We start from the raw sequence: 62,635 nt of genomic DNA on the forward strand, positions 1-62,635 counted from the left end.
AGAGTATCAGCATCATCACTTTGTCATAAATGAGCTGGTCTAATTGGCACTTTATATGCACTTTTACATACTCGGTACTAAAGAAACTGTCACGCTTCCCATCAACATGTCCTGTAGTAGTCTGCAGTCCATCTCACTGGCCCGTTCTGTTGAGTCAATGAACTACCATGATCCCACAGGAGATCAAATGATGCCCACATCTACTACTTCCACCAATCACAATCTGCTCTGCATCACCCGAGAACTAACTGTTCACACCTCTTCCTCATTTCATGTCTTTCTACAAATGCCTGTCACACTTTGTCTTTGCAAAGTATTGTCTCTGTTTACAGAGCATACCAACGTTACCTGTCTGTTTTGTCGGTGTATCTACCTGCCTTGCTTTTTCGATCTTGTCTTTGGATTTCCCTTTGGGGTACTGTTTGCTGTTTTTGAACTCTGTTTTGGCTTTTGACCCTGACTTGTTTTTTACTACTCTTTTTCCATGCCCCTTTGTAAATGGTATATCTCAGTTTTGACCTTGGCCTGTTTCTGGATTATATCTTTGGCTTACCCTACTGTTATTAAAGCTTGCACTTTCACTTTGATCCACAAGCATCTGACTAGTTCCCGGACTGTTATAGAAACGGTGCAAAAACATTTCAAGGATATGTTTCCACACTGTATATGAAGATGCCCAGAAAACTAGCATACAACTAATAGATGTATATAAAGAAAAACATAAATATCATAAATGTGTTTTACTTTTTAACAGTGTTATGTGACGTGTACAGAAATCAGATATAGCACAACCGTCCTTTAACTGAACATGACACTATTTAATTACCCTGTGGCATTTCAGTTCAAAACACTTTAGTCACATGACTGCTTTTAATGCAGTACTGCCAAAGCTATTACAAGATAACAGTACCTATAAAAACAATGGGCCTCATTCACCAATAGCTTCCTAATTTTTTTTTCCTAAACTTGTTCTTGAGAAAGGTCCTAAGACGAAGTCTATGACAGATTCATGACGTTCCTAAACATCAGAATTTTTCGTACCGTTGTGCTGTTGTTTTCTGCACTGTTGTCCTGTTGAGTGTGTGTAGATTCTCATCAAAAAACAAATCCTAAATGAGAAAACACTGGTGAATGTCAGAACCTTCATGAAAACCGTATAAGTAGAGTTTAAGAAGAATTTTTTTCTTAAGAACGGTTGATCAATGAGGCCCAATGTTATTAATTGCAATAATACTAATAAAACGTCATAGCAATAACTTTGCATTTAAAACAACAGAGTAACATATAAGCAACAAAAAGCAAAAAGAGTAACAAAAAGGAGTAACAAAGCAACAAAAAATACATGTAATAAATAAATAAATAAATAAATAAACAGAAAAATAAATAAATCCATCAAATGTACAAGCAGTTACGTGCAAGTTCTGGCCTTCCAGCTGATTAAAAAAATATTCATGGCACTTCTTCAACTATTATCAGCAAGTTTTACAAACATTACTGTACAATGAAGGGGGCTCAATCATTGGCTATGCCTCAGGCATCTTTGTCCAGGACAGCATAACTGTCCCCTCTCTCTGGGTGGGTAGGATAGTCCACCCTTAACCCCATCACACAGCTTGATGCTAGGCAACAGAATTAGCAGTTACAGAACTAACAGAATTGGGAGTTATTCAATAAGGGTCCATAAGTAGCAGTTTGTAAAGATGTGATGGTGCTTCATATGTTGTGGAGAAAGCACTTGCTAGCCAGTTTGCACCGGTTTGGTGACACTGTGGGCAAAAATAACAACAAAAAGGAGTATTGCCAGAAACTAATATAAAGGGGTTGCAGAGGGGAGAAAGGCTACATTCACACAGCAGCTAAAAGTGGCCCAAATCAGATTTTTTCACCAAATCAGATTTTTTTTTGTTTGGCTGTTCACATTACCTTTTCTATGCTACATTAGTCTGCACAGATCACGCTCCCAAACTGACGTGCATGCACAAAAAAACAGTGCTTCATGTTGCTTCATGTGGCTCATCCAGAGGTAAACAATCATGACTATGAACGAACACCAGTTGCTTCCGGAGCTTTCAGTTTCATCTTTGCCAACATCACAGATGCGATCACAAAGTTTCGATGGCTGACAGCTGGGCTCATCACACAGAATGTGTTCAAGCTCGCTGCAAATTGCCATGTTATTCAGCCACAGTCACCTCTTTGGTTCGCGTCCTCAGATTCTTTACATTTTGCTTTCAGAGTTTTCCTTGACTCAGCAGTGTTGTGTGAACATAGCCAAAATGTCTCTGTGTAATCTGTAGTCCCAAACTGATAAAAAGACATAATCATGCATTTTGGTTGGATGCCCAACAGTGAGTGATCTAAGTAGCAGAGGACAAACACTTGCAGTGGTGGTTTTTTTTGCCAAGAACTGTATTGGTATGAGTAGAGCAGTGTTGGTTTACCTACAGACTCAGCAAGCTATTTGATCTAAAACACATACTGAAGAGTCAAAACCAATCCAAAATCCAGCATAGAGGGGCTCAGTGAATTTAGAGTGATATGTGTGAAGGTGGGTCAGTGTGTCTGTGTCTGAGGAGACATTGTAGAAAGACAGAATGCCGGCTGCCCAGTCCAAATATACTCCTACTTTGTTGGAGCTAGGAGTGGGGGCAGGTATGTCAGTGATTTTCTTATTGTGCCACACAGAGTAACTGTTTGTCCCAGCTGAATTGGTGCAGTACAGCCTCCAGGATTTATCATTATATCCAAACCGACAGTCATCACCGCCTCCTTTCCTGCTGATTCCTTTATAAGTCACTGCTATAGCAGCCCCCCTCCCACCCCACTCAGCCTCCCAGTAAGAGCGTCCTGACACACTCTCTCTACACAGCACCTGCAACCAGATATCAAATCTTTCTGGATGATCAGGATACACCAGCGGCTCTCTCACAGACTTCACTTTTTTGTTCCCCTCGGACAGAGCAAGATCTGTGTGTACCGTGTTTGGGTCCAGTGTAAGTTCACAGGCATCTGCACGCAAAGAAGAAAGATTAGAGGAAAGGATATCTGCAGCATTATTAGATGGAGTTGTAAAAAATCATTGACATAAACCTCATTGCTTATGGAATGTTACAATTATAATAGTATTCAGTAAATGTTGTGCTAAAGCTGCACATTAATCTATATTACAATGCAGTAATGCTAATTTCTGCTAGCACTCTAATGGGACTTGAATAGTATGTTAGCGTTAACAGCGATTCACAATATTATTTTTTACTTTTTTTGATTACCCACAGATATCTAAAGCTCATAAAATATCTATGTTTTATTGGAAGCTTCTTATAAACATTAATATATATTTTACCTAACCAATAGCAGAGCTAGCTTGGTTGTATCTACCTAGATACCATGGAGAAAAATAAATTCTGAATTTTGGGCGTTTTAAGAATTTAATCCTTTTCTCTCCAAGCAAAACTTGCTTGCAATGTTTGAATACAAGAAGCACGATGATCATATTAAATAAAAAAAACTAATAATAAAAGACATGCGTTTTTTAGTTCACAGAAATCATTAATCATTAAGGTTAAAAGTCTAATATCACAGAAGGCAGCAATATGTAAACCTGGGTTGTGTAACCATTGTCACATAGCTTCAGAAGAATAACCAGTGATTTTCTCAGCACTGTTTTATAGTGTTTTTTTACTGTACACTGAGAGCATCATGATTACAGTATAGGTGATTTCTGTGAGTATTTGGATGAATTGAGGTGTTCATGTAATCTGAAAAAGTAGATTATTTTGGTCAAAACAATGGAAGCCAGATGCCACATTAGTGATTCAACACATTTTAACATACTTATTGCTGATTGCAATCACTCTATGTACCACTATAATCACAATAATAGTGTTTTGTCCATGCGGTACAGCTCTAGTGTTCACTTTTGTTCAAAAGAAGGCTATTGGGCTGTTTTCACACCTAAAACTTTAAAAAGCTGTATTATTTGTTATTGCCTATATTATTCCAATTCTCTGTAAATAGATGATACACTAAGCATATTCAGTATATTCAAGTAGAATTGAATCATGATGAAATTTAAGATGTTATGATGCATTGAATATTTTCCTCCATAATCTTAATAAAATGTATTCATTCTGAGGTTTACACCCATATTAAGAGTATGTGTGTGTTAACATTAAAGAAGGTGATCTTACATTTTCTTAGGCCTGGTTTGATCCTGATCTTCCCTCCGTGCTCCACCCTAAACAAAAAGGTACAAATTTTAACATGGCTCTCCAAGTCTCTCCAAGTTTTTTTTTTTTGCATTTTAATGTAAGTTTTTAATGTTTAGCATTATATTTTAGTAACATGTTTTGGTATCATAGCAGTATCCAAACTAGCACATACCATTTACAGTGAACCTAAAAACAAAACACCAAATATACTACAATCTTGTTATCATTGTTACTAGTAGTAGGTTTACTCCTGTTATTGTTTTAGTGGAGCTCTTGTGTTTTAGGTCATACATGCTTTAAAATTTTCTGGGTACTTTGGCCTCCACATTATGTAGTTATTTTTTTGGACATTTTGTAATTCATTTCAAGTGCTTTTCATTATACTGTAGGCCCTGCATAGAGTCAGTGTGTCACAGAACAGTTAAGGCAGCAGAAACACTGTTTCTTCTTCAGTAACTGTTGCTTACATATATGTGTACACATGGACTCACATACCTCAGTGTTTCCAGTCTGCAGTGTGAATCCTCCAATCTAGCAGAGAGTAGCTTCACTCCTGACTCCCCTGGGTTATTGTAGGACAGGTCCAGTTCTTTCAGGTGTGAGGGGTTTGATTTTAGAGCTGAAGCCAAAAAAGAGCAGCCTTCCTCCGTCACCAAGGAGCCTGATAATCTGCAGAAAAGATTGAAACAAATTTGAGAGAGGCAAACATGCGTTAAAGAAAAACAGGGCCACACTTCTGCAAAACGTAACTTGACCATTCACAGCATTCAGTAATGTTTTTAATTCAGTAATCAATTCATATAAAGCTCACCTAAGTATCTCCAGTTTACAGTGTGAACTCCTCAGCCCAGCAGAAAGCAGCTCCACTCCTGCATCTTGCAGGTCATTGGTACTGATATCCAATTCTTTCAGAGTAGAGTTTTTGGATTGTAGAGTTGATGCAAGTGTCATACAAGAATCCGTAGTGAGATTACAGCCAGCTAGTCTGCAAAAACGTCAGACAAGACAATTCAAAGTACTGCAGTCAGAGGGCATGGAATCAAAACAAATCACACACACACACCCCTAAGCTGTAGGGGTAGAGGGGCAAGATGACACACAAACAACAAAAAATCATGCTTGATTAGAATTTGCAGGAAGACACATTCATGCATCAAGTATGGTGGTGGCAGCATCTTTTTATGGTTCTGCTTTTTTTGACATGTTCAATTCAAAATCTGAATGAATGAACAATTCACGCTTTAATCGAAAATATAAAGGGGCCAAACTAGACGTGTAGACACAAGTGAAAACGCTTCTATTTTGCATTCTTTTCTAATTTAATAAGAAGTTTTTCATTACAAATTAGATTATCAGCAAATCAATTTGAGGGAAAAGTGAAATCTTTGAAATTTTAATGAGTTTGAACTCCACCAGTCTGTATGCAAAAGCTTATGATAAGTCGATCAAATCCACCTGAGAGTCATCTGATCACGAGCTACAATGGAAGGACAAAAAATTTGATCTTTTTGAACAAAGGCTTAACATAAACACAAACTTGTCTAAATTTGAAGAGTAAACTAGAAATAGTGCAGAATCTTGAATATTTCTTCTTCATTTCATGTAACATAACTTCTTTGTTTTTAATATTCTAACATTTCTGTTGTTTACTTCCAGGTTAAACAAAAAAAATCACAAATTTTCAACATGGTCTCTAACTTTTGGACCCCACTGTAGATACCTAAAAGTCTCTAGTTTGCAGTGTGGATCCTCCAGTCTAGCAGAGAGTAGCTTCACTCCTGAGTCTCCTGGTTGGTTGTAGGTCAGATCCAGTTCTTTCAGATGTGAGGGGTTTGATTTTAGAGCTGAATCCAAAAAAGAACAGCCCTTCTCTGTCACCAAACAACCAGACAATCTACAGATAATAAGGAAAAAACAGCACTGTAAGAGAGATTGTTTGAGATAAACTTTAATGAGCACCTTAAACACATGCACCAAAATCTAATAGATACACACATACACATACTTTCTCTTACCCCAGCACATGTTTGGTGCCTGAAATTTACAAGGTTACAAGAGTAATACAATAGAAGTCTATGCTGCCCAAAAGCTTACCTGAGTATCTCCAGTTTACAGTGTAAACTCTTCAGTCCAGCAGAGAGCAGGTCCACTCCTGAATCCTGTAGGTCATTGTTACTAAGATCTAATTCTTTCAGCAGGGAGTTTGCCGATTTTAGAGAAGAACAAAGTATTTCACAGGAGCTAATGGACAGTTTACAACCAGCTAGTCTGCAAAGAGTAAATATGGTACAAGAAACAAAACGTTAGTGATGTTGCCCTTCATACTAAAGGTGCAGAACATGTTAAAAACCTTGTAGGACAGCAGATTTATAGCTGATGTTCATCCTTTTGAGCACACAATAGCCGTTTACTTGCAGCATGACAATTCATTAATAATCCAACTAATAACTCGATCGGAATAGAATACGTCCATGTAAACACTAGTCTAGTCCAATTGAGGCCATTCAGAATAATAATGTGGGTAATCTTGTAAATAATCAGTTAAATAAAAGAATAATAACCACCTAAATGCCTGTATCTGATTACATTCCCAATCTGCAAGTTTATGTATGTTCTGCGCATGTGTGTTCAACATGGCGGGAGCAGAAACTGGTCAGCAGAGGAGACGAATTTTATTCTCTGTTGTTTAAAAGACGGCAGTGGGACGGACGTCCAGCTCATGTGTCTCAGAACACGACGTCTTCCTCTCACCCTTCTTTAATAAGTACATGTGAAGTACGTTTTCCTGAGTTCGACATCATTTTAAAGTAATTAAAAACACAAGCACTGCTAACTGCTGCTCATCTCACTCTGACTGGACTCACGTGATGCTCGTTGTCATGGTAACATCTACACTAAGTGGTTCTCTATGCATGCATGTTATTTTGTATCGAATTATTAGTGTGCATGTAAACAGAGTTTTTCCATCAGATTGTTGAACAGAGTGCATTTAAACACCTCGTCTTAATCTATAATCAGAATATATTCAATTGGATTGGCAAAAATCTTTGCATGTAAACATGTAAAAAAGCCAGTGTCACTAATGTGCAGAAGCTTTGAGTGACTACCCCATTACTGCTTTGAAAAGGTTTGCTTTGCCGTAAGTAGCATTCATGATGAGAAACAAAAATAAACACTATAAAATAAAATAAACACAATAAAAAGATGCAACTTTCAAACCAAAAAAGTCCAATTTTGAGTTAATTGAAATTCATAAAATTAAGTCAACAGAACAATAATTTGGATTTTTCATTTGTTTACTTATTTTAACTTAACCAGGTTTACTTTTTTGGTAAAAAAAAGTATATCATTTGTTTACAGTGCAAACTAAAAAACAGAACTAAACATAATAAAAAAGAAAAATAAGCTACATAAACAGGCTGTGTTCCACAAATTTTATTGCATAATTTAGTGCACATAGACCACTTTAATTAAGCTAATGTAAAAAATATATTGTATGTATCTTTTGACACCCTAGGTAACATTACATAATCTGTTGATTTTTTAAGTAAAAAAGTTAGCAACACCTCTGCATGGAACAAACTTAAATATTACATATTTCTGCCAATTTTAACAGACAATTATTATTTCCTGAATTTAACAAAGAAAAAGACAAAGACAGTAAGTAAAACCGTGGCATGTGTAAAACCGTGTGTAAGTCAATCAGTACTTAGTAAAACCCCTTTGGCTGAAATCACAGCCTCTAAAAGTTTCTTGTAGCAACTAACAGCTACAACTAACAGCTTTTCTATTCCTTTTTTCACGTTTTGTTGAAAAATCCTTTTAGTTTAAAAATATTCATAGGTTGTCTTGCATGCAGTGCATGTTTGAGATCTAACCACAGATTCAATAATATTCAAGTCTGGGGCCATGAAGGCCATTTCAAAATTTTATCTTTTGTTTCTTGAAGTAGCTCAGTGTTGACGTTCATGTGAGCTTTGGATTCATATCATTCTGTAATATTCTGTACATAATTAGTTTACATAGGGTTTTAGTACATGTCTACTCAGACCTGCATATGTATAGATATTCACACATCTCTTCAGCTTCTCTTCGTGGCTCTTTATTATTTTTTATTTTTCTTTATTCTCTATTTATTCTGTTTTTATTTTATTTTACCCTTAGTTAAATACTTGTTAACATTCTGTTTGCTTGTCTGATTTCACAAACCTTTTCTTACAACTGTATACATGGTGTATATAGAACCTTATACTGAGTAAAAAAGGGTAAAACATCAATAACATTAGCAACATGGTAAAGTAGTCAGTTTACTACTATTACTACTACTATTACTTTTCAACTTTAACCTATGTTTTGACATATATCTTTTCCTTTAAATATCACTTAAATATCACATCACATTTATCTAATTTCTGGCAAATTATTGGCATTACAAACATAATCTATGTTAAATCAGCATTCAGGTCTCAGGAAGAAATATTTTATTCATTATCATTTAGGATTCACAGAAAACTCACCTGAGTATCTCCACTTTACAGTATGAACTCTTCAGTCCAGCAGACAGCTGCTCCACTCCTGCATCCTGCAGAAAGTTGTTACTGAGGTCCAGTTCTTTCAGGCTGGAGTTTGCTGATTGCAGAGTTGATGTTAGTATTTCACAAGACTTTGTGGTGATATTGCAGCCAGGCAGCCTACAATGGCAAAGTAAACACAGTTTGATTAAAGACACTAGGGTAATGGCATCTTAACAAAATTACAAAATTCTAGAGACTTTGCAAAAATGTGCAATGTTGTGGTTCTTCAGAACTGCACTAGAAAATCCATAAGCAATACAGCTTACTGGAGTGACAGCAAAAACATATGATGAGATTTATAAAGACCTGAATTAAGATACTGTATGTTAAACAAAACAGCAAGGATCAGGCTCAGTGCTGTCCAGGAGGTCTCACTTGACTCCATTTGGTTGGATAACAACTTAATTGCTGTCTTTTCAATTTAACTTTGAATTAACAGTTTCTCATGATCATCAAATGATCACACCACCAGCTGCCTCTTTTTTATTATGCCATTTTGCAATTGGTAATCTGATCATGCAGAATAATGTCTGTGTCACCAGTCACTTTCATTAGAACATACAATGGCTTGCAATTAACTGGAAGAAATATAAAGTTGACTTTATAATGTTTGTTAAAATAATTGAGAGCTCACCTCAGGATCTTCAGTTTACAAGTTGAACTCTTCAGTCCATCAGAGAGCAACTCCACTCCTGAATCCTGTAGGATGTTATAACCAATGTCCAGTTCTTTTAGGGTGGAATTTGCTGATTTCAGAATGGAGCTGAGAATTTCACTGGAGTTTTGGGTGAGATTACACCCAGCGAGTCTGCAAATGCAAAGCAAAAAGAAACAATTCATCAGAAAACAGCAACCCCAATGAAAAAAAACTAGTTAGACCTGTGAAAACCTTAAATTAATTGTCAAATTAATTGCCAAATTAATTGTTAAATTAGTTGCCACCAGTAGCAACAGTGCAGGTGTTATGTTATGCTATGTAGGGCAAACATACAGAGAAAGAAAGTTCACCTTAGAATCTCCAGGTTACAGTTGGAACTTTTCAGTCCCCCAGCGAGAAGCTCCACTCCTGCATCCTGCAGGATGTTGTTACTGACATCCAGTTCTTTCATGGGACAATTTGCTGATTGTAGAGCTGATGTTAGTACTTCACAGAAGCTTGTGGACAGATTACAACCAGCTAGTCTGCAGAAGAAGACAACATAGTGTCACTATCAACCAAATTAATGTAAACATCATATACATAAACATATATTAATACTACTCTAAAATCATATAGTTCCTGTATTCTAGAAGCACATATAGAATATACTCTGACTGGCCACTTCAGTCAAAACCACCAAAAAAAACACCTTCATCAAAACCACCTCCTTGCAGTGACCTGACATGGTAGTGGTGTGTTAGTGTTATGCTAATACGAGTGGATTAGACATTGCAGTGGTGCTAGAGTTTTAAAAACTTCAGTGTCACAGCTGGACTGAGTATAGCTCACCAACCAAAAATATCCAGCCAACAATGTCTTGTGAGCATCGGCATGTGAGCTATCATCTCTGACGTTACATCTACAAGATGGACCAACAAGGAGAGTCTAATACAGTGGACAGTGAGTGCTTAAAAACCCCAGCAGCACTGCTGTGTCTGATCCACTCATACCTGTTCAACACACAAACACACTAACACCATGTCAGTGTCACTGCAGTGCTGAGAATGATCCACCCCCCAAGTAATACCTGCTCTGTGGTGGTCCTGTGAGGGTCCTATATATTGAAGAATAGGCTGAAAGGGGGCTTACAAATTATGCAGAGAAACAGATGGAGAATTAATAAGTAAATGCAGAACTACAAAGTGTACCTCTATGGTAAGTAGAGCTGATAAAATGGAAAATAAGCGTAGAAACAAGGAGGTGTTTTTAATGAAGTGGCCAGTCAGTGTGTATCACACTATATAATAATGTCAATAATAAGCAAGTGATATAATAGCATACTTCAAAAATTAGTAATGCACAAATTCTTGTAAATACTACTTGTTTACTTTTTCCTGGCAACTGATTTACAAAGCTGTCAGTGACCACAGAGATAATGCCATATGCATATATAGTGCTACTCATGACGATATATGATGCTACAAATTCATATATTTTTATTATATAGCGTGCAGTACAAAACTTGATTCCATATACCAGAGGTATTTAACTCTGGAGTTTGAATACATCTTAATGGATTTTGAAGTCATTGCAATTTAAAGTATGTTCACTACTGTAGTTCAAAAATGTCCAGCAGTATGTCCAACAATGTGTTAACAGTGAGGCTAAACCCCAGCTGCTCACATCTAAGGGTGTCACCATTTCAAATTGGGATTTTATCATCACGATAATTTATTTATTTTAACATTTTCCATCTATGGAGAATTACTTGTTCTGTTTAAAGGCCTTTGCTAATGCAGTGTGTTGTTTAGGATACCATTTTTGTAGCATGAAACAACAACTACAACTATATGTTAAGGGAATGGTATGAAATAGCAAATGTGCTTAGAGATCAAATACTTGTTTGTAGCCAATATTTAATGTTTTTAAAGAATTCAGCCATCACTATTGCTAACATAAATTAATTTTAATACTGAGAATTTTTAAGTAGATGAAACACTTACAGAGCTCTTCTGCAGTTGCTTACAGCTGGGATCAGTCTTCTATAACCTTCCTCTGTTGTGTTATATTTCTTCAGCTCAAATTCTTCCAGCACTTCCTCCGAGATCAGAAGCATGCAGGCTAGAGCTGAGCACTGTCCAGGAGACAGGATTTTTGAGTGTTTCTCTGATTTGAGATACGTCTGGATCTCTCTAGATAAAGACTGGTCATTCATTTCAGTCAGGCAAAGGAACAGGTTGATGGATCTGTCAGCAGGAAGACACTGTCTTTCTTCCAGTTTTTTCATCATCATCTTCAAGATGTTCATCATCACTGATATCCGCTCCAATTCCATCTCATCCTCTCCTTTGATTTGTTTCTGAATGTAGGTTATGATTTTGTTGATGCTGTCTGAGCTGCTTTGTGTGTGCATTAGTAGGCCTTGTAGAAGTCTTTGATTGGACTCCAGTGAGATGCCCAGCAGGAAACGGAGGAAAAGATCTAGGCTTCCATTCTGACTCTTTAAGGCTTTACGCACTGCTCCCTCAAGCAGATCTTCAAGCGTTACATTCTCAGACCACTCTTTGTATGGTGGTTTAAAATACTGAAGTGTTTCCATGTTCTTGTTCATATAGCAATAAAACACATAGAAAGCAGCCAGGAACTCCTGAAAGCTCAGATGCACAAAGCAGTAAACTTTCCTCTGGTAAAGCACAGATTCCTCCTTAAAGATCTCAGTGCAAATTCCAGAGTACAGCGAGGCCTCTTTGACATCAATGCCACACTCTCTCAGGTCTTCTTCATAGAACATCACATTGCCCTTCACCAGCTGTCTGAACGCTAGTTTGGACAGTTTTAAAATCATGGTTCTGTTGGGTCCCAGCTGTTCTGTTAGGTCTCTATCTTTGGCCTTTCCATACTTCTGGTTTTTCACATGTGTCTGAATGAGCAAGAAATGTATGTACATCTCTGTCAACGTTTTAGGGATCTCTGCATTGATACGGCATTCTAAGATTTCCTGAAGAACAGTGGCTGAGATCCAACAGAAGACTGGTATGTGGCACATGATGTGGAGGCTCTTAGCTGTTTTAATGTGTGAGATGATTCTGTCAGCCTGATCCTGATCACTTATTCTCTTCCTAAAGTATTCCTCCTTTTGTGGATCATTGAATCCTTGAATTTCTGTCAAACGGTTGATGTACTCAGGGGGAATTTGATTGGCTGCTGCCGGCCGAGATGTTATCCAGATGAGAGCAGAGGGAAGCAGGTCTCCCCTGATGAGGTTTGTCATCAGCACACCCACTGATGATGTCAAGGTGATGTCAGATACTTTCTCACACTGTGAAAAATTCAGTGGGATTCTACTTTCATCTAGACCATCGAAGATGAACACAACTTTGCACATATCATACATCTTTATATCCAGATCTTTGAGCTCAGGATGGAAGTTACACAGAAGCGTATGAAGATTATACTGGTCATCTTTAATCAAGTTCAGCTCCCGAAATGGAAGCACAAACATGGTATCAATATGAGGATTGGCTTTTCCTTCAGCCCAGTCCAGAATGAACTTTTGCACAGAGACGGTTTTTCCGATGCCTGCGATGCCCTTAGTCATCACTGTTCTAAGGTTCTTCCTGTGTTTTATATCTTCCTCGAGTACTGGTTCGACCGAGGATTCAAAAATGTCATTGCAGTTAATGGCGGTGTCTTGTAAGTGCTGCTTCCTGGGTTGTTTCTCCATCTGTAAAACCTCATGTTCTTTATTCACGCCTTCACTCTCTCCCTCTATGATGTAGAGCTGTGTGTAAATTCTGTTCAGGAGCGTTTTATTCTTTTGTATTTGGACTACCTCAAATAAGCTCTCACACTTGTTCTTCATGTGTATTTTGTGTCTCTCTAAGACTCTGTGCAAGACATCATCTATTGGTTGGCTGGATTCCTGTTGCTCTGCTGCCTCTGTGGAGTGCTGCCTGATAGGGAACAAATATCAGCAAAATGATTAGAAATGGTACAGGGATCATACCATACAGGGGCCAAACAAAACCACAAAACGTTGGACACAATTCGAACTCTAGTGTATAGGTCTGCATTCCCATGGGACTCCTGTAGGCCTACAATATCTTGCAGTTCAGGGGCTAATTTTCTCTGTCATGTGTGGGAGTGGGCAATTAACCAGCCCAGTGAGGGTGTGAGCAGGACAATAGAAACATGTAGAGAAATCCTGTAAATGAATGACTGAATAGCCTAAATAAAATGATAACATTTACTTAATAACTGGCATATTTTTTATGTTTAGTTTTAATATATACTGTTTATTTAGTAACAAGTAACAAACTGTAAAAAAACTTGTTAAGTACTTAACAAAGTTAATTACTTGCTTGTTAATTCTCTTCTTGTTACTTCTTCTCTTTTTCTTGAGTGGCTTGCTATCCCTTTGCTGCTGTAACACTGAGAATTTCCCCATTGTGGGACTAATAAAGGATTATCATATCTTATATATTATTAAGTCACTTTTGTAGCTTCAAAAGCTCACCCTGAATAGGTGTGAAGGAACTGCATTCTTGTAGGCTACAGAGATGGCGGTGCACAGACAGCCACAGCTGTGAAAAATGTGCTTAAGAAAGGCAAATACACTATAATAAATCAGACTAAAGGCAAGTTTGACAGTTATTTTCAGTCATTTTCAATCATGACTAACACTGATAGAATTCAGCTATGTGTTGAACTGCGAATGGGAGCAGGAAACAATGTTTAGGTTGCAGGCAGGAGCAGGACAAGTGGTGCTACTCACATAAATGTCTACATGTCTACATCAGTTACACAGAATTTTGTGCTGAATCAAAAAAGCTTATACTTTCTTTGTCAGGTGTGAACATATGAGCAAAAACATTTGTTCACTGAAGGCTTGCATAAATGCTAACAGTGTTAGCATTAGCTCCCAAACTAGCTTATGCCAACTAACTAAACGCTGTTAACTGTTTAATAAAACCACAAATAATTTAGTTTAAATTCATTTTCAAAGGCTTGCTCTTCAAAGTGAGATCCATGCTGCATTAATTTTAAGTACGCGATCTGGTGATGTGTTATATATAAACTATAAATTATGAATGAGCTATAATCATTTTTCATTTTGCCTAATTACTTTCTATTTGAGGTAGTTTGGACTCATGTTAAGCAGGTTAGACTATATCGCTCAGTAAAACATACTGCATAGCAATAGCCAAATAATCCACAGTAGTTACTGAGTTATAAGTCTTGGGATTGATAACTGAATAATAAGATTGCAGTACAAGACGATAACTTACTTTGGGTCAGTGGTCACAGTTTCCATATTGAGTTGTGGAGGACGCTCCATGGACTTGTCACTCTTCATGGACACACAGCTGGGTGCTGAAGATGCAGCTCTCTGGGTCTGCAGACTAGACATGAAACAAAATCTGTACTAAAGACCATTTTGAAGTCATTAAATACTGAAATGCTATTTACTATATATATATATATATATATATATATATATATATATATATATATATATATATAAAATGCTGTAAATTTGTGGTAGTTACTCAAAAGCATGTTATTGGGAAACCTTAGCTATGGTATTGGTCATTGCAGTGAAACAAAGGCACAGCAGTAGTAAATTCAACATTAATTTCAGGCACATTATGACCACATACACCAACCACATCAGCGCACATTTGGTGCTATATCTCCTCAAGAAACTATCACAACTACTAAAAGACATAAAATATGTCTTGATACAGAACAACACTGGAAAACAGTATTCCTTTATTACATAATCAATCTAGTTGGTCAGACAGGGACCAACAGAAACAAATAATTATTTTTCACAGAATCTAGGTGTGACTTTTCCCCTGCACATTCAAAAACAGCAACTGTAGTTCAATGGCAGATGGAATAACATCATTCGTCCAAAACGTATTGCATAACAATCACCAAATAATCCATAATACTCACTGAATGTTACATTTTAAGACTAATAACTTGCACTAGACTAATAAGATAGCAGTATAAGGTCTTCAACTTACTTTGGGTCAGTGGTCACAGTTTCCATACTGAGTTGTGGAGGACGCTCCATTGACTTGTCACTCTTCATAGACACACAGCTGGGAGCTGAAGATGCAGCTTTCTGGGTCTGTAAACTAGACATGAAAACAAAATCTGTACTGAAGACCATTTTGAAGTCATTCAATACTGAAATGTGTTTTACTCTCTCATGCATATGCAGTTGAGGGAGGATTGCGCAAAACATAGGAGGAGACATTGGAAATGCTGTAAATTTGCAGTCCTGTCTCAAAAGCATGTTGTTGGGAGACTTTAACAATGATAGTGAGATCCATGCTACATTAACCCCTTGAAATCTCAGGCTAATTACATACTAAGGCTTATTATTCAGTACCTACAGGGACTTCAGTGCAAACTGGTCAAGTTATTCTTAGCTTATAGAAGTGTGTAATAAAACTTTGGGCCCACCAGCAGCTCTGGCCTGTTAAGGGGTTAAAATAAAGCATGCAATCTGGTGATGTGTTAACTATAAAATATGACTGAGCTATAATCATTTTTCATTTTGCCTAATTACTTTCTACAGCTGAGTGCATGTGTGTTTAATGTATGCTAGATTCTATTTGAGGTAGTTTGGACTCATGTTAAGCAGGTTAGACTACATCGCTCAGTAAAACATACTGCATAGCAATAGCCAAATAATCCACAGTAGTTACTGAGTTATAAGTTTTGGGATTGATAACTGAATAATAAGACTGCAGTATAAGAGGATAACTTACTTTGGGTCAAAGGTCACAGTTTCCATATTGAGTTGTGGAGGACGCTCCATGGACTTGTCACTCTTCACAGACACACAGCTGGGAGCTGAAGATGCAGCTCTCTGGGTCTGCAGACTAGACATCAAACAAAATCTGTACTAAAGACCATTTTGAAGTCATTGAATACTGAGATGCATTTTACTCTTTTATATATATATATATGTGTATATACACCGATCAGGCATAATGTTATCGCCACCTCCTTGTTTCTATGCTCATTGTCCATTTTATCAGCTCCACTTACTATATAGGTGCACTTTGTAGTTCTACAGTTACAGACTGTAGTCCATCTGTTTCTCTGCATGGGTGGTGGATCATTCTCAGCACTGCAGTAACACTGACGTGGTGGTGTGTTAGTGTGTGTTGCACTGGTCTGAGTGAAACAGACACAGCAGTGCTGCTGGAGTTTTTAAACACTGTGTCCACTCACTGTCCACTCTATTAGACACTCCTACCTTGTCAGTCCGCCTTGTAGATGTAAAGTCAGAGACGATAGCTCATCTGCTGCTGCACAGTTTGTGTTAGTCATCCTCTAGTCCTTCATCAGTGGTCACAGGACGCTGTTGGCTGGATATTTTTGGTTGGTGGACTACTCAGTGTCACTGAGGTGTTTAAAAACTCCAGCAGCACTGCTGTGTCTGATCCACTCGTACCAGCACAACATGCACTAACACACCACCACCACGTCAGTGTTACTGCAGTGCTGAGAATGATCCACCACCCATGCAGAGAAACAGATGGACTACAGTCTGTAACTGTAGAACTACAAAGTGCACCTATATAGTAAGTGGCACTGATAAAATGGACAATGAGCATAGAAACAAGGAGGTGGTCATAATGTTATGCCTGATCGGTGTATGTATATTTATGTTATTGGGAAACCTTAGCTATGGTATTGGTCATCGCAGTGAAACAAAGGCACAGCAGTAGTAAATTCAACATTAATTTCAGGCACATTATGATTATGAAAGGTATGACTTTTCCCCTGCACATTCAAAAACAGCAGCTGTAGTTCAGTGGCAGATGGAATAACATCATTCGTCCAAAATGTATTGCATAGCAATAGCCAAATAATCCATAATAGTCACTGAATGTTATGTTTTAAGACTAATAACTGAATAATAAGACAGCAGTATAAGGTCTTAACTCACTTTGGGTCAGTGGTCACAGTTTCCATACTGAGTTGTGGAGGACGCTCCATTGACTTGTCACTCTTCATAGACACACAGCTGGGAGCTGAAGATGCAGCTTTCTGGGTCTGCAAACTAGACATCAAACAAAATCTGTACTGAAGACCATTTTGAAGTCATTCAATACTGAAATGTTTTACTCTCTCATGCATATGCAGTTGAGGGAGGATTGTGCAAAACATAGGAGGAGACATTGGAAATGCTGTTTAATTTTGCGGAACTGTCTCAAAAGCATGTTGTTGGGAGACTTTAACAATGATAGTGGTCAAAGCAGCTAGACAAAAGCTACATTCACATTGCAAGCCTCACTGCTCAAATCCGATCTCTCTGATACGATGGTTCACACTCGTTTAGGTAAGTGATTCCAATCTGTCATTAATGTGAACGAACCGACGTCCTGAAATGATCTGCATGCGCACATCCTACTCAGTAACGTCACAAATCACGTTCATCATCAGCACAAACTAACGAGCAGAACGAGCTTCGCTGTGAAGATAATTAACTCTGATCAGCTCTCAGCTTCATTATTAGAGCCGGACGAAGGAGAAAAAAGGTGAGATGAGCTGCTTTTCCACCGTTTACAGGCTTTAACTTCTGTTCGGTGCTGCTGCCATGGTAACGCTGAATGATGGCACACGCAATGGAAAAAAGCACATGAATTCTGATCTGAGTGTCACATTAAGGTCGCATGGCCTTACGATACGAATCTGATCTAGGACCACATATGAAAGCGGCTAAGGTCGGATTTGAAAAGATCAGATTTGCATCCACATAGACCTGAAAACATCAGATCTGAGTCACATTAGGGCAAAAAAATCGGATTTGTGCCACTTCAACCTGGTAATGTGAACGTAGCCAAAGTCTTAGTAAATTCATTAATTTCAGTGATTTCATGAAGTACATAATGAACTGGATTGGAGTTATTTCTGTATGACTCTTTTCAGTGATTTCTATATGGGCCTTTTCTCCATGTGGTTGGTATAGCACACTGAGTAACAAACCCTGGCCTCCACACAGCAGACCGGGATTCAGTTCCTAGCTTGGGCAGGCATACTACACTGGACAAAACTCTGTTTGCCAACCTCTGTAAAATAATTACATTTGTAGATTGCTCTGAATAAGCAAGTAACAGGTATTCTAGTTATATAAGAATGGTATAAGGTTTTTCCATACTTGATTGTTGGCAGTATAGTGGTCTGGGTTAAGTCTATACCAGCATGTAATTAAATTATTCCAAACTGTTCAGGGCCACTATGAGGAGGTTGAATCAAAAATTTTTTAACCAAACACATTTTTAGCTATGGTTTATTATATAGAAGTAAACTGATTTACTGGTCGTTATGCATGTGTGTGTTAGAAATTTTTGACTGCTGATGTCGGGATTGGTCGGGTTTGGACATCATGTCCCAAATATATGTCCAGTTCAAATCAGCCTGCTTCTTACTTTTAACAGACGTTACCCTGCGTTCCTCCCTGCTCTAGTTCCCTCATCACTTTATTCTCCCTACTTTCATTACAAGTGCTGGTCGAAACATCATCTTTCAGACTTTGAATTCTCATTGGGAAATAATTTTTTAATTAAAATATTCCAGTTTTCGATTTGTAACAAACAGTTACACTTTTATACATCCTTGTAACGATGGACATCCCAAAGTTTCCAAAAAGATGTGCTGTAATTTTATGTGAAATAAGGAGACAGATGGGTCTTACTGGATTTTTGCTAACTTAGATAATGGCAAAGATAAAAAGGTACGTAAATGATGTAAATCTTTTAAAATCTTTGTTTAGCTGGTTTTTACTGAATAGATAGTCCAGTTCATATTTCACTGCTTACTTGCTTGAGTTCAATTTAGTTTGGTGAGATATTTTAATGTTTTGTACTGCCGTTTACATGTCATGGTAATCAGTAAAACCAATCAGTTAGCCTGTTATCACTGTCTCTGTCTCTCAGCTCTGCAAGGTTAAACGAGTGGCTGAGGGTGCTAAGCTTCTTCACCTGAATTTCATTCAGCAGTCCAAACTACAGCCAAACAAACGAACATATATATGGTTAACTTTGCTTGGCGTGGATTGGAACTCAACATTTTTTTTTCGGTTTGGGTCGCTCGGGTTCGGACAAAATCTTGTTGGGCCTGGGTCAGGTTTGGACTCTAAACTTGGTGCTGTGTGTCAGGTCAGGTCAGGCTTGGACAGAAAATTATTGGGCTGTATTGGAGTTTGGACTAAAATTTCAGGCCCAATTAAAGCTCTAGTACATGTTGGCTGTGTCATTTTTTTTAACATGAAAACAAACTGGCCTGTAAAGGAACAACCAGCAACTATGGCCTAGAGTCCCGTTTTTTCCTGAGAGGAGTCAGCTCTAGTGCTGAGTTTCAAAGTCAGAGGAACAGAGCATGAGGAAGTGTGCTGCTCTATACATGTGATACTTTTCTGCCCTATTTCTACTACAAATCTGGGATTTTTTCAGTTCAACCTGCAAATAAACAACAGAAAGTTTTAGAATCATAAAAATTGAAAACAAACAAAAGTTCTGATAAGTTAAATGAAGAGAAATTATTTAAGATTCTGCAATATTTCTAGGTCACTATTCAAATTGTTAGCAAATTTTTTGTAATGACCACGTTAAGGCCTTTCACGGTGGCAACACTTCACTTGAACCCTGCTAAATAACACTGACATAACAGTACTATTCACCATTAACATTACACTGATATGGATATGAACTTACTTCGGTTCAAAGGTCGCATTTCCTCTGCTGAATTCAGGGGGCTCTAGCTTGGATGAGTGACTCTTCATAGACATGCAGCTGGGTACTGGAGATGCTGATCTCTTTGACCTATGAGAGGATATTATGACTTACACAGGACTTATGTATCAGAATTCAAGCACCTGGATCATGGAATTGGAGGCCAGCTGCATGAGGACCCTAACGACTTTACTGGATCTTTTATATTGCTACTTATACACATGTAAACAAAAGATGTAAACACATTAATTTAGACTGATTTGATGTGAAATGGTTCATTGTAGACAAACTTGCCATGTCAGAATTGTTCACAGTGGTCGTGATAGGAACCAGAAGTTTTAGGTGTTTACAAAAGCTCAGTCACAGAAAGTTATTTCATGAAATGGTTGCAAATATGTTGCCTGGTGTATCACCACCACTGTAAAGAAACTTCCAGTTGATAAGTTTCTCTACGATGCATCATTTAATAGGTCTTGCTATTTGAATCAAAATAACATACCTCAAAGTATTATCATTTTAATATTTAAATACATTCACAAGTAAGTACTTTTGTTATATGCCACTTGTTATAAGAACACAGGTTTTAAAGTCAGAGCAATGGAACAGCAAATGGGCAATTCTATGTGCATGATATTTATCGTCCTAAACTAAACTTAGACTAAAAGCTGATGTCTCACTTTGGTTCACATGGCTCATTTCCACTGCTGTATCCAGTGGGCTCAATCATGGACCAGTCACGTTTAACAGGCTCACTGTGTGCTGAAGATGTCGCTCTCTGTGTCTGCAAACTAGAGCAGTCATGCGAAAACATTATCAAAGACTGTTTAGAGGTAAACATTAGTTCAGTCATTTATAAGTTACCATGATGCTTTCTTTTTCCAAAACCTCATTACAGACAAAACAATTCAGAAACACATTCCATAACCCAACAACAATCAACATGTTATGAAAATAATGACAATGGGCTCTAAAACTCTTTGACCACAATGAAAATCTGGGATTTTTTAGTTAAACCTACAAATAAATAACAGAAAGTTTTAGAATTACAAAAATTTAAAACAAAGAAAAGTTCTGACAAGTAAAATGAAGAAAAAATATTCAAGATTCTGTAATCTTTCTGGGTCACTATTATAAATTTTAGTAAATTTGTGATAATGACTATGTTAAGGCCTTTTACACCGGTAACACTTCACTTGAAGCCTGCTACATAACATTGACATAACAGTACTATAAACATGTTATGGATGATTTCATATGCTGTCATGAGCTGTCATACCAGATTTTGTTCAGTAATATAACAGTGTCATTTTAGTATTACCGGTAATTGTCAACACAGATGCCATAATGTTTGATGTCAGTGTTATACAGCAGTTTAAGATGGCGTTACCCTCATCTCTACCATTGAAGCATGCGTTCAAAAGGCTCTCAGGTTGATTTGATCTACTCATCAGACTTTTTCACAAATTTCTGAAGTCCAGTATCTCAAATGCTGTCATTAAAGCAAAAGTGGAACATGGCACCAAATACACGAAAATCTAAAATACATTTAAATTTCAAATATACTACTGCTCACTCAAATTATTATACTGATGACATAATTTGTAATGACAAAATGTTGTATTAAATAAGAAAAGAATGCAAAATAGAATCATTTTCACTAGTGCTGTCCAACTTTTGGACTCCACTGTATGTTGTTGTTTTTTGTTTGTTACATGAAGACGTCTACAGTAAGTGCATTTTGTATGGATCTCTATTTTGTTCATATGCTTGGAAATTCAGACCATTCTCTACAGTTATTTTGCACCATATCATTGGACAAAAAGCAACAATGTGACTCTGTGTTGAAAGAACGCATACTGACTTATTATTAATATTTCAAAAATGTAAATTCTGAAGAATAGAGCAACAGCATAAATGTTCTGCTCTATATGCATAAAACTTTTTTGACTATTTTTCAACATTGTTGTTATACTTAAGTGTAATGACTCACTTTGGTCCAAAAGATGCTGACTCAGTGCTGGGTGCTGGAGATACTTCTCTTTTACCCTGCTGACTGAAGACATCATACAAAAACTGCTGACTGAAGACATCGTACAAAAACATTATCAAAGGGCTTCTGGATTGAGATTTTCTTGTTTGTCTAGCGAACAGCTACCTATGTTTTTATGTTTTTGCTTTTTATGACCAAAGGTGTACTGGTAAAACTGACTCATTTGTCAAAGAATAGTTCAATATTACTTCTTCCTTTTTTCTAGATTTTGGCTAAACTTTGACACAGTAAGTCCTTACCGTATAATTTGCTGGCCAAAAACAAAACGTTTTCCTAAAAAATATTTTTTGACTGACTTTTTGAAATCACAAAACTTTATTTCAGTGTCTCCTTTGTTAGGCATTTTTATTTTCCTTTTTTTTTTTTAAATATACCCAACAGCACTTAAAAGAACGCACAGTACGTTTTTTTCAGTTATTACATCATGAGATTAATTACAGTTGTATGGAAAAGTATGGGCGCCCCAGTCAAATTACGTCTGGTTGATTTTTTTTTAATGTATTTTTTGTTAAATGCAGGAAATAATTAGAAATTGGTTGCCACTACGCAGTAATTTAACATGTCACTGTTAACTTTCATTAGAAACATCAGGTTTTATTGAGCACTTTGGATGATGATGGGCCTGTCTGGGTCAGTTATGGATAGAACATGGTTGGGCGTCAATCAAAAGTCAAAATTTCATGGCATTGTTCGGGTCGGCCGGGTTCGGACAAAATCTTGTTGGGCCTGGATCGTGTTTGGACTCTAAACTCAGTGCTGTGTGCCAGGTCAGATCAGGCTTGGACAGAAAACTATTGGGCTGTCATTTTTTAAACATGCAAACAAACTGGCCTGTAAAGGACCAGCAACTATGGCCTAGAGTCCCTTTTTCTGAGAGGAGGCAGCTCTACTGTTGAATTTCAAAGTGTGCTGTGCGATATATGTGATACTTTTCTACACTGTTCACCATTAACATTACACTGATATGGATATGAACTTACTTCGTTTCATAGGTCGCATTTCCTCTGCTGAATTCAGGGGGCTCTAGCTTGGATGAGTGACTCTTCATAGACATGCAGCTGGGTACTGGAGATGCTGATCTCTTTGACCTATGAGAGGATATTATGACTTACACAGGACTTATGTACCAGAATTCAAGCACGTGGATCATGGAATTGGAGGCCCCTAACGTCTTTACTGGACCCATTATATAGCTACTTACACACATTACTCATGTATAGCTATGATAACTTATTAATGCATCTCAACCATTAGCTAACATTAAAACTCCAATCTAGTTGAAACATAATAACAAGTATACAAACCTTTTTGCATGGCGGTCCTTAAGCCTTGCATGCAACATTTAACAGGTCTCGTTAATCAAATTAAAATAACAACTCAAAGTACCTTATTTTGATTTTAAGTACATTCACAAGTAAGTACTTTTGTACTTTTACTCAGATGGAAATACAAACAGAATACTTGTATTTTTACTCAAGACACATTTTGCCAGAAGTACATCTATGTTTACTCCACTACTACATTAGGCTATTGCACTTTGTCCACCCCTGCAAGTTATGTCACTTAGATAGTTAGATTAACACAAATTTTAAAGTCAGAGCAATGGAACAGCAAATGGGCAATTCTGTGTGCATGTTATTTCAAACTATCCTTAACCACTAATGTTAGACAGAAAGGTGATGCCTCACTTTGGTTCACATGGCTCATCTCCACTGCTGAGTCCAGTGGGCTCCACCATGGACCAGTCACGTTTAACAGGCTCACTGTGTGCTGAAGATGTCGCTCCCTGTGTCTGCGAACTAGAGCCATCAAGAAAAACATTATCAAAGACTGTAACAGTCAAGATATTATGAAAATAAAGACAGTGGGCTCTAAAACTAAGGGACCACACTGAAAAACGCAGTGAAACCCAGAAACAAACAACAGAATTTTTTACAATTATGATAATTCAAAACAAAGAAAAGTTCTGACAAGTAAAATGAAGAAAAATTATACAAGATTCTGCAATATTTCTAAGTCACTATTCAAATTTTTAGCAAATGTGTGACATTGACCATGTTATGACCTTTTATACTGGTAACAATTTACTTGAACTCTGATATATAACATTGATATAACCATACTATAAACATGTCATGGACGATTTCATGTGCCGTCATGAGCTGTCATGCCAGATATTGTTCAGTAATATTCAGTAATTGTCAAGACAGATGCCATAATGTTTGATGTTAATGTTATGTAACCGGGTATAAGCTAGCGTTACCCTCATCTCTCCCATTGAAGCATGCGTTCAAATGGCTCTCAGGTGGATTTTATCTACTCATCAGACTTTTTTACGAATCTGTAAGGTCCATGTAAGTCAAATGCTGTCACTAAGGCAAAAGTGGAACAAAGCACCAAATACACGACAATCTAAAATACATGTAAATTTCAAATATGTTACTTATACGTATTATTACTTGAATCTCGTTTCTGCCTGTATGTGAATGATGCTTGGCATCCTGTTTATCGTAGACCTCAGGAAGCCTTCAATGAGGACTGCATGCAAGGTGTGGTTCAAGCTGGAGGAGCTCTGTAATGTTCTGGGGGTGTTTTAATTCCGCGGAAATGGTGCTTTGGATGAGGTGACAGTACATTTGAACAGCAGTGCCTACATTGCCTTTGGCTCATCACCTTATCTAGGAACATAACATTCCTATCCCTATATTCCAAGATGCCACACATCTGGACTGGCCTGCAAAATCCCCAGATTTGAATCTTATTTAAAATCTGTGGGACGACCTGGAACAACAAGTAAGACGCAGGGAAGGCATCCACGAAATCTGGCTGAACTGCACAACTGTTTGATGCAAGAGTCTGAACATTGATGTTGCCCACATCCAGAAACTAGTCCAGTCCATGCCAAATTGAATCGCAGCTTATTATATGCTATTAGGTATGTTTCATGACTCATTTTTTTGTCCGGTGAGCTTATAATTCATTCAGAAAGACAATATGTCAGCACTGTACAACAAAAACTACACTATAATAAACACTACAAGATGAGGTGAACCTTTGAAGAAAAAAACAAAACACTTTACTTGTTGCTCGTGGAATCCCCAACACACTCCTCCAACACATCTGTAAACATGGCCGAAAGGCTTCTCTCAGTCAAAGTGCTGTTCAACAGAAAAAAAAGTCATAAAACGTTTGTTAATTGAACGTTTCCTTTTTTGTGCTCCTGAAAAAAGCATAAGCCTGCATTCTCTGTACACTCACTTTACTAGGGCTGGACAATAGGACAATTTATATTGTTGTCATGATAAATTATGTCACAATAAACACAATAAACAACACTACAATAAACACAGTATTCGAAAATTCAAAATTTGTATTCACAGTTTTTTATATTATTTTTTAAAATGTAGCACTACTGGTTCTGTTTCCTCAGTTCCAGCTGATCAGATGTCTGAGAAAATAACTATCATGAGATACTGTGTATCATGAAAATTTCTTGAAGTATCGCCATATCATATTTTTGCCATATCACCCACCTCTACTACATACACTGCCTGAACTCTTTATTGGTACAAGACAACTAGTAACTATGGATTGAACTAATTATCTCTCAGAGAAAACAGCTCTAATGGAGAGGAGTTCAAAAACAGGACAACAGTAGGTACACTGTTCTACACACACAAACCTCGATTTTTACATTATGTGACAGTTTGTGAAACCCAGATAAGAACAGTGAGCAGTATTTGTAAACCCACTTTGACCTGTATTTAAACAAGAATAATATTTCCCCTTTTCAACTTCACTGAAATTGATGTCTGTTCCAAAAAAAGTTGTGACAGGTACAATTTAAGACCAACAATGAACATCATTCATCTGCATCCACAAATGCAATTGAAGACTGTACTATGCACAGTGTTATATACCAACAAATATTGGTGTGACAAGTCAAACCTTTAGACTGATTATGGAAATAATGGACATTGTGTTCTCCGGTTCACAGAAGAAAAGGACCATCCATATTGTTGATGTGTTTTTCAGACATCTATGCTTATTTCAACAGGACAGCACCAAACCCCATTCTGCTACGCCTGCGTAATCAGAGAGTGAGGATGCTGGACTAGCCTGCTGCCCAGACCATCACCTTTCCACTAAAAACATGGAGCTTTATGAAGTGCAAAATATAACAGCAAATCCCAGTATAGTTGCACACTGCATTCTGCTTTGATTAGCACTCATACTGTCCCAACGGTTTGAAATTGAGGTTTGAACTGCCAATTATTGTTCAACTCTTCATCAACTGTTTTTTTCTTGGGGGGGGGGTGGCTGGAGCAGTACAGAGCTGACAACCATACGGTAATGAAAACATGAAATCCATTACATCCATTACATTTAGCCATATTTTATGGGCAGGGATTCTGAGATCCTGAAGAGAGGTCCTGAACCAATGTCCTCAAGAAATGAGGAAAAGTCATTAAGTACCAAGCTGACAAAACAATGCTAAGTATGTTTTTTGATCCTTTAAAATGGTGTTGCATCAAAATTGCAGCCAAAATTAAAAAAGAAGAAGGAACATTAATATATCCTTTGAAAAATGAGTCACTTTTGCCAGTACCCCTTTTTTGGCACACAAAGATTCCATCGGTGCTTGCCCGGAAATGTCAAACGGAAATGAAGTACGGTCAGCTGATCGTTAGAGAAACGCTGGAAAGCTGTTAGTGATTTCTGTACGAATCTCTGTTTTAGTCATGTGGTTAGGATGCGAAAAGCATCTAGCTATTTTGTCTGAGCAGGCATAACATCATATCCATCTTAAAACTTACAGAAATGTTGGACATTAGGTCTCTGATTTTCCTGCTTTAACGGACAGGAGATTGTGATGATTGGAGTTTAGATAAATCTGCTATTGCTACTGAATTGAGCTGTGATGAATGCCTTGTATGTATCTGCAGATTTGTTCAATTTTCCAACAGTCAGTCTCGCTGAAATATTTTTTTTCAAACAAACTGCTACCCATTTCCTTTGGTCTGATGAAGTTTAAACAAAAGCCTTATGTGCTAATGGGGTAATGGTAAAAGGGAGAACAGTTAAATAGTTATTAGTTAAAACTTTGCTACAACACAAAAGGCCCTGAGCATTCAATTTGTTGGCTTTAAAAGAAACCACCTAAAATTCACTGAAACTAGCAATCATTTATGAATTGTGATGCCTAGACTGGACACTGAGTCATTATGACAGTCAGACGATAGAAACCATATTTATGATAGAGAGAGAATTAACTTGTCAAATGTGACGGAAACACAACTAAAAGGTTAAAATTATGCAATTAAATAATGGTGGACTTTAAGATTTCACAATGCACTGAATCATTTCCTAAAGAATTATATTTCAATAACATTGTTATGAGATCAGAGTTTCACATCCCTGAAAGGATAGTTAAGTTAGATAAAACCCCATTTCCAAAAAAGTTGGGACACTGTGCAAAATGTAAATACAAAATGTAATGACGTGCAAATCATTTAAACCCTATATTTCATTGAAAATTGTACAAAGGCAACATTTCAAATGTTGAAACTGAGAGATGTTATTGTTTTTTTGAAAAATATATGCCCATTTTGAATTCGATACCAACAACATGTTCCAAAAAAGTTGGGACAGGGGCAACAAAAGGCTGGTAAAGTTGTGTAATGCTAAAGAAAAAGGTGGTTGATTGGCAACAGGTCAGTAACATGATGGGGTATAAAAAAACATCCCAGGGAAGCTGAGTCTTTCAGAAGTAAAGATGAGGAGGGGTGCAGTGAAAGACTGCACGATCAAATAGTGCAACAGTTCAAGAATAACATTTCTCAATGTAAAACAGCAAAGAACTTTTGCTTTTCATCATCTGTGGTACATAATATCATTAAAAGATTCATAGACTCTGGAGAAATCTCTGTATGTAAGGGAAAAGGCCAAAAACAAGTATTTTCTGGCCGTGAACTTTGGGCCCTCAGGCGGCAATGCATTACAAACAGACATGATTCTGTAGTAGAAATCACTACATGGGCTCAGCAACACTTCTGAAAAACACTCTCTATGAAAACAGATTGTCTCTGTTAAAACTCTAAAATGCAAAAAGAAACCATATATAAACAGGACCTAGAAACACTGCCACCTTCTCTGGGCCCGAGCTCATTTAAAATGAACTGAGGGGAAGTCCTGTGGTCCGACAAATGAACATTTGAAATTCTTTTTGGAAATCATGGACACTGTGTCCTCTGGGCTAAAAACCACTCAACTTGTTATCAGTGCCCAGTCCAAAAGCCAGTATTCATGACGGTGTAGGGGTTCATTAGCGCACATGGCTTGGGTGTCTTGCACATCTGTGAAGGCACCATTAATGCCGAATGATATAAACATGTTTTGGCAACATATGCTGCCATCCAGACAACGTCTTGTTCAGGGAAGGCCCTGCATATTTTAGCAAGACAATGACAAACCACATTCTGCATGTATTACAGCAGCATGGCTCTGTGGCTCTCATATTTGGGAAATGGGGTTGCAGATACATGCTCTGAATATATAAAAAGCAGTTAGATTTTGGTCAACAGCTTCAGAATCTTCATAATAAGTTTGATGGCTCTAGCTTGAAAGTTAGTGGGTTTCAGTGGAATTATGGAGGGATGTAAACACAGACAGCCACTTTAGAGGATCTGACTTTATTTATTTAAATATATACATATATATACTATATTACAGGAACAAGAACACTGATATACAAGTAAGGGATGGAAAGCAAGGGATGAAAAATGAGGAATAATGGATGAATGGTGGAATGAAAAGCAGATGAGTACTATGTCTCAATACTCCATAGAAAGTTTGGTGGTTTTGGTCTTAATGTCATTAAAATAAGAGCAGTTTGAAAAAATCCCCATGTAAAACTAAAAGGGAAATTGGATGAATTAAGGGATGGAAAAGAGGGAGGAACTCAAGTACAAGCAACTTTGCCAAGCCAACTGAATGTTCTGAGTGAGAGTATAAGACGGAACAATATCAGTTAAAAACATGATAGTGGAAACTCTTTAATTCTGCCGCACACTGCAGAGCTAGTTATACAAATGTTCACAGCGTAGCTACACTGTAAAAACATGTGGTGTCTCACCTTAAAAAAGTTAGTTACCAGGCTTCATAACATTCTGAGTAAACTGAATGTCTAAGATTAGGATGGCAGAGTGTAAGACACACAGTCTTGTTCTGTTAAGTTACTATTAGATATTCAGTTAACTCATTCGAAATCATTCTTTACAGTGTAAGGAAATCAGTCACATTACCTGGTGCTTCCGATGTCCCTCACACACTCATTCAGAAGTTCTCCAAACATGGCTGAAAGGCCTTTGTGAGTCAATGTGCTGTTCAACAGAAACATTTAAAACATCACAAATGGTTTTTACTGAAAAATGCCTTTCTTTTGTAAAAACAGATAAATCTTCTGCCATTTTATATATACAGGGAGATTCATTCGAAAGAGGCCCCAAATATTCTGTATTAACTCTCGCTAAGATAAGCAATCTGAGCAAAACAACGTGCAATGTGCTCCTCAGTATATGGAGCTTCAAACAAGCCAGGATGCCCCTGCGTCGGAGCGATGAGGTAGGCGCCGGACAGCTGTCCCAACATTTAACCTCCGTTTGCAACTTCGGGTGCATACCTCCGTACCCCTTCATGTGTCTGGCTGAAAATGCAGATCACTTCCAGCATCAAATGTAATGCAATTGATTACACCTACGTTAAGGTATGTAGCGTATTTTTTTGGTCCAGATTGCTTCAACCTAACAGGAGTTACAGCAGAATATTCGGGGCCTCTTTCGAGTGAATCTCCCTGTAGTATCTTACACTACTGCCTCCAATTTGCTATTTTGGTGGTCATATATAATTATGTTATTACTACTATACTTATTGTTATTATTTTAACATATATTACTGTTATTGTATTTGTTGTTATAAAATTATTATTATTTATTATCATTATTATTATTATTGTTAATATTTATTATTGTATTTAATAATTATTATTATAAGTAGTATTAATAGTAGTGGTGTTATTGTAATAATACTGATTATTATCATTATTTTTGTAACTTATCTACAGGCCGTTCACAAGATTTGTGTTATTAGGTTGAATTTCCTTAAATATTTTTGATAATGTCAAGACATGATTGAAAATCTCCAAGTACATCATGCAATGTTTGTGCAGAATACCTCTTTAAAGAAAAGCAACACTCAGTAAGTGAAGAAGGCAAGAACATAATTTAAAAAACATGGGGCAGATGTGTCCCTTGTTCTCCTAAAAAGCTGCACTAGTGCTAGAAACTATGGCCTGGGCTGAACTTCTCTAGGATGATACAGGACCATGCACAGAGCCAGGCCTCATGAATGGGGCATCCAAAAACCACAGTGTAAAAAAAAACAGGTAAGGAAAATATGGGGCAAAAAATGTATGGAAGATGTGTTCAAAGACCCCCCACATTCAGGACAGAATCAATAGGAGAGCCACATTTTCAGCAAATCACCAAAAGTCTACCCATTTAGAAAATGTATTGGTAACACTTTACTGTAGGGTGCTGTTCATAAGGCTACATGACACCTACCTAAAGTTGTCATTACAACTGACATAACCCTACATAACTTTTTATAAATGCTTATTACAACATGAGTCATCTGTCATAATGGCTACTTTAGCTGACTTTGATCAAAATTGGCAAATGTAATCTTTACAGTGAATGACGCTTATTGACGCGCATTTATAAATAGTTATGTAGAGTCACGTTCTCAGTTCTCATGATAAGCTTATGTAAGTGTCACGTTGCCTTATGAACAGCACCCTAGAGTAAAGTGTTACCAATGTATCTTCTCAAATCATTCAGAGCATCCCTGAAATACAGCCAGTGCATAGTGATGCATGCAAACTCTTCTATGTCAACCAATGTAGCCTTTTATGTTGGGTTCACACAGCAAGCGGTAGCAGCACACACATCCTTTTTAGTTTAAAAAGCACAACTCCACTGCTGAATGTAGGAGGCTCCTCCACTATCCTGCCACTCTTCATGGACTCATAGCTGGGAGATGAAGATGCCACTCTTATTCTCTAGCTCAGTATATTTTTAGCCAGTGAAAGAAAACTACTTACTTTGGGTCAGAGGTTCCTCCACCACAACTGGAGTTATGAGGCTCCATTATGGAGCTGAAATTCTTAGGAACACAGCCAGAGAACTGAGATGCTGCTCTTTGACCTCTGTGAATAAAGAGTTAGAGTGAGTTTTTAAGACATCAGATAAAGAATATCAGAAAATATTACTTCGATGTTTGTTCATGTGTGCTGAATGTAAACAAATGTTACAAATGCTAATTAGTTTTTAACACACTTTTTCACCCCTAGGTGTCACAAAATGCTACCAAAGCTGGGGAGAGTGATTGCTAACTGTCGTGACACAATGGGTCTAATTCACCAACTGTTCTTTTGAAGCAATTTCTTCTTAAAACCCACTTAAGCATTTTTCACAAAGATTCTGACAGTCACTAATGTTTTCTTATTTGGGATTTGTTCTTAGGTAAGAACAGAATCTACACAATTAAGAGCACAAAGATGAGAACAGTTCTGTGCTATAAGAACATGTCATGAATCTGACATAGACATTTTGGCTACGTTCACATTAACAGGTTGAAGTGGCACAAATCCGATCTTTTGCCCTATTGTGACTCAGATCGGATGTTTTCAGAGCTGTGTGGATGCAAATCTGATCTTTTCAAATCCGACCTGAGCCACTTTCATATCTGGTCCTAGAACGGATACGTATCCGATTCAAGGCCATGCGACCTTAATGTGACACTCAGATCAGAATTCATGTGCTTTTTTCCACTTCGCTTTGCGCCATCATTCAGTGTTACCATGGCAACAGCGCCAAACAGAAGTTAAAGCCTGTAAACGGTGGAAAAGCAGCTCATCTCACCTTTTTCTCCTTCGTCTCGCTCTAATAATGAACCTGAGAGCTGATCAGAGTTAATTATCTTCACAGCGAAGCTCGTTCTGCTCGTTAGTTTGTGCTGATGATGCACATGTGACGTTACTGAGTAGGATGTGTGCATGCGGGTCATTTCAGGACACCGGTTCGTTCACATTAATGACAGATTTGAATTACTTATGTGAACCCTCGTGTCAGAGAGAACGGATTTGAGCAAAAAACTGGATTTCAGCAACGAGGCTTGCAATGTGAACGTAGCCTTTCTTAGGACCTTTCTCAAGAACACATTTGAGGAAACACTTAGGAAGACATTGCCGAATGGGGCCTAAAGTTAAGCCACTTGTAGGAGAATGACAACAGCTAATTCTGTTAGGTCAGCTAACAGACAGCCACACTGGCTAGCAGGAGAGTGATGGGGAGAGATGACTATCCTACCAACCAAGGGAAGTGAGGACAACTACTTTCAGTCACAGATGACTGTGGCATCTTCTCAAATCTCCTGATGATATGGCGAACACTTGGGAGCTGCAGCACTGCTGTGTATGATCCACTCAGACTAGCACACCACCACCACGTCAGTGTTACTGCAGTGCTGAGAATGATCCACCACCCAAATAGTACCTGCTCTGTAAGGGTCCATGGGGGTCCTGACCACTGAAGAACAGGGTAAAAGGGGGCTAACAAAGTATGCAGAGAAACAGATGGACTACAGTCTGTAACTGTAGAACTACAAAGTGCACCTATATAGTAAGTGGAGCTGATAAAATGGACAAATAGCGTAGAAACAAGGAGGTGGTCAGAATGTTATGCGTGATCGGTGTATTTCAGTCCGTTCACAGAAAAAAAAACACGATTTTCACATGTGAAAAGTCACATTTGGTTTTTAGACACCTGATTTTGGACCCATGTTATTAAAAAAGTGTTATCACACGAAGGTACACAAAAAGGTATGATGACATGGGAAAAATGGATGATTACGTGCTTTTTCAGACCATGATGGTCACATCTGATCACATATTACTCAAGTAATGTTGCAAGTGTTAACTGGTGATTACACTGGAAAATGAGCAAGTGAAAAGTAATTCCGACTGTTTTTGGTACATAAAATGCCATTCTTGTAGAACACCTTTAGACCCCATTGGGAAACAATCAAATGAATGTGGAATCAGTCCCAGAACACCTGTTAAAGCATTAGAACCCTTTACACTGTGATATGAACCCATCAGCAAAACACAGAATACCATTAGTGACTGTTAGACCCCACCAGGAACCAGCAGCAGCTCCTTATCTGAATTTATCATGTGTCAATCAAAAGGCCAGTACCTGATAAGAAAAACCATTGAGCTTTCGAATATATGAGCTTATTAATATATGAGCTTATTAATAAGTAATTACCTTATTTAGCCCTTCTGCAAGACTCTCAGGAAGTATTTTGTATAATCTACCCAGCAGTTGAGGAAGACGTGAAGTAGACACAGGAAACAGGCTCAAGACCCACTTGCACCATCACAGCCTGTGTTATTAGTGCACATCGTTAGCAGGACACTTACCTGCAGTGAGTAACCGCTGTACTGGCGTGTCCACTACAGTGTACACTACACTACATGACTCTGAATGTCCTCGATGGACCGTCTGTGGTGTGTGTCTCCTCCATAACAGGGATGTGTTGGTCGTTTTGTGGGCAGAAATGGAAAACTAACTGCGGTTTCCCTTAAAGCTGCCGTGAACTCGTGTGCGCTATTTTCAATCTACACGTCAGTAAAACACGTCATCGCTGGTTAACCACGTTATAAACTCACCATGTGATGTCCAGAATCCTCTCCGTCCCTAACGCCGTCCGGTTACTGGTACTTTCGGTTTTGTCTCGGTAAGGAAGTTCCGCTCTGCTGCTTTTTAGGAAAGGTCTTCAGGCTCCTCTCAGGGGGCGGGGTTGTGGCAGACTCAACCAATTAAAAGGCTGATCCAACTCGTCTGCGCGACAATACTAACCAATAGAATCGCTCTGTTGCTGGTTTTAGGTTCTGCCACTGGAAACGTTAAAGTCCCTGTAGCGTTAATATAGGCTAGTTTTGTGCATTTGTTTTTGATAGATTTATTCAAAATAAAGGAAATCAACAAGATATTTGTTTAATTTCTGTTCATGTTCATGATGGTTTCATTTTGTTCTTAAAATTTCTTAAAAAAAAATAGAGACTTACAAAGTCAAAAGAGTACTCTCTTTAAAAAGATGCTTCTTTAGGGGTTCTTTTGTAAAGACAATGGTTATTTATACAACCCCATTTCCAAAAACGTTGGAAAAATAGGATGCAATGATGTGCAAATCATGTAAACCATATTTTTAATGGAAAATACTACAAAACAAATGTTGAAACTGAGAAATTTTATTGTTTTTTGAAAAATACATGCCCATTTTGAATTCGATGCCAACAACATGTTCTAAAAAAGTTGGGATGGGGGCATGTTTACCACTGGGCTGCATCACCTCTTCTTTTAACAACACTCTGCAAGTGTTTGGGAACTGAGGAGACACTGCTGTAGTTTTGAGAGTGAAATGTTTTCCCTTTCTTATTTGATGTAGGATTTCAGCGGCTCATCAGTTCAGGGTCTCCTTTGTCATATTTTTAATTTCATAATGCTCCAAATGTTTTCAGTGGTGACAGATCTGGACTGCAGGCGAGGATGTCTTGTATATGAGAATGTCTTTTTACTTTTTTGAAAGGGCTCTATACAGCACCAAAGGGATTTTCCTATTTTTGTGATATCAAGCTTATAACAATAGAAGAACCCTAGATAGTAATAATAATTAATAATTAATCAATGATAGAGATAATTAGGTTAACCTCAGTTCATCTGCATAATTTAAGTGTTTTTAAAAATTAAAAAAGGTATAAGTAACTTTCTGATATCAAGTAATTAGCACTGATGCATGACTGCTGCCACAGGAGCCGATGGAATAGACTAGAGGCGCACAACTCCGGTCCTGGAGGGCCGGTTTCCAGCACAATTTGGAGGTTTCCCTGCTCAAACACACCCACTTAACCTGGCAATTATCAGATAAGTGTAATCAGGTAAATCACCAAACTGTGCTGGACATCGGCCCTCCAGGACCGGAGTTGTGCACCCTTGGAATAGACTCTTTAGCCCTACTTAATTTTATCCAAGACAGCCCCAGAGCTGATGATGAAGGGATACAGCAGAGATTAAACCATCCCAAACATAGTTTACCCTTTTTTGAGTAGGTACAGATTACAGTGATATGATGAAAATTTGTATTTTCAAGTAATTTCAGGTGACTTAGCAAATGATTACAGCTCACCATCAGCCTATTGCACATAATGAAAGTCAGGGAAACTCATCATTTCTGTAATCATATTTCTTTGGAAAGGAACAATTTTCAGATTCTTTTTCAATTCTTTAAAAAGGATCAGAGTTTTCATTCCGGAGCGAGTGGGTGTTATCTTGTTCCTCTTTTCAGAAGGATGAAATGGGCTTTGTGCTTGCCAGCTTCTTATTCGACCACATTTACACAATGCTGTAGTTACCTTAATGATGTGCCGCTACCAGAATGTAACTGCAGCATCATTTAAGGTGGAGCAGAAAATTTGAATAAGAAGCTGGTGAATAAGCTTCAACTTCAGCTTCATCCTCTTTTCCACAATGCTCTGTGAGAAATACTGCCAAAATGTCCTTCGAGCCAATTGATAAAACACAGTGCACTTATAAAACCACAGTGAAATGATTGAAACTGTTCTATGGTACATAAAATGAAAGTGTGAGCCAGTCTGACTGCATTCTGTTTAGTCAAAGGAATCCTAAGGGTAACATTAGAAAAAAAATTGAAAACATTAAAAAAAAGAAGTACATCTTAGTGAATTATATGTAGGCGACAATAGAAATAGCTCCAAATTCCAAATATAAGTTAAAAAAAGATAAAAGCACAATTGAAAACTACAGTCAGTTTCATCATTTCTGGCACCCTTGGTGAATATTGTTAAAAGCAAATCTTCATGGTTAAATAGCTCACACTGTAAATATGAGAAATCTAACCTTAAATCAAAGTACATTTACTAAATGTTTAAAATGTACTCTAACAAAACAAAACGCTCATCAAAAACTACATTTTTAACCAAACCTAAAGTCACAACTGCTGGCATCCCTGCCTTTGAAGGGTTCCAAGACACATAGTAGACCACTTTCAAGAATTTTCTTTTTTTTATGACGTATGTTGTTGGGAGTACACATATACGAAATATCTATGCCACTTTATGATGAATACCACCTTCATTAGATGTTTTGTTTTCTCTTATACAGCTGCTGTTATTCTTTTCAGAGACTTGTTAAACCCAAAATTGTTACAAACGTTTTGGAATGAAGCTCTTCATTTACTACTTAGGGCAACCTTGCTTTGCCAACATAACACCAGTAAGTCGTTTTCTGTATTGCTTGATAAGACTGACTAGATTTGCTGCTTCTCCTGTACTGAACTGAGAAGCCAAAATAAAAGCAAGCCCAGCAGGTGGTGCACTTTAACAAAAAGCTGACATGGCTTATTCAACAGCAAAAAGCAGTTATTTTTGGCCTGTATCTACAAAATCTGTTGGTTAGTTGTTAAAAGATTAGTTGCATTAAAGACCTTGCTGTAGATCAGTTTTTCTGTCATGAATGTGTTTGTTTTCAGGTGCATATTCCGAACTCATGACACATCTTGAAGTCCCTTATGTAAGAATATAAAAATGTGATTATCGCATTTTCACAAGCGATACAATTCCTTGGGAATTTTATGGCTTGTGAAAATGCTGCTGGGGCTAATGTGGTATTTCCACACTGACGGCACTTGAAAGAGGTGAAGGGGATGAGGATCGGTGTTTGTTCCTACTTTACATATTGGTACCAGAGGGGTGTCTTGGAAAGTTAGTTTTATAGTTTTATGCATTCCGACTAATTTTGATATTGGAGTAACCATAAGAGTTCATGAATGGATTTCCAATTAACGAAAGAAGGAAAATGGACTTTGGCCTAAAATATGGCTGTTTCAGGGCTGTAGGCTTGAATGAAGCAGCACAGAGGAACATGTATTATCATTTTAAACAGTTAAGGGACATTAGAGTAACACAAGCTGCCTCTTCAGATGAACTGATGAGCTAGCAGAGCTTACAAGTTGCTTATGCCTACGAGGTCTTTTACTCTAACAACAGCTTGGGTAGCTAACCTAGTTGGCAATAAAGTTGCACTTTCTCTGGCTTCTCAGTGACGTCCTTAACCATGTGTCCTTGGCAGCACACTCACTGTCAGGAACTTGGTAGCAAAGTGTAACACTTACTTGCAAATACAAGCAAAATGGTCACTTTTCACTGAATTGTTAGCATGTAAACTTTCTGTAACATCCTTAAATGAAACATAATAGATACCTGAATACCTGAATAATACCTGAACACTGGCACCTTGAAAGCTTAACAGAGTACTTGAAAACCCATGACTATCCCAAGTTAGTTTCCATTTCAGCTGGCAAAACAGCTAACCTAGATTACATTCCCAATGAACACCTGGTACACCTAGTGTCAGAATCCCTGTTACAGGTGAGAATAAGCAGACACACTACAAAACACACTACAAAATCTAGTGGAAAGCCTTTATAGCCTCAAAGGGGTTTAGGGAGCACTTCATATTAATGCTCATGGTTTTAGAATGGGATGTCCAACAAAGTGTCCAAATACTTTTGGCCACATTGGGTATTTACATATCACTAAGTACAGAGAAGTGATGAGTGACATCTATCAGGCACACATGAACCAGGAAACTCCTTCTATTCTTCAGTTCAGGGAAAAACACAGCTTCGTTCCATTTGTCTCTGGTGCTGCTGCTGCTGTACGTGACTCTCTCTGCACTGCTGGTTCTATCACTGTGTCTAACTGCGTGAAAATGGCCAGTATCAGTTCACTGGACCAGGATCAGTTCAGCTGTCCAGTCTGTCTGGATGTGCTGAATAATCCAGTCACTACTGCCTGTGGACACAGTTTCTGTCTGGACTGTATTACAGGCTGCTGGGATCAGGAGGATCAGAAGGGAACCTACAGCTGCCCTCAGTGCAGACACTCCTTCACCCCAAGACCTGCTCTACACAAGAACGTGATGATTGCTGAAATGATGGAGAAGCTGAAGATAACGACGGTTCTCAAATCTGTCGCTGCTCCTCCTGCTGAAGATGTGGAGTGTGATTTCTGTACTGGACAGAAACACAAAGCCGTCAGGTCCTGTCTGGTGTGTCTGGCCTCTTACTGTGAAACTCACCTGCAGCCTCACTATGAATCTCCTGCCTTTCAGAAGCACAAGCTGGTCGGAGCTTCCAGACGACTCCAGGAGCAGATCTGCTCTCAGCATGAGAAGCTCCTGGAGGTTTACTGTCGCACTGACCAGCAGTGTATCTGCATGGTGTGCACCATGGATAAGCACAGAAGACATGAGATAGTTTCAGCTGCAGCAGAAAGAGCTGAGAAACAGGTAAATGCTATTTATCTCTTTTTATAACTACTGTAATGATTAGAAGAGAAAGAAGGCTTTTAAGCAGGTGTTGTCTCAGGAAAAGCACTTATTTTAGTTCTTGGTTTCTACATTCTTGTTTCCAAAGAACAACATAACCTATGTGTAAAAGCTGCTTAAAGTAAATCGAGGAAACAGCTCATTTTTCCATTGTAGCCTGTCAAACAAGTTGTCAGCATCTCATCTAACCAGACTAACTACATGTTCTTTGCTCACTTGCCATGTTGAAAATGGCACTTAACCAAAAAGTATCCCACACTTGTTTCTTGTCTAGAAGCTGGACTGGACTGACTGCAAAGGCTTTTACATTTACATGCATTTAGCAGACGCTCTTATCCAGAGCGACTTATAAAAAGTGCTTTGTTTTCTACCTAGAGAAAGTATCTTTGCTAGTTACATATAGGTTAGAGAGAAAGCCAGTCTTGAGCTCAGAAACTGCTAGAAACAAAAGTCCATGTTGATACCTAGAGAAAAGAAGCAGAGTTAAACACAGCGCAGTGCAATACATTACAATTAGTTACTTAATTCAGTGCTCATTTAAGTGCTGTATAAAGAGACAGTCTTTGGTCTGCATTTGAAGACCACGAGAGACTCTGCTGTTCGGACAGCCAGTGGGAGTTTGTTCCACCACCTGGGTGCCAGAACAGAAAACAGTCTTGATGCTTGTCTTCCACGCATCTTGAAGGACGGCGGGTCAAGCCAAGCTGTACTCGAAGCTCGAAGGGCTTTTAGTAATGACTTGTTTAATTTCAGATGTATAGTATTGCTTACAACCATTTTTAAAAGTACACCTTAACAAAGCAGACATAGCAGTGTTGCTGGAGTTTTATAAATGGGTACATTAGATGACTATATAAGATATACTTGATCTGAAGATTCAGACGAAGAGTGCAGCAGACCTATGTAAAATTCTGAACCAGTCATTGCCCCAACACATGCTTTTGAGAAGGCAACTGTGAATTAGCTGTGAATGAACAACTAAAAAGGGCTGGCGTTGCTAATAGCTTATCACTAAAATGATTCTTAAATGATAGAGCGAGCATCTCTCTCTACTGGTTGAGATGATCCTAAAACTAAGATGCTTTTGGGAAGCTGGACTCTGAGAATTAATTAGAGGTAAATAGAATACAATTCAGCAAACAAGATGTGCTGTTAAATGCTTTACAGGCAGGCTGGAACAATACCACATTCAGGTTAATCTGTCAAATATGGAAAAAGTTGAGCTGAACCTGATATTGTGACTGTTTTATGGCTCTTTCTGTTGGCAATTTAATGCATGGGTTTACCCAGGGGCTGAAGCCCAGGGGCTCAGAGTAATTCAGGGCCTCTGATTGATGTTTTTTGTATTATTATTATTATTATTATTATTATGATTAGTTAATGCGGTTTGTTTATTTCCTCTCAACTACCTGGGTCTAACCAGATTGATCACAGGCCTACCAAATCAAATTTGTATATTTTCAAATGTTTTCTGTGAGTGCTGTGATTGTATTATGGCCAATCAAATCATTATGCTCTTTGCCAAGCTCCACCTTTCTCAACCCTCCAATCACTGCACAGCACTTGTTGCTATGTGTTATTGTCTCAAACCTTCAGTTCATTATCAGCACACCAATGTTTGAATTAGGAGCTCCAGTAACTGAGGACATTTAATAGTGAGCCTCTGTCACATAGACTTGTCAATTTCTACCCATCCAAAGCTGAAAAAAGTCATCTTTGTCAGTTTTCTGTGAACTTTGTACATACATGCTTCTTATATGAATTTTCTGTTCCACCTTAAATGGTGCAGCAGTTACCGGCACCAGAATGTAACTGTGGCACCACTTAAGATGGAATGGAAAATTCAGAAAAGAACTTGGCGATTAAGGAGCTAAGTTTAGTTTCTTCTGGGAATTGACCGCCGTGTCAGTGCCAATTACAAACCTTGACCGACTTTGGCTTTTAGTGGTTTGGTTCTGGGTTTAGGTTCATAAACTAATGGAGAGATGATGAATGCCAGTGCTGGAAGTGGCTGACTGGCAGAGACCTTGTGTGTACGTTCATTAAAAACAAAGATTTTGAGTTTTTGGACACAACTTTGTAACTAGACCCCTGGGACCCAGGACCACCTGTAGGCCCATGAGCAGGTTAAAGCACCCCTGGCTCTATCTGTAATGCAGATGTAATTCTGTAATTCTGCTTTTTAATAGAAGAAGATCCCTGTATTAAAACACATTTGATGCAATTTTCGGGGCTTGTTCTCTTGACTTTTTACTTTATTTTGCAGAACTGCTTTATACAAGCAACATAACACTCAAGGTTGTGTTTTATCACAAATAAGATCATGATAACACTCCTTTTTAATGTTTTATTAAATATTAAATATTACATGACAAATAACATATTACATGCTAGTTTTAGGCTGCAAAGCTTGAACTACAAGCATGACTGGATTTTGGTCTTTCTGTAGAAGCAGTTGGCGGGGACCAAGTTGCAGTCTCAGAAGAGAATCCAGGAGAGACAGAAGGAGCTTCAGGAGCTCAGGAATGCTGTGGAGTCTCACAAGGTGAGTTTAGAATAGAGAACTTCAACATTTAGCTTCAGGATCAGTCAGAACTCTCCTACAGTCAGCCAGGAACCTCATTCAAACAACACACCCAGCATACAGTTCAAACTTAGTAACAATGAACGCCAGCTGTTCAGAAAATCCTCAACTAGCAATCAGCTACAACTCCCTTTGGTGATGCTACAATAAATCAGTCTAACAATTAATTATTCAATCAATCTGTCAATCAGTAGTTGGAAAAATGTTGATTATCACAGTCTCACTGTGATCAGACTGTCTGAGTGAGTGGGCTGTTTCTAATTGGGCCCCTCTTTTCTCCATGCCCACTAACAGCGCTCTGCTCAGGCCGCAGTGCAGGACAGTGAGAGGATCTTCGCTGAGCTGATCAGCTCCATTGAGAGGAAACGCTCTGAGGTCACAGAGATGATCAGAACTCAGGAGAAAGCTGCAGTGATTCGAGCTGAAGGAATCCTGAGGCGACTGGAGCAGGAGATCACTGAGCTGAGGAGGAGAGACGCTGAGCTGGAGCAGCTTTTACACACAGAAGATCACATCCATTTCCTCCAGGTGAAGCACTGTGGAAACCAGGACACAAAGACTCAATCATTATGTCCCAATTCAGGGGCTGCATCCTCTGAAAGACGCGGTCTATCAAGGCGTGTCCTTCGAAGGCTGTGTAGACCGGCAAAGGCTGAACCGTAATGAGACGGTCTGCCCTATGGCGGATTTCCTGTTTGCGCCAGAGCACCGCTGTTCCCGCTGCATCACGAAATGCTGCTCCTGTCAAGTTCTTTTAAAGTTCTTTAAAGATGGAGCCAGAAACTTTGACTTAAGCTTTTTATTTTTTATTTTTTTAACATTTATTATCATTAGCTATTCGCCTCAGTTTAAATCCAATACTTATTTAAAGTGTCTCCTCAGGCGTTCTCGAATCCTCACCGGCACACAATGAACCTCAGGATATGCCGGCTAGTGAAGGATCCATCTGTTGGTCATGGAAAAGAAGGACACATTTCTCGGCCACATATGAAGGAGACTTCGAAATGGGACAGTGAAATTTGACGCAGTCAGTCAGCCCCCGAATTGGGACGCAGCTAGTAAAGCAGCTCTTCCTAGAATTTTGAATGTGGAACTTTGAAAAGATTTGTTACACTCACACATCTTATTTGCATCTCTAAAGAGCTATTCATTTAAAGTTTTTTGGGAACCAAAAGTGCCATGGTGGTTCAATCGTATTTGCAAATGTCCAGCGTGGCTGCAGATTTTTATCACAAACTAAAAGAAGCCCAGTTGTTCCAAAAAACTGTTCATGTGAGCTTCTGCTTGGCTGGAATGAAAACCTGCAGCCACATGAATCTTTGCAGATATGACTGGACACGATTGTTTACACATTCTAGCACCTTTACTTATCAGAAGAATCATTCTTATTTATAATGGAAAACCTGTGATTGTCTAAAGAACCTTATTAAAAATAGCATCAAAAAGGGTTCTGCTATTTTTACAAGTCAAATAACCTTTTTTGGTACTGTATAGTACCATTTCTGCTGAGAGTGAAGCCTCATTGGTATTGCAATTCACTTTAACACTAGGCTTAATCCATGTCTGGGAAACTGGCCTTTCAAGTAATAAATATGACTGTGTTTTAGTGCATTGACACTGTCTTCTTGTTTGCCGATGTAAACAAGGTATAATTTGAATGTGATCTCTAGAACCCTTTCTTATTATTTGTGCCCTGTAGAGCCTGCGGCCTCTCTCGACCACTTCTACATCTGCAGGACTGCCTGGGATCACGTTCAGTGTTCTGTCTTTTGAGGAGGTAGCAACGTCTGTGTCTCAGCTGGTAGAGAAACTGAAAAAACTTTGTGAAGAGGAGTTTAAAAAGATAGCAAGTGGATGTAAGTTAAACGATTTAGAGTCATTTCATTCAATAAATGAGTTTGGGTGATATTACAGTCAGTAGGTGCACAAAAACTAACAGAGTGAAATGTTTCAAGCAAATATTTGCCTGGCCTGAACTCATGCACTGTTTATTTCTATAGTGAAAAAAATCCAGGTCATCCTCCCACCTGAACCCAAAAGCAGAGATGAGTTTCTGGAATGTAAGATACTCACTGAGACACACACACACACACACACACACACACACACAAACACACAATATTACCCATTTGAATACACATGTGCGAACAGATGTTTACTCAGTAAATTCAATGATATGTCAAAGCTGATATACACAATGTTACAGAGGTGAACCATTGCTAGGCCTCCAGTCTGGGCCATAAAATTTCAAACTTCTCTGATAATGCTAATTCATCCTAGTGCCCCTATTTGTGTTAGGACTAAGCTAATAAAATGTGCATAAACATTTTTTTTAACTGTTTTAACTTTGCAAACAAACATTTGAACCTTACAAACGACTTTCCATGTTTTCTTTGAAGTGTGTAACAGCTATTAACTTATATTTTACCGTTATGTAGCAGTTTTACAGTAAAGAGTCCTGGCATAGATTTTTTCATTTCTAATAACTGACTGAAACCTAGTTAGGCTACGGCTTGTATTCACAATTGATGACATATCTAGAACTTTCAGAAGGATTAGAGGCCTCTTTTCGTACCCATTGATCCAAATCAAAATATGATTAGTTTATTCCTCTGTCACTCCCTAATTATGTCAGTGGTTAACCTGACATGTTAGGCCTTCAGGCCAGCTCGTGAAGTCCTAACCAATGGGAAAACAATCCTGATTGGACAGTTTTCTGTTACGCATTTCAACATTTGAACCTTTTTGTTTCCAACTGAAACTTAAAAATGAAGTAAAATTATTGCTACAACATGTCAGAGTTTAAAAACAAGCATGATGAATCTTTTAAATGAAATAAACTAAAAATTAGACATTTTGTTTTATAGAAAAGGCCCTGCAATGTCAGACACACAGTCAAATACACACACACACACACACACACACACACACACACACACATACACAACTACAAATGAAATAACCTTTATTATTATACTTCCGATGTTCTATATTACAATCAGAATACAGCAAACCAAAGAGCATCCAGATCCCTATGATGGTCAGATGTTTCTTTATTGCTGTTAAGGACATATCTAAACACTTTAGCATTCATACTACCAATGTTATGTGGTCACGTGTCCCTGACCACCTCTATAGGTGGCTTGAATGATCAGATCACAGTGCATGTCACAGATGCATTGCACCCCGTTCACACCAGTACTTAGCACTGCCCACTTATGATTGGATCCAGTGTCATAGGTTTAATTTCATCGTTGGTGGGGACGCACTGCACGTACCATCTTGGTCAAAATTTCCAACCAACAGCAATCACAGGAATGGAAATGTTCAGAGCAAATTACTGGAGGGGACAATTCATCCCCCTCCAAAAACTGAAGGGGACACATCCCCCTCCCCCCTTAAATCGACACCTATGATAGATCACCCTGGATACATCTTAATGCCAGGTGTCAATGGGGCCTGAAATGCACCTTTTTAAACTGTATATGATTTTGTTTATCTCCCCTCAGACTCCTGTGAGCTCACACTGGATCCCAACACAGCCAATAGACACCTCCATCTGTCTGAATGGAACTCAGTGGTGACCTGCAGTAACAGTGACCAGTCGTATCCTGACCATCTAGAGAGATTTGACTATTGGCCTCAGATGCTGTGTAAAGAAGCTTTCTGTGGACGGTGTTACTGGGAGGTTGAATGGAGTGGGAGAGATGGGGTTTTTATGGCGGTGTCATATGATGGCATCAGTCGGAAAGGAAGAGCTGCTGAGTCTGTGTTTGGTTGCAACGATCAGTCCTGGAGATTGTCCTGCTTTCCCTCAGGATACTCATTCTGGCACAACAACAAAGAGAGAAAAATCCGCAGAGATGCCAGCTCCTCTAGAATAGGGGTTTATGTGGATCACCGGGCAGGAACTCTGTCCTTCTACAGCGTCTCCGATACGATGACCCTCCTCCACAGAGTCCAGACCACATTCACTCAGCCGCTCCACGCTGGGTTCTTGGTTCATCCAGGATCAACAATTAAACTGTCCCATTTGAAAATATGAGGGAATTTTGGAACCTTATGAGTGGCAGTCTGCTCATGTTTTGAATTCATCTCCAGGAACAATCAGTCCCCTAAAATAAGAGTATATCAGAGTGTATCAGACACAGCAGTGCTGCTGGAGTTTTTAAACACTGTGTCCACTCACTGTCCACTCTATTAGACACGCCTACCTTGTCAGTCCACCTTGTAGATGTAAAGTCAGAGACGATAGCTCATCTGCTGCTGCACAGTTTGTGTTGGTCATCCTCTAGTCCTTCATCAGTGGTCACAGGACGCTGCCCACAGGACGCTGTTGGCTGGACATTTTTGGTTGGTGGACTATTCTCAGTTCAGCAGTGACACTGAGGTGTTTAAAAACTCCAGCAGCACTGCTGTGTCTGATCCACTCAGACCAGCACAACACACACTAACACACCACCACGATGTCAGTGTTACTGCAGTGCTGAGAATGATCCACCACCCAAATAGTACCTGCTCTGTGAGGGTCCATGGGGGTCCTGACCACTGAAGAACAGGGTAAAAGGGGGCTAACAAAGTATGCAGAGAAACAGATGGACTACAGTCTGTAACTGTAGAACTACAAAGTGCACCTATATAGTAAGTGGAGCTGATAAAATGGACAATGAGCATAGAAACAAGGAGGTGGTCAGAATGTTATGGCTGATCGGCGTATTTCTCCATATGAATGTCTGCTTGTGTCTTACTAAACTATGTTATACTATGTCATCCTAAAAGTTAAGATTGAATGCACTGGACATTTTATTTTTGTACTTTTTATTTTCATGATTATTTATTTATTTCCTGTACTACTGTAATACATACTTTACTCACTTACTCAATTATGTACTTAAAAAAGGTTTTAAGAAATGAGCACTTTGTCACTGTACACCTCCTTATGTTTATATGATTTCTAAACACCAATAAAATGTCAGATCAAATGACCGTCATCCATTTCTAACAAGAACGGTAAGTTTAGCCAATAAAGTGAAAATACTATGCAACAATTATAATAATGTGGTGTGACAGCTTCCTGTAGTAGTGGTAGAATTGTTTACTTAAATTCTAATCGAAACATCTATGAAATATGAGTTTTTAGGTTCTAGCCTCAGAAACACCCCTAGAATTATTAATGGTCTCAACTGGTTTATGCTGGTCACCCACCAGTGGCCAAGACAGGCCTGGTGGCAGGATTAATTAAATTAAATGATGTCTCAGACATCAGGCAGTATGTGTAACTATTTCATGTAATAACTTTCTGTTAGCGAATGCAGACCATGCTTTGGTAAATGAGAGGAGGGGAACTCTGAGGAATTTTGGACGGGAGTTCAGTACAGCTTCTGTGGGTCACTAGAAGGCCAACCTCCCTCTATATTAAACATCATGTGCAGGTGTGCACAAGGTGGAGGAGAAGGGGGATTTCTAGGAAGCTGGAATTGAGAAGGAGGAGTTTTAGGCGTGGTCTTGCTTCAAACTTCAGTTATGTAATAACTCCATTAAGGGAGCTTTTAGAGGCATTAAACTCTTCAGAGTCTGATTCCCACCACCATTGTGAATGATTCTGACTATGTATGTTTCTATGGTAGCATCATTTCACATCACGGCTGTTGTGTGTGTTGTTTTTGGAAATCCCCTTTAAGTGAAAGTGAAACTAAATCTTGTTTTTCTGCAGTCTGGGTCTGGGTGAGTCTGGGTGTATCGTGTCTGTATTTGCACTTCTGTCACTAATATATCTGAGTAGGAAGGTCTTCATTATTTACATTTGAGTCAACGGTGCGAGTATCGCTATCTTTCTCAATATAAACCAAGAGAGACACTTTCTTTAGACGCTTTAACACGAAGAACCAGGAAAACAAGAACTTTCTTTCTCTTTCAGCTGCTGCGCAAGACTTTGGTGTTCTTTGTTATTGCTGTAAAATGGCAGAGGCCAGTATTTCAGTGGCGCAGGATCAGTTCAGCTGTCCAGTCTGCCTTGAGCTGCTGAAGAATCCGGTGACCATTCCCTGTGGACACAGTTTCTGTATGGTGTGTATTAATGACTGCTGGAATCAGGAGGATCAGAAGGGAACCTACAGCTGCCCTCAGTGCAGACACTCCTTCACTCCGAGACCTGTTGTGGGTAAAAACGCCATGCTGGCTGACATTGTGGAGAAAATGAAGAAGGTGAGACTCCAGCCTGCTCCTCCTGCTCGCTATATTTCTGGACCTGAAGACGGAGATGTGGAGTGTGATTTCTGCACCGGACAAAAAACAGAAAGCCTGCAGTTCCTGTCTGGTGTGTCTGGCCTCTTACTGTGAAACTCACCTGCAGCCTCACTATGAATCTCCTGCCTTTAAGAAGCACAAGCTGGTCAAAGCGTCCAGACGACTCCAGGAGCAGATCTGCTCTCAGCATGAGAAGCTGCTGGAGGTTTACTGTCGCACTGACCAGCAGTGTATCTGCATGCTGTGCACCATGGATGAGCACAGAGGACATGATACAGTATCAGCTGCAGCAGAAAGAGCTGAGACACAGGTAACAATTACAATTACAGTGCTTTTCTACAACTACTCATTGACAACTGAGGTGTGGGTTATTACACTGAGAAACAGTGCAGTTAGTTTACAGGATTGAAATGTGTCAGTTAGTGTCAAAACTGTTTCAACAACACTAGAGGTGTAACCATATACAAAATTCAGAATTTGATTCAATATGATACCACACAGTGGTGTCCCAATTTAATACATATTTTAATACAGCAATATATAGGAGTATCTGAAAATGTGCTTTATATGCACATTGTTGATGTTTACATTGTTTGTTAATGCATTCAATATTATAAAAGTACAATATTTGAAAAGTTCCAATCTAATGCTCTAGCCATAAGGCATCATGTGGTTTATGACACTATGATACAATCTGATACTGTTTAATATAATTGAATATGTTGCATTGTTATACACTTAATCAACACAATTCTTGCTAAAAGAAGTTAACTCAAAACAAAAAAGTGCATTTTAAATCCATATTGCTGTGATGTTTGTTCTTTGCCATCATAAATGTCCTGTAAACAAAATTCAGCAGGAATTTGCATAATTCTGGGAACTTGCATGAGGCTGAAGGATAATGCATTCAAAATAACAATGCAAAATGGTTATTTAACGTAAAAAACAGTACTGGCTACAGTCTAAATGCCTTTAGCTTCAACTATACTGGGGCAAATTATGGGTAAATGGGATTTTTTTTGCTTGTTTTTGCAGAAGCAGGTGGTGGAATCACAGAGGAAATACCAGGAAAGGATCCAAGAAAGAGAGAGGGAGCTTCAGGAGCTGAGGAAGGCTGTGGATATTCACAAGGTGAGTTTGGAACAGAGGAGAAGAATAAGAGCTGATGTCTAGAAGCGCTGTTTTACAACTCCAGAGATGAAGTGCATAAAATTAAATGCCTTTTAAAGAGACTAGTCTTCAGTCGATATTTGAAGACAGCAAGGAACTCTGCTGTTCTGACATCCAGGTGAAGTTCATTCCACCACCTGGGTGCCAAGACAGAGAAAAGTCCCGATGTTTGGTAGTGATGTGTTCATAGTGAGGACATGTAGCTCCAGGGCTGTGTAGCAGTTTGTTTTGCCAGGATTCAGATTAAGGTGGTGGGGTGCCGTCCATGATGTGATGTGAGAAGAAACCTGTGCATCAGAAGGAGGGAAAGAAAAGGATGAGTTGAGTGTCATCAGCATAACAGTGGTAGAGGAAGGCAAGAGAAGATACTGCCTCACCAAGGGAGCAAGTATAAAGGGAAAGAGAATAGGACACAGCACCAAGCCTTCTGGGACACTGGTGGGGAGTCTGCAATGAGTGGATGTGGATCCTCTCTATGTTACCTGATAGTGGTGCCCCTCCAGGTAGGACTCAAACCACTACCTTGCAGAGCCAGGGATTCCAAAGTTGGTGAGGACAGGAGGATCTTGAGGTTGATTGTGTCACAGGCTGCAGAGAGGTAAAGAAGAACCATTACTAAAACCGGTTTGGTTGATCTAGCCATATAAAGCAACTCTGTCCCTGCTTTCAAAGGCAGTTGTGTTGAGCCTGCTGGTTTGATGCCAGATTTGTTGGGGTCCAGATGTTTGTTCTGTATGAGACAGAGAGACAACTGATGATAAATAGTGCATAATATTTTAAAGGAAAGAAATGAGAGATACCCGTCAGTAGCTGATAGGAGCTGCCTAGCATAGGCTTCTTAAGGATAGGTACCAACCCTGGTGGTCTTGAAGGTACATGACCTGATAACAAGGAGCTATTTATGAAGAAAGTAATGAAGGGCAGTAGGTCCTGGAAGACTGTCTTGAGCAACGTGGATGGGGTCTAGTGGGCAGGTGGTTGGACGACAATTAAGAGGGGGAGGATGAAGACTGAAGAGAGGAGTGGTAGAGTCAGAGGAAAATAATTGACAGATCCTTTTAACCTTCTCCTCAAAGAAGGTAACAAAATCTTCTGGGAAGAGAAAATATAGAGCTTGCACTGACCAGATGCTCATGTTTCTGGTTTCCCTATGTAGAAAGATGCTTTTGCAGCAGTTAATTCCAGTGGGAACACAGAAAGGAGATACTGGTATGAGTGACTTTAATTCCTCCACCTTCTCTGGGCCATTTTAAGTTCTATGTGGTCACTGCAAAGAACACCAATCAGGCAAGAGGCAGGTGAGGGAGCTCTTGCTGATTTGGAGGACAGAGGTTGCTGAAGGTTAAGTGAAGCAGTTTCCAGGGTGTGCAAGTGTAATTATGATTGTTGAGGCAAGAGACAGCAGTGAGATAGAGTGCAGGTTGCAGCAAGTGGAGGAGGACGATGTCGGGGGGATGCTGAGAGAGTGTGAAAGATTGATGATCTGAGCAGTCAAAGGGGTTTATGTCATGCTGGGAGCAAGTCTGGGCCATGTCTGCAGAAGACATGTCTGCAGCTTATCTGATACAAGGAAACCACCAAGGAGGATGAGAAGGGTCCTATCCACATTGAAGAGACTCAGAAGGATGTCCAGCTCATCAGTGAAGTTATCTAGTTTTTTTCTTCGCAGTTTTACTTTTCTTCTTACTTTCACTGTACTGTACTAGCCTGTGCTCAGGTGTTTTTCTGCTAATGTGCCAGTGGGCTGGCTCTAACAGACCCCCCGCTTCTCTCTGCATCCACTAACAGCGCTCTGCTCAGGCCGCAGTGCAGGACAGTGAGAGGATCTTCACTGAGCTGATCAGCTCCATTGACAGAAAACGCAAAGAGGTGACAGAGATGATCAGAGCTCAGGAGAAAGCTGCAGTGAGTCAAGCTGAAGAAATCCTGAGGCGACTGGAGCAGGAGATCACTGAGCTGAGGAGGAGAGACGCTGAGCTGGAGCAGCTTTCACACTCAGAAGATCACATCCATTTCCTCCAGGTGAAGCACTGTGAAAACCAGCGCATCATTCTGAAACACTCAAATCAAGCCTAAAGAGTTCATTAACCCTCTGGGGTCTAGATTTTTGCACATCTTCTTAAATTCAAATTAAAGGCACTTACATATAACATGATACTCATATGTTTTATATCAAAATGCTCGGTTATCTTCGTCACCACTTTCCAAAACCGCTGCAGCAACTTCAGCAGCTGTAAATGTTTTGCATGCCATTTACACACGTCTCTCCGAAGTCGACTGAATGAAGAATGAAGGGTTTCCAGTGTGATGCTCAGTCCTTAGTGATTTTCTGAGTGTCCATTGGTCAGTTTACACAAAATGTAGACTGACACACTTATCCACTAGTTCCACGTGGTGAGAGGCAGACGACGTGTATCTGAGTCCCTCTCCATAGCTTCATAACTCCAGATGTGAGTCACCAACGATCTTGTGATAAGATGGAATCGAAAGGGTGACTCTACATATCTAGGAACTGTTTGAACCATATTTCTGCACTGTATTCGCACAAAAATAGAGAAATAAATGTAGAAACATCAATTTTGACACGCCAGCAAGTTTGTGGACCCCAGGGGTTTTAGATCTAAGACTTTACAACTGGAAGGGTGTTGAAAGTTTTGCATGTTAACAATTAGGATGTTATTTTTTTTAAGTTAATCAAATATAAAGTATCTGTGCATAACCTTTGCAGAAAGTGTTAGTTTAAAAATACTTCTGCATGCAACTGTAGTTATGCATGTGTATATATAACTGAAATAAACAGTAATTGATTTTGCCATTTAAGCAAATGTAAACAGGATTTTAGAGCTTTTAAAAATTATGTTTCTCAATGCCTGGTCTTACTTGTGCCTTTTTCTCAATGTAGAGTTTTCAGTCTCTCTTGGCTCCTTCTGGATCTGCAGATCTACCCACCATCACTGTCAGTTCTCACCTCTCTTTTGAGGAGGTAGCAAAGTCTGTATCTCAGATTAGAGAGAAACTGGAAGAACTATGGAAAGAGGAATTCGAAAAGACATCAGCTGAAGGTATATTACATGAACGTAGTAATAGATTTTGAGTACATCTGAGTACAGAACTGACAATCCTTGACATTGGTGGTGTTCTATGCAGGGGTGGACAGAGGACTTAATTGAAAGCATAGGTACCATGTCTACATGTAAACATATTGAAATATATAAAAAATAGGACATCATATTTGGTAACACTTTAATTTAGAGTGGTCCTTTGTAGATGATTAATTAACTCTTAACAGATTATCAGTAACACTTCATCAACATATCAGTGAAGTATCAGTAGTGAAGCATCTGAATACACTGAAGTAAATATCTTGTAGATGTGCTGTTGATACGTTACTTACGTTAAGTAGATGTTTTGTTAATATGTTACTTCTGTTATACAAAACCTAACCTTACCCACCTTACCCAAAACCTAACCCTCAACCCTGGCCCTAATCCTTAGTTTAATCTTAACCTCAACCCAAAACCTAACCCTCACCCTGGCCCTAATCCTAACCCTGACTTTAACCTCAAACCTAATCCTAACCCTCACCCTGGCCCTAATCCTAACCCTAACCTTAACCTCAACCCAAAACCTAATCCTCACCCTGGCCCTTATCCTAACCCTAACCTTAACCTCAACCCAATACCTAATCCTAATCCTCACTCTGGCCCTAATCCTAACCTTAACCTCAATCCAAAACCTAACACTTACCCTGACCCTAATCCTAACCCTAACCTTAACCTAAACCCAAAACCTAATCCTAATCCTCACCCTCATATGTTTTGACAAGTTACTGAGAGTCTGTTGAGTGTTTGTTTCATCTAAAAAGAACCACTCAAAATAAAGTGTCACCTCATATTTGAACATATTAGGATTAATTAGGCAGTGTGGAACAGTGATTATGAATTAGCATAGAATACACATTGATTTGAATATGATAGGGTTTTTAATAAAAAATAATGAATAAAATGCAAAGGAACTTGTCACTAATACCAAAGGAAAGAAACGCCATTTCAGAGCAAACATGCTGATCTAGGATTTTGATCCACCTAATCAGCGCAATAACAAGCCCTTGGTTTGAAGTGGATGTGCTGGGAGCACAGAAAACACTAACATATGCAGGGCAGGGTGTTGCAGAATCTGTGGTTCAGAATATTAGAAAGTGAGATCGCATCAAAGTAATTCCTGTGATTTTTATACTGAAATAGCATGAAGAAAAAGCTGAAATAGCATCAAGAAAACAGACTAAATTAACAGCCTTTCCCTTCTTTCTGCAGTATAAGATTAGTTTGTGATGTTTTCTATATATATTTGCCATTTTTGATGCAAATGAACTCAACATGAAATCAAAGTAGCTGTTCAATAACTGTGTTCCAATCTTTCCATAGTGAAGCAAGTGCATATCATTCCTCCACCTGAACCCCAAAACAGAGAAGACTTTCTAGAGTGTAAGTCTATCCCTCTTTCTTTTTTTCTCTTTCTCTCTCTCCCTCAGACACAATTTCAGAAAAGAACATCAAAATTTCCAAGCACACAATGCAAAAGCGATCATTCTAGCATTCCTAGACAGTTTCACTACCAGATCTACGAAGCAGGCGGTTACATCTTCACTCTTGAAAAAGATGGTTCTTCAAGGGTTCTATAAAGCATCAAAAAGGGTTCTTCTATTATTACAAGCTTGAGATCATAAGAGGAGCCCATTTTTAGTGCTATATAGAACTATTTTCAAAAAGGTTATATACAGAACTGTCTACAGCACATTCTCCATCAATCTGAAGAACCATTTCACGATGTAAAGAGCCCTTTAATAATGCAAAGAGGTTTTTTTTGAGTGTTCATTGTTCTATATAGAACCATTAAGAGTGTACAGTCTGCTAACTGCTAGAGCAGGGGTGTCCAGTCTTATCTGCAAAGGGCCGGTGTGGCTGCAGGTTTTCAATGGAGTTCTCAATGGCAAATTTGCTGATGTACTCAGAAGTGAAATTTTAGTAGACACCAATATGCCCAGTGTGTATTTTAAGATATATACACAAGATTGTGATTTCTCAGCAATATAATGGTACTAAATCAATAAAGACAATGGCTAAAACCTTACTGATGATATGGAAGCAAAAGTGTGATTTTAATTAGCCTCAGAGACAACATCAGCCATGAACAGGGTTGGTATAGTGTAATCACCTCACCGCCTCCTGTGCTGTAGACTGGGGTTCAATCCCCGCCTGGGTGAGCACCCTACACTATACCAATAAGAGTCCTTGGCCAAGACTCCTAACACTACCTTCACCTACCTGTGTAAAATGATCAAATTGTGAGTCGCTCTGGATAAGCGCGTCTGACAAATGCTGTACATGTCACAGGACTGACGCACCACCCTTCCAGTTACCAAGAGCAAAAAAGAAACAATCAAATCAAAAATACATAATTGTTTTTCTACTAAACTACTGCACTTTGGTTTTTGTTTCATGTCTGGGAAACCGGCTGGAGAGTTGAAAAAATGAATGGCAGTATATAGATCACATTTGCAGCAGCTAGAAGCTTTGGCTTTGGACTCTATCTCTGTCTCACTTTGCTCCTATAGACTCCCAAACTCTCCCAGATTCTGTGCACTGCCATTAGCCAATCAGCAGTGCAGAAAGTGCTGGCTCAGAGAGCTCGAGAAAATGCCCTTGACCAATCAAGTGGTCTTTGCTACACCAAATTAACAGTTTGCTTTAAAATGATTGGCCACATTTTTTCTCTCATTGAAGAGGGCGTAATTCATGTATAATTAAGACAAAGACCCGTTTTAGTGAATATTTGCTAAGGGGGTTATAATTGCATGCTATAGTATTTTCATATAAATTTCATTTCAATAAGTTTATTACTTTGCATACTTTACTGTACTGTAGCGCTCTGCTACCGGGTGGCGCTGGCCGCGAGACTCTGGAGGTGTGGTTTGGCAGATGGCCTCACACAAAGGCTCATGGTAGCATGTGCCCTCTGACAAAGGGACTAATTGTGTTGTTTTAATGTTATTGTTAGTTTGGGTTATGTGTACATGTTATTTGAGCTATTATGTGTTGGGGTGTGGGTTTAGCTGGGGGTTTTGTGTGGGGGAGTGGTCACTGTCAGTGTCATGTATGTGCTTATTTTCAGCTGGTGTGTTCAATACAGAGCACTTCTTGCTGCTGAACATGGCTACCCCTGTTTTTTCTTCTGCTGATGTTGTAATTCTTCCTTGCTGTGTTTATTATGATTGTTCTTGTTGTTGTGATCTTTTAGCTCTGTGGCTAAAGGTCTGTGTGACATGTCAGTATATACAGCGCAAAATTACATGTTTTGTTGATCGTGAAAATAAGTAACACATTCTCAACTGGGAACAAACTTAAATACGACATTTTCCAAATTTTAGTGCTACTTATTTGCGTTTAAGTTTAATATATTGGAGAAAAGATTTTGCCCATGCCACGGTTATTTTTTCTTTTTTTCCAGTATGTTACATTAAGTAAATAAACAGTAATTTTGAAATAATGTTTGCAGAAGTGTGTTCTCTGTAGAGGATGTGTTATTTTATTGCAATACAGGTCATTTGACCAAACCTTTGTATACAATTCTATGTTTGAATGCAACACTTTCTTTTCTAAAAGCTGACGATGGGTTTTCTCTCCCTCAGATTTCTGTCAGCTCACACTGGATCCCAACACAGCCAATACACACCTCCGTCTGTCTGAGGGGAACACAGTGGGGACCTGCAATGACAGTGTCCAGTCTTATCCCGACCATCCAGAGAGGTTTGATGAGTGGCGTCAGGTGATGTGTATAGAGAGCGTGAGTGGACGCAGTTACTGGGAGCCTGAATGTAGTGGATCTGGAGGGGTTGATATAGCAGTGACATATAAAAGCATCAGCAGGAAGGGGAAAGGTAATGAGTGCTTGTTTGGATGGAATAACCAGTCGTGGAGATTGCTCTGCTCTCCCTCTGTAAAAAAATTCAGACACAATAACCAAGACACCGACATCCCCAAAGTGTCCAGCTCCTCTAGAATAGGGGTTTATGTGGATCACAGTGCAGGAACTCTGTCCTTCTACAGCGTCTCTGATACAATGACCCTCCTACACAGAGTCCAGACCACATTCACTCAGCCGCTCTACGCTGGGTTCGGATTTGGCCTCGGATCATCAGTAAATCTATCTCTTCCACCAAAATAGCTAATAAGCAACTAAAAGGTACATATGGGCGTGAGTGATTAGCTTAATGAGATATAGTACAGAAATAGTACTGTCCACAAATATTGACACCCCTGGTAAATGTGAGCAAAACAGGCTGTAAAAAATATTCTTTACTGCTTTTATTTTTTCATTCCAAATAGTAAGAAAGGTCTACCCTTCATTTAAAGGTGCTTTTAAATGATGTAAAAAACATCCTAAAATGAAAAAAACTTACTCAAATGTGCCACATTTGTTGGCTGACCTTTATTTAAGACTTTGCTCTGCTTCCATTTGCAGAGATAACAGCTCTGAATCTAATCCTATAATGCTTAATGAGACTGGAGAACATGTGGCAAAGGGTCTGAGACCATTCCTCCATACAGAACCTCTCCAGATCCTTCAGATTCTGGGTTCCACACTGTGGCCTCTCCTTTTCAGCTCATCCCACAGGTCTTCTATGGGGTTTAGGTCAAGGTAACCATGGCAAAACCTTATTTCTGTGGTCAGTGAACCATTATTGTGTTGGTTTTGAGGTGTCTTTTAGATCACTGTCCAGCTGAAAGACCTAACCACAGACCAGTTCAAGCTTCCTGGCTGAGCCCGTCAGGTTTTGATTTAATATTTGTTGGTACTTGATGGAGTCTATCATACAATGTATCTGAACAAGTTGTTGTCCAGGGCTTTTGGAAGAAAAACAGCCCACAGTATTACATACCACATATATCTACCACCATACTTCACAGTGGGGATGAGGTCCTTTTCTGCATGGCTATCTTTGTGTCCACACCAAACCCACCTCTGGTGTTTGTTTCCAAAAAGCTATTTTGATCTTATCTGCCCATAAAACACGGTCCCACTGGAAGTTCCAGCAACTGTCGGCACTTAAGCCTTGAGCATAGGGTCAGTAGAGACTTACGTCCCCTTCCCAGCAGGTCTTAACATTTCCAGTTGCTTTAAACTTCTTAATGATACGTTTAGCTATTTTCTTGTAGCCATTTCCTCATTTGTGCAGCTGACAACGTTTTGCCGCTCATCACTGCTGTATCCTCTGGTCTCTAGTGATGAATGACTGAGAGAATTGCCTGTGTGTCACCTCATATATATACCCCAGTCAAACAGGAAGTCATGGCTGACCATTTAAGTGTTCCCAATTGCTCAGACAAACTTTAACGCATAAAATATGAATGCAAATGTACTTTAATTAGATTATAAGAATTTCTAGGGACGTTAACAATTGTGGCACATATCAATTTGAGAAAAAATATTTATAAACATGTCAAACAAATGTACTACAGTATACTACACTGTAACATACCCAAATAGCAGCTGTTAAATCGACTTACATTTAACATATTTATTTTTTTCAAAACCTTATAGTTCCAAGTTCATGCAATAATAAATAGTAAGGCAAAAATGTGTGCCAATGTAAAAGAAGACACATAAAATAAAGTTAGTACTAAACATTACTTATTTATTTTTAAATAAAAGCAAAAGTAAGTAGTCACTTTCAGTGTCATCTGGATCAGTGAGAAGGTTACATAAAGTGTGTGAAAGCAATTTTCAAGACAATTCAAAATTGAAGGTTCTGCTGTTTTCTTCACAATCTACCAAGATATGCTGTTTAGTCTTGTAAAAGCATGTATCCTATGAGGCATTAAATAATATTTAATAAGCCAAACCAGCCTGGATATAATACATTTTCACTCTTTATTTTGGCTTTATAATACAACAGTTTCAGACATGTATGGCTACAGGGCAAAAACCTACGTGTATCTGGTGATTTTGAAAATAAACCCTTGCCCTCAACATCCTGGAAAAGACTGCAAACAGTTTTTGTCATTTGTTTAAATTGACATATGCACAAGACACGCCTTTAAATACAATCCATAAAAAATCATTTACATATACAATCCATTAAAATTCTTCTCTCAGCTATTATTAGAGTTGTTAATTACGGTTGTTAATTGCAGTGTAGTGTTTTTTTCAATTCACATTGTTTTAGTCCAGCTAAATGTCAAAAAGTTGATTTTGTGTATTCTACTCTTTGGTGGTTCATTAATTTGCAGAATTTTGTATGTTTGATTGTACGCGTGCTGGTAAATGACAATGAAGAACAATAAAGTTTTGTGCTATTGTAGTACAATAAAGTTTTGTACATTAGTGCTTTTTTTCAATTCTTGAATCTCTATGAACTTACACAGTTTATGCAACTGTACTTTGCACTGTCATTGCAATAATTGTAAATGAATATCATTTTGCAAATTAACAAATTAAATATTTTGAAGTCCAAATTCAACACCTGGCACTAATTTATTAGATTCATCTGCAGTTTAGAAGCCCTTTATCCCATGTTTCACCACATCAGTGTAGTGCCTGTATGATTGGTTTCACTCTTATAAAATTGTTTAATAACTTTATAACTTCATGTAATCACTGAAATTATTAATTAAATCCATTTGGTTCCATTTTTGTTTATTTCTAAATCCTAAGAACATGTAGAAGATAGAGGGATCAAGACTCAAAAAGAAAACGTGCACTGAATGTTGTATAGAAAATATATATATATATATATATATATATATATATATATATATATATATATATTAATAATGAAAGGATGCAGAGAATATATGAAGTTTTCAAATAATGTAAAAGAGTGTCAAACAACAAAAATTGAGATGAAAGGTTTTTGCATCACAACACGTTTACACACACACACTCACCGAGCAGTTTATTAGGAACACTTGACTTATATCTACACTCACTGTTCATCAGCTCCAAGGAGGGAGGTTGGGTGGTTGTGGTACTAAATCACCTTGTATCTGCATGACTATGAATAAAGTGAGTTGCGACATTAATAATAAAAGAAAAGAAAAACGAATGTCCCCGTAAAAGGGGGGGAGGGTGATGTGGCTAAGGAATGCTGGTCTGGGGATTAAATAAAGAAAAAGCAATGAGTATTGAATCAAGGTGTTCCTAATAAAGTGCTTGGTGAGAGTATATACATATATGTATGTTCTCATTTCTTTTGTTTATTTGTAAAAAGTGCCAAACTAGTTCATTCTTTACATGAGTCCAGATTGCAGGCAGTGTTCAGCAGTCACAAAACTTCAAATACATTTCTTAATGACCATGGATATCAAATATCATGTCTTTCCCAAACTGTCAGGTTCATTTGATCAACTCGATAAAAAAGAACCAGCAACTTTATGTTGGTGTTTTTTCAGTGTTTTGACCAGACTGTATATCAAGGCAAAGCTGCATTGCCTTACTTAACAGCAATAAGATAAGGAGCATAACCTGAGAGTAGGTTAGTACTGTAAAAAGTTTGAAATATATACACTCCATCAGAGGAACATCACATCATCCTCACGCTCCACCCAGCGCCAACGCACATCATAACCCAGGAGGAGCTCACCAGCAAGCAGGTATGGATCTGGGTCATTCTGCTTTTCCTTTGGCCTTGGAGCCTCACTGCACTGGACTTCTAAACTCTCCACATGGCCTAGTAGCAGTCCTTGGGACCCGTTTATCATTCCTTCATCAAATACTGGCACTTCATGAAGCTCTGGTCTCATCGTGGAGTGGTCAGAGCTTCTACTAACCATGAATTGGTCAGCAACACATTCATATGGATAAAGTTTAGCATGTTCTGCTGATGTTAGACTTAAGTTTTCCTGATCTAAATCTGAAATGATCTGGCTGTTTGAGATGAAGGTTTCGTTTTGGCCGTACTGGTTGGTGGTCAGACTGGTGTGAAAGCCCCGTTCCTCCCAAAGCCATCGCATACATTCCATCTCCTCATTCAGAGCCTCCAGCTGCTGTAGGATCTTCACATCTGTGGAGCGCAGCTTTCTCTGTAGCAACAGAGAAGAGAGAAAGAGATCAACGCAGAAGAGAGAAGATAGACTTTTCACTAAGAATTGAACAACCTCTTTTATTTTATGTGGAAAAAATGGCATCTTGGCAGTGATTCTGCAGGCACTTCCATAGCAATACATTTTTACCTACAAGTCTGCAAAAATTTAAACTAAAATCTAAACCGCTTATCCTCCTGGGTCACGGGGGTGATGAAGCTTATCCCAGTGCTCATTGGGCAGAAGGTAGGAAACGCCCTGGAAACACCCAGTACATCGCAGGGCAGACACACAGACATACATAGTCACACACACTCACACCTAGGGGCAATTTAGCATCTCCAATTAGCCTGACTGCATGTCTTTGGACTGTGGGAAGAAACCGAAGCACCCGGAAGAAGCCCATGCAGACACGGGGAGAACATGCGAAGAAAGGGCTTTGGTCGCCCGGTCAGGGACTCGAACCCAGGCTTGACGCTTTTAAAGAGATACTCCGGTCAAAATGAAACATGTAATCATCTCAACATCTGTTGCAAACATGCTTATTCACTTCCTGAAGTGCTACAATGGTCTCTACAGTGAGTCTTTTCTGGTTTAAGCACTTTAAACCCCCTTCGGATGATGCGTCTTGAAGGTGGGAGAAACTTTTGAAAAAGTGGATTTTGGGGGCTGATTTTTATTCTCTTCTGAATTCAGAAATAAGGCAGATACTGTAACTGCTAAGTAGCTGAACATCTTATTACAGTCGTAATAACTTTCGTTTCGTCTTTAAATAATTGCTACAGTGAAGGGAATAGATACAACAGATATAAGTCATCATATGAGGAGGACAAGCTGAAAGCTAAAATGAGCAAAGTTGCTCCTGACTAGCGCAATATTTAACCTCTTTTCTTTGGCTGGGAGGATAAAAACTTGTTTCTGCTGTCCGTTTTGTATTGAATAAGGACAGAATTACTGTATTCTTCATAACTTTGTTTGATAACCAGTGTTAGAGTTAAACTAATGCTAGCTTTGTTGTACTTATTAGCTTATAGGTAAGTGGCTAGACTATCAGTCTGGATGTGTTGACACCACAGGGATTCCCAATAGCTGTATGAAGGCTTTGTGTAATACATGCTGAGAATTGTAGTAAGAGAATATTATATATAACACGATTATGTAATTGTGAATTATGTAATTGTGAATTCTATCAAACTAGTAAGGCTGAAGGATACAATGCTGCGCTATAGAATACTACATAAGATAAATATTAAATGTAAAGCTGTAGTTTTAGGCCAGAAAGACCCTTTAAACTGTTTTACAGGTTCTTTAAGCTATACTTACACACAGCATGTAGTTAAAGTGAACTCAGCATTAGTTGCACACAAACTATGCTTACCATTTCAAGTTTTAAGGTTTTGATTTTTGTAAAAATGTCACCGGGGAGACACTCAGACTCGAGTAAGTCGTAATCCTGAACATCAGCTTGCATCCATCGTAGAAGACTCTCGGGCGTTTTCATTCCAACTTTAGCCTCAAGGTTTCTCAGATCCACTGAGGATTCCTTCATGTTCTCAGCCTCCATCTCCAACACATCCACGTCCAAAGCTATTTACCTTATGAGCCATAAAAATATCACTGCAGACAGTCTAAAAGTTTGAGTCTCTTCTTATCTGCTTCTCTTCTTGGCCTGACTGTTTACTGACTCGCCTCAGAGTTTGAACTGTAGAAAATCTTTCAGTGGCTGTGCTAGAAAGACTACAATGAAAGCAGCACAACAGAATGACTGTGCATTTCTATCACAAACAAAGCTTCCAGAGATGTTTTCAACTGTGCTGTTTTTTCATGCTGTTGATGGCTCAGAGGCACTGTTCTAGTCTGGGTCAGAGAGGATGTGATTGTATTGGTGCCACAGAGAGAAGGTTCCCATTCAAAAACATTGTAGGCTGGGGGACAGCAGGCTTTGGTAAGACAAGTGATTCGTACTTAAGCACAAATGAGTGTTTAGCATTTTAAAACAAAATAAGATGGAGATGACAGTATTTTAATATTGCTGATTTCAGAGTGTTTCTGAGACACTGAAACATTTTTTGATATAATGATCACTGATAAACACTGAAAAATGAAGGAAATAAACAACTAAAAGTGTTTGTTGTTATATGCTTGATTGATCCTATAAGGCAGATTGGACATTTTGCTGCCTAACTCTGCCCAGTCTGGGAGCAGCACAGTGTCACTAGCAGAGCAGCGCCACCTGCGGCAGCGGGAGGTTAAGTGCCATGCACCAAGGGGGCAACCAGGTATACCCAGTTAGTCCTGGGACCTTCTAGTTGCTGGCTCACTACCTCACACCTTTTTTGTGAGCAATTGTTTTTATTTTGTTGTTTGACAGAGAAAATTGACCATCATGAATACAGAATAATGGATACACCCTCAAAAAATCCCCACCCCACCCCACAACCCCACACACAGACCACATTCCCCCCATAAAAAATCCAGTAGACTTCTGTGACAGTAAATCAATAAATCAAACTAAAAAGGCTGATATTGCTGGGAAAACAATTAGTAAATGTAACAACAGTAAATATAAATATATAAATGATAAAAGTTCAGTGTGAGCAGTCTTTACTTTTGCAAAGGCAGTATTCCAGCCCTCCACTGTCCTAGCCTCGGCCCCACGTATACAAGCTGTTGAAACGCCATTGAAATAGTATCCAGTAAGGTGAGGGCCCAAACAATCTATCCAGAGAACATGTAGGGTTCCAGCGTTCTACTAATAAAGGTATTTGTGGCTGTAAAAGATTTGAAATT

At 38.7% G+C, this 62,635-nt stretch overlaps 2 protein-coding genes and 1 pseudogene across 5 annotated transcripts; 2 read left to right on the plus strand and 1 right to left on the minus strand.

Moving 5' to 3' along the window:
* Positions 1-1,319: 1,319 nt before the first annotated feature.
* LOC118825932 (NACHT, LRR and PYD domains-containing protein 12-like) lies at positions 1,320-34,116 on the minus strand. 4 transcript variants are annotated; one of them, XM_036596794.1, is made up of 23 exons: positions 34,027-34,116; positions 31,396-31,500; positions 29,540-29,617; positions 25,316-25,393; positions 23,924-24,034; positions 23,216-23,323; positions 22,176-22,238; positions 20,863-20,973; positions 20,168-20,275; positions 17,401-17,514; positions 16,211-16,324; positions 15,458-15,571; positions 14,714-14,827; positions 11,429-13,378; positions 9,794-9,967; positions 9,420-9,593; positions 8,729-8,902; positions 6,306-6,479; positions 5,932-6,105; positions 5,023-5,196; positions 4,707-4,880; positions 4,191-4,237; positions 1,320-3,009 (listed from the first exon to the last, which is right to left on the minus strand). In XM_036596794.1, exons 2-23 carry the CDS (start codon positions 31,440-31,442, stop codon positions 2,450-2,452), a joined length of 4,935 nt encoding a protein of 1,644 aa, XP_036452687.1. In that variant the 5' UTR covers positions 31,443-31,500; positions 34,027-34,116; the 3' UTR covers positions 1,320-2,449. The 4 variants fall into 4 exon arrangements, with proteins under 4 accessions (XP_036452687.1, XP_036452688.1, XP_036452689.1 ...); XM_036596795.1 differs by having other exon boundaries at positions 33,778-34,093; XM_036596796.1 differs by lacking the exon at positions 22,176-22,238.
* Positions 34,117-38,059: 3,943 nt separating this feature from the next.
* On the plus strand, positions 38,060-45,425 carry LOC118825958 (tripartite motif-containing protein 16-like). The gene is made up of 6 exons (XM_036596839.1): positions 38,060-38,725; positions 41,214-41,309; positions 41,643-41,876; positions 43,048-43,204; positions 43,349-43,408; positions 44,858-45,425. Exons 1-6 carry the CDS (start codon positions 38,147-38,149, stop codon positions 45,391-45,393), a joined length of 1,662 nt encoding a protein of 553 aa, XP_036452732.1. The 5' UTR covers positions 38,060-38,146; the 3' UTR covers positions 45,394-45,425.
* Positions 45,426-47,009: 1,584 nt separating this feature from the next.
* On the plus strand, positions 47,010-58,072 carry LOC118825954 (annotated as a pseudogene).
* Positions 58,073-62,635: the final 4,563 nt, after the last annotated feature.

Source organism: Colossoma macropomum, unplaced genomic scaffold, assembly GCF_904425465.1.
Source record: "Colossoma macropomum unplaced genomic scaffold, Colossoma_macropomum, whole genome shotgun sequence".
In the NCBI taxonomy this organism is placed as follows: domain Eukaryota; kingdom Metazoa; phylum Chordata; class Actinopteri; order Characiformes; family Serrasalmidae; genus Colossoma; species Colossoma macropomum.

Bases quoted from the DNA above. Each gene is read 5' to 3' on its own strand.
- LOC118825932 (XM_036596794.1), bottom strand. From the start codon at position 31,442: ATGGAGCCTCATAACTCCAGTTGTGGTGGAGGAACCTCTGACCCAAA. The intron at 20,276-20,862 runs GTGAGACATCAG...ATCCTCTCATAG, and splicing joins AATGAGCCATGTGAACCAAA to GTCAAAGAGATCAGCATCTC. The intron at 3,010-4,190 runs GTAAGATCACCT...CTTTGCGTGCAG, and splicing joins CAAACCAGGCCTAAGAAAAT to ATGCCTGTGAACTTACACTG.
- LOC118825958 (XM_036596839.1), top strand. From the start codon at position 38,147: ATGGCCAGTATCAGTTCACTGGACCAGGATCAGTTCAGCTGTCCAGTC. The intron at 38,726-41,213 runs GTAAATGCTATT...GTCTTTCTGTAG, and splicing joins CAGAAAGAGCTGAGAAACAG to AAGCAGTTGGCGGGGACCAA. The intron at 43,409-44,857 runs GTAAGATACTCA...ATCTCCCCTCAG, and splicing joins CAGAGATGAGTTTCTGGAAT to ACTCCTGTGAGCTCACACTG.